Source organism: Lactuca virosa, chromosome 1 (assembly GCF_052849685.1).
Source record: "Lactuca virosa cultivar CGN04683 chromosome 1, Lactuca_virosa_CGN04683_v6, whole genome shotgun sequence".
Taxonomy (NCBI): Eukaryota; Viridiplantae; Streptophyta; class Magnoliopsida; order Asterales; family Asteraceae; genus Lactuca; species Lactuca virosa.
The window spans coordinates 137487050-137549944 of record NC_136426.1 but is presented as its reverse complement, the minus strand read 5'-3'; the positions used below and the strand labels follow the sequence as shown (position 1 = coordinate 137549944).

Genomic DNA, 62895 nt, shown 5'->3' with positions numbered 1-62895 from the left:
ACCAACGCTCCAGCCGCGTTCATGGATCTCATGAACCGCGTATACAGACCGATGCTGGATCGGTCTGTGATAGTGTTCATTGATGACATCTTGGTTTATTCCAAGACTCAGGAGCAGCATGAGGAGCACCTGAGAGAGGTGCTGGAGACGCTGAGGAGGGAGAGACTGTTCGCAAAGTTCTCCAAGTGCGAGTTCTGGTTGCGCGAGGTGCAGTTCCTTGGTCACCTCGTCAACCAGAAGGGTATACTAGTAGATCCGGCCAAGATAAAGGACGTGATGCAGTGGGAGGTCCCGAGGTCTCCAACTGAGATTCGGAGTTTTCTAGGACTGGCAGGGTACTACAGGAGATTAATCCAGGATTTCTCCAAGATAGCAGTTCCGCTCACCCAACTGAACAAGAAGTCGGTGGTGTTTCGCTGGGGGTCTGAGCAGCAGGCAACATTTGAGACCCTCAGACAGAGATTGTGCGAGGTGCTGATTCTCACCCTGCCAGAGGGAGTAGAGGATTTTGTAGTTTACTGTGATGCTTCGATCACAGGTATGGGAGCAGTGTTGATGCAGCAAGGGCATGTGATAGCTTATGCCTCTAGAAAGTTGAAGCCTCACGAGGCTAACTATCCGACGCACGATTTAGAGCTGGGGGCAGTGGTGTTCGCCCTCAAGATTTGGAGACATTACCTCTATGGGGTCCGCTGTATCATTTACACGGATCACAAGAGTTTGAGGTACCTCATGGATCAGCAGAATATGAACATGAGGCAGCACCGATGGTTAGACGTGGTAAAGGATTATGACTATGAGATCGTTTATCATCTGGGCAAGGCCAACGTAGTGGCCGACGCCCTGAGCCGCAAGGCGGTAGCTGCCCCGATCAGGGATATTTGTCTGAGGATGACAGTGATTACTCCATTATTGGAGTAGATTAGAGAGGCACAAGTTGAGGGCCGGAAGGAGGAGCGGCAGAAGTGTGAGAGGATTGTTGGCCGAGTAGCTTCCTTTGACTATGACAGTCGAGGATTGTTGACCCTTCATGGGAGAGTTTGGGTACCGTATTGGGGAGGAGTACGACAGGTACTGATGGATGAGGCCCACAAGTCTCCGTTCTCCATCCACCCGGGGGCGACGAAGATGTACAAAGATCTTCGACCCGATTATTGGTGGCCCTGCATGAAGCGAGACGTAGCTTGGTATGTGGAGAGATGCCTGACCTGTAGGAAGGTCAAGGCGGAACATCAGAGGCCCCACGGCAAGATGCAGCCGTTAGACATTCCTGTGTAGAAATGGGAGGATATCACTATGGATTTCATCACTAAGCTTCCCATGACCGCACGCAGAGTTGATTCGATTTGGGTCATAGTGGATCGGCTGACCAAGAGCGGGCATTTCATACCGATTCAGGAGAGCATATCGGCCGAAAAGTTAGCCGATATTTATGTGCGCGAGGTAGTGGCACGGCACGGAGTGCCTGTATCAGTAGTATCAGATCGAGACGTCCGGTTCACTTCCAGGTTTTGGAAGCGGTTTCATGACGAGATGGGGACTCGTCTTCACTTCAGCACCGCTTTCCACCCTCAGACGGACGGACAGAGCAAGAGGACGATTTAGACTCTCGAGGACATGCTGCGGGCATGTGTTCTAGATTTTGGTGGCAGTTGGGATACGTATCTTCCATTAGCGGAATTTTTGTATAACAACAGTTACCACGCTAGTATTGACCGCCCTCCTTTCGAGATGCTTTACGGGAGGAAGTGTAGGACCCCGATTTGTTGGGGCGAGGTCGGTCAGAGGGTCATTGGGAGCACTGAGGTGGTGCTAAAGACCACAGAGTTGATCCAGCAGGTCCGTAGCAGACTGCAGACTGCGCAGAGTCGACAGAAGAGTTACGCCGACGGGAGGCGTTCGGACTTGGAGTTTCAGGTGGGTGATATGGTCCTCCTGAAAGTGTCACCCTGGAAGGGTGTTATCAGATTTCGAAAGAGGGGCAAACTGGGCCCTAGATTCATTGGTCCGTTTAGGGTTTTGGCCCGGGTGGGTCGTGAACCCTTCAAACTTGGCCGTGAACACTCATGTGTTCTTAGGCCGTGAACCCTCCTTAGGGCTGTGAACACCCTTTCAGCATCCTAACTTGCTTCTAGCACTCTCTTGGTGAGTTATTCTTGCATCCTTGGTTGTTTCCTAAACACCTTTGTAGTTATATTCACTAACTATATACATATATGTGTAATAATATGCTAATTAGGACTCATTTGTGTCTCGGGACATCGTTCGTGGAACCTATCTGTAACGCCCCGTTCCTGGTACGTATTAATTTATTAAAAGTCTTTTATAAAGAGCTACTCGACGAGTAGTAGTCCTAACTCGTCGAGTAGATTCCAGGTTTGGACGCGAGTTTTAAGTGATCTACTCGGCGAGTCCGCGCCTGGACTCGACGAGTAGGCCAGTCTGGATGAAACCCTAATCCTTAGGGTTTGTACCCTATTTAAACGTCCTTATAGCCCCCATCCCAGCCTCCAGCACCCCTAGAGCGTTCCCCCTCAAAACCCTAGCCTCCATAGGTGAGTTTGAGTGATTCCTTCTTGATTTTTGAGTGTTTTGGTGTATTCTTGGAAGTGTAGACGAGAAGGAAAGGGAGAAGGTGCAAAAGAGAAGAAGGAGATCCATAAGCTAGCTTCCATTTGCTACTTCATCTGGTAATAAAGTCTCTACCTTGTCCATTTTCCTAATAGATCTTCATATATGCTTGTTTTGCCACTTTTGGGACATTTCAAGGTCCAAACTCGAGATTGGAGGCCCCTTAGGGTAGTGAACTATAGATCTGGACATCATTGAGCTCCAGGAGCTCAACGTAGCTACCTTTATGCAAATATAGCCTTGTTCCAAACCCTAAGTGCTTAGTGTTGGATGATTTTGGTGTTTTAGCCCCATTCTCGTATGCATGCACGTAAAGTTGGAAACTTTACGTGCAAAACCAGCCCTAGAAGCCCAGATCTATGAATTGGATGCACTGAAATCGACTAGAATCGACTGTATAGTAATGACATTCAAGAGACTTGGCGAGTCCAAGCCGTGACTCGGCGAGTCCAAGGCAATCTTCTTTCCTCAAGAACAGACTCGACGAGTTGTTCATACAACTCGACGAGTCACAGTCATGATGTGTTCTTACGATGAAGGAGAACTCGACGAGTTGTTCATACAACTCGGCGAGTCGGATGAAGTTGGACTCGATGTTAGTATCGAAGAAGAACTCGTCGAGTCTTTGCCAAACTCGACGAGTAGAAGCGGGTAGAGGATTAGAAAGAATGATAAGGACTCGGCGAGTTGGCGGCCCAACTCGGCGAGTCCGGTCAACTGAAAGTTGACTTTGACCAGGAAGTTGACTTTGACCAGGGGTAAAATAGTCATTTTACCCTGAGATTAGTTATCAGTATTTGATTTAGTGTTTATGGGATTTGTAGCCGGGGAGTTCCGGAGCAGCAGTCAGACAGTCTCAAATTTAGCACCTCAGCAGCCAGCGTTACGAGGTGAGTTTTCCTTCCAGTAGGAACGGGTCTACGACCACAATGCCGACCCGTTTAGTTAACAGTAGTTCCGGACTTCGGTCCGATGCAGTAATTCAGTGTGCTTGATGTCTTTGTGATTCCAGCATGTCTTTGTGTTATGTGTCCGGACTTCGGTCTGATGCAGTATGCAGTATATGTGTTTATGCTAGTAGTATGATTATGCCATGCTATGTTCAGTTAGTTCCGGATTTCGGTCCGATGCAGTTTCCGGACTTCGGTCCGATGCAGAGGGCAAGGCCCTGGTTAGTTCCGGACTTCGGTCCGATGCACTTTCCGGACTTCGGTCCGATGCAGAGGGCAAGGCCCTGGTTAGTTCCGGACTTCGGTCCGATGCAGTGGGCAAGGCCCAGTAGTTGCTTTACATGTTATTGTATGGTATGTGTAGTTTGGGGGAGCTCACTAAGTTTCGTGCTTACAGTTTCAGTTTTGGTTTCAGGTACTTCAGTTAGCAAAGGGAAGGGCTCGGGATGATGGCATGGCACACACCACAGTTTTAGCCTGGGAGTTAGACTCTGATATTTTGATATGATCTTGACACTAGTTTCGATTTGATAAATTTATTATGACATTTTGAGATACATGATTCATGGATTTATCTTTTAATATTTGATATTATGGTTTGGTGAAGTTTTCAAACAAAAATTTTTGGGTTGTATTTTCGGTGTGTTACAAGTTGGTATCAGAGCCTTGGTTTGGGGGATTCAGGCACACTTTCGGTGTGTTACACTATCACCCTATATCGAATCTTCAATTGAATCACCACATAAGGTGAGTTCATACCCCCATGTCTTTTTCCAACTTTTTAAATGTTTGGGGGGGGGGGGGGGAATACAAGTATAACACAAGAAATGTTGTGTTTTAAAATATAAATTGCTTATTATGTCTTTGTGCCAATGAACTGTATTTAGAACATGAAACTTTGAATAGAACATAGAAATAAGCTTATAAACTTTAATAAGCTTAACTTAAGGAACAAAATGATCTTTTTATGAACTTATCTTTTAATTATAAAAAGGGTTTCCCACATTAATACTTGTAAAGTCGTGAATCTAGCTTGTGAGACACGTCTTCTAGTACTCATATAGGTACCAGTGAAAGTCTACTCTTACGACCAGAGTCTCCTGGAGGGAGAGCGTGAATTTGTGTATAGATCTATACGAGATTGACAATCCCGCACCTCGCTGTTAGCTACAGCCGGACCGAAAGGTCTGCGGGTGACAAATGTCATATTACTTTCGACGTCTACAATACGTCGTGTTTTACACTATTCAAATTAGTATGGTCGTAAAACTCATAATAGATAACAACGATATATTTACGTAGTAATATACTTTGCTTAAACAGTCTCAAGGGATATTAACTATGTGATTACCCAGTATATACCATAGGGTTAGATAAAACTGAAATCTGATAGACAGTGGAATGTGTGACTTCCGCCTCACTTCCTGTTCCTTGTTTGGTTGTGGGCTTGGGGCAGATTCACCCATTCAACTGTCTGTTCGGTCTTGGTTATATACAACTCGTATGTATTAAGTGATCATAGGAGGGTAGTATCGCCGTATCAGGCTTTCAGGGTAAACAAGTCTTTATTCAGTTTAACATATCAACAAAACTAGATATCATTAAAGTTAGTATATTTGGCTATACTTGTACTTTTCAATCTTGGAACAACATAGACAACCAGTCGTTTTATAGAAAATATACGATTTTCTATGGTAAACATCATTCTTTTAAGATAAACAGTTTTCGATAGATCTTTCTGGAAACAATAACTCTTTTTACCAAAAACAATATTCACAATTGAGTTAGTGAAACTAGAAACTTATCTATAAAAAGGTTTAATGCGTATTATTAAACTAATATAACATAAAGGACCTTAAATGGTTAATTCTATAATTCTTTAGTTTATACATCAGGGTTATATATAATTAATATCCAATAGGCAGTGGAATGTGTGTTTTCCGCCTTACTTCCTGTCCTTGTTTGGTTGTGGGCTTAGGGCAGATTCATACATTTAACTGTCCGTTCGATATTAGATTATATATAACTAGTATAAACTAAGTGATTATAGAAGGAACTATTGTGGTTACCATTTTACTAAAGAAAATATATGATTTTCTTAAAGAATGTTTTCATCAAATATAATAGAACTATTACAGTTAACCCCGTAAGCACCTGGTGAATACATCAGGGTTATATACAATGAGGATCTAACAAACAATGGAATGTGTGACTTCCGTCTCATTCCCTGTTCCTTGTTTGGTTGTGGGCTTAGGGCAGATCCACACAATTCATTGTCTGTTTGATCTGGATTGTATATAACTTGTATTCATTAAGTACTCATAGAATAAATTGTAAGATTCATTTTTACTTATCATGTTATCATATCAGAAAATATAGGATTTTCTGGAGGAACAGACGAACTTTTCTAAAGAACTTAGAGTATACTTTTTATAACAAAAATTCTTATGAACTCACCAGCTTAAATTCTGATTCTCTCTTTCAAAATAACTTGTATTCTCAGGAAACTAGTAGACAGGTACGCGCACCGGGATTCAGAAGATGGAGCATAGTAGCTTCATGTCTTTGTTTTGTTATTTACTTTTGGAGTCAATCTTTTGTGAATCTAATACATTGTAACCACTTTAATATTAATGCAATGGTTGTTTGTTAATTTGATTACTGTGATGCATGTGTTGTGATACTGAGCATGACGTCCTCCGCCCCCGAACGTTTCTGCCGTTCCAGTTTGGGGGTGTGACAGAGATCTACTCAAGAAAGCTTACTAGGGCCAAGATCTCTCCATTTTCTTCACCACAACCGAAATCATCAAACCAATGTGAGTTCATACCCCCTATTTTCGGTTTTTTTTACTATGTTTTGGGGGAGAATACAAGTTGTTTTGTGTAGATCTATGTGTATATGCATGATTTTGTGTGATTTTCATGATATAAGTGTGATTATGTGTTATAAACTTCATAAACTTGAAAATATGCTAAAATATGATGATAATTGTAGAACATAACACTTATTACAACTTATTATGCAAATAAAAGGTTTAAAACACTTCAAAGTTGTTTAAAACTAAGAAAGTTGCATGAGAGGGCCAAAAATGACAAAATAATCAAAAGTGAGGTTATTATATATAACTCACGGTTTTAAGGGACCAAAAAGGATTTATTTTTGATAAATATGAATCTTTATGGTATTTGTGAGTTTAAAAGGGCTAAAAGTGTAAATTATCACAAATGGGCCTCATTTTGGGCTTTCACGGCTTTTGGGCCAAAAATGTAAGTTTTCGATAAAAAAGGTTGAAAATGTAAATTTATTAAATATTGGGCCAAAAAGATAAATTTGTTCATAATTGAGTCGAGAATGTGATTTTTTCATAAAATTGAGGCCAAAAATGATGTTTATGACAAAAGTGGGTTAAAAATGTTATTTTTACTTAAAATAGCCGTAAATGTAAACTTTTGGTTTTAGAGGACCTAAAGTGTCATTTTTACCACAAATGTGCCTAAATTGTAAATTTTCGGTTTGAAGAACCAAAAATGTTTTTTTTACAAAAAGTGGGCCTTTTATGTCATTTTGGTAAACAACAACTTAACAACCAACATAACAATAAACGGATCAATTACGTCATTTACATGCTTATTGGGCCTGAAATATAATTTACATGTTTAGTGGGCCTTAGTTGTCATTTTACATGTTTATTGGGCCTGAAATATAATTTACATATTTAGTGGGCCTTAGTTGTCATTTTACATGTTTATTGGGCCTGAAATATAATTAACATGTTTAGTAGGCCTTAGTTGTCATTTTACATGTTTATTGGGCCTGTAATATACCTTACATGTTTATTGGGCTTTCGTGGTCCATCGACATGCTTGTTGACTTCACACATTCACATACGCACTCGTTGGGCTTTGAAAACTAAATACTTACACGTAAACAATATAAACTGTGCAATTTCATATTCACGTAAATTTAGTTAAGGATCTTGTGAGACACTTCGTTTGGCACCTATCGAGTGTACAACCATAGCCTGTAGTTATAACCAGAGTCTCCTGGAGGGAGAGCGGGAGTTTGTGTATAGATCTATACGGGGGTGACACCCCACACCTGAGCTGTTCGCTACAGTTAGGCTAGGCCAGTCTAGGGTGACAAACCTTACCATAAACACATCGGCATCCGAAAAACGTCATGACAGGCGAAATTTTCATTATCAAGTATGGTTATAACGACTCACTTAGAGGAATTAACACCATTATAAAATTTACGGAATACAACATCTTTTGATAACACGGGAATATACACGCATTAGTACTTAGTTTTAGGGTGTTAATCACAACGTTTTTTTTATTTAAACAGACAACATCGGGTTGTCTGGAATCATTCACTTCATACACTCACAAACATTAACACACATGCATTAACACAAGACCTGACACAAACATTTCAAATCGTTTTTTTTTCCAGAAAATATCGGATTTTCTGGTGTTTACAAAGTAATACAAAACATTTTACTCAAACATGCTTATGAACTCACCAACATTATATATGTTGACCTTTTTTTTTAAATTAACTTGTATTCTTAGGAAATCGTTGAGCAGGTTGGTCAGCAAGAATACCTGGATATTTTGTTGTGTTTTGTTATCACCATATTTTGGATATTATGGCATGTAATATTGAAATACAATACTTGATGTAAACAATTACAGTTGTAATATTACATATGTGATGATGATGATGTTTTGTTTCAATTATATACACTGTGATGATACTACAAAAATGAAGTCACCCAATCCCCCGGACGTTTCCGCCGTCTGGTTCGGGGGTGTGACATTATTGTTAGTATACAATTATATGATAGACTAGTATAGTCTTGTGTTAATATGTTTGGCAGGTTTGTTGGTTGGGGTATTATTAATATTGGTAGATCGTTGAATAAATAGGAAACTATAACTTTCCTTATATACATTCCTTATTGCTCAAGGATTCTAGAACTTGGGCAACAGACCAAGTAACTTGGACAACACTCCAAGGAAACGTGATCTAGACCAAACACGCATGGAATGCCACTTTGGACTCAGATATTCGCCAACAAAAAAAAGATTAACTTAACTAGCTAGCTTTTAGCTTATAAACTAGTTTATCAATAAGTTGTCTCAAATAACTTATAAAGAAGTTAGTTTATAAGCCAGGATAAGTTAATTTAATTTGTGGTCTTACTAGTAGACCTGGCAAAATCTGGCACGACACGACAACCCGACACGAAGTTAGCGGGTTAGGGTCAGAGATTTCGACCCGTTTATGTACACGGGTTGACACGACACGACACGATAATTAAACGGGTAGGGTTAGGGTCAAGACTTTCAACTCGAAGATGACTCGAAGATGACCCGTTTATATATATATATATATATATATATATATATATATATATATATATATATATATATATATATATATATATATAAATTTCATATTTTTATAAATATTTTCAATATTATATATTTGTAGTAGCCCAAATTCAAAAATTAAAAGTAAAATTCAAACTTTCAAAGTGACTTAATTTTACTCCTCCTCACTACCTATCTCATTTGCTTCTTAACTCTTAACTCTTTCCATTTTGCTTTCTAAACTTACTACTACCCCCGTCCCATATTTATTGTCCAATTTTAACTGTTGAAGTCTTTATTCTTCAAATTTGACCTTAAATATTTTTGTTTTTGATATATAACACTTAATGCAAAATATATAAATGATTGTGTTTTAAATGTCTTTTCATTGTTATAAGTTTTATCAAGTAATTTATAACACAAATAAAACTATTTAAGGTCAAAGTAGAAAAATAAAAACTTCAAAAGTAAAAAATGGACAATAAATATGGGATGGAGGGAGTATAATTTTTTTTTCCGTTCCACCTCCCAACTCTAGCATTTCACTTTTTCATTTTTTTTCTTCCATGAATCTTACTTTTCAATCTTTAAAATGTTTCAACCCGGCATGACACAACATATTTATAAGGTTTAAACCTTAACCCGAAACTCGACACGAAATCGACACGAAAATAAACGGGTTGACACGACACGACACGATAATTAAACGGGTCGGGTTAGGGTCAAGCACTCTCAACCCGTTTAATGTCTTGACACGGCACGAACCCGACACGACACGACACGTTTGCCAGGTCTACTTACTAGGCACTAAATTGCAATATACCTAAAAACTTAACTAGCTTATGCTTGCAAAAGGCAAAGAGATCGTAGATGCGGGTGATGTTTTGGTCATGATTTTGGTTTGAGTGGATTATGGGTATATCCTAAAATCTAGTATTACTATTACTTCCGTATGTATGTTAGTATGATAGTAGATGTGTGATGCTCTTCATAGATATGAATCATGATAGATGTTTTATGCAGTTAAATACTCATTGATAATGATCCCGAAACTTAAGTTAGCAAATGGAAATAATAAATAATGGTCGTTTGGTCTTTGTTCAAGCTTGAATCATGGTATTCATCTGCAAAAAATCATAATGACCGTTACAAGTTAGATTCCATGTTGTTTCGTCTGTTAAGTAAAAAACACAGACTATATATGGATTTTTTTTCTATAAAATGTATGACACAGTACAAATGGTTCCCAAGGTTTTCAGAGTAACATATATCTCTTTTATTGCCATAAGCTTCAACTGTTCCCAAAACAACACATAGTCTACGTTTTCAAAAGTGTAAGTTTTTTTTTTTTATTTATTTTTATTTTTTTATTGAACTACATTCTTAGTTCCAGTATATATATATATATATATATATATATATATATATATATATATATATATATATATATATATATATATATATATATATATATATATATATATATATATATATATATATATATATATATATATATATATATATATATATATATATATATATAGGCTTAGGTTATTATATTCAAAGCAATTATTGTGTTATTGTATGTATAAATATGAGCCAATCATTTTACTTATTTTAAAAAAGTGATTAATACATATTATTGAATTAAATATAATTGAAAAATACCATCTAATTTAACTAGAATGATATTTTAGTCAATTAACATAGATTTAATAAAGGAAATTTGCATATTTTAAGGGATCATATATTCTATAATTTTAAAAATTCGATTTTACGAATTATAAGGTTTTTAATTCAGACATTCTGACAGAATATGTTTGAGTATGTTCAAAAATAAAAAAAATTCTTGAACCATAAAATAATAAAAATATTCTTGAACATATTTCTTGATCATGACTTTAAAAATTTCTTGTAGAATAACAAAATTCTCGAACCATCAATTGAAGAATTAAAACAAAAATTACATTAATTCTTATAGAATACATGTAACAATTGCTAAGAATTACATTTATTGTTAAAGAATAAAACTAAAAAAACTTTCAAATCTGGAAAAAAAAACATCAAAATCTAACAAAGACACTAATATATTCTAAAAGAATAATGTTGCTAAGAGGCTTCGTTCAAATTTCGTGGTCCGTTCTTCAAGCATCAGCTTCTGTAGAAACAAATCCAATAATAAATTAGTGAGAAAATATCCATATTCCATTCCAACATAATTGGAATTCGTGATTCCATTCTGATAGAATTGGAATTCATTTACCAATAATTATATTAATTCGGGGAATTCTAACAGAATATGTTCATGATTATCATAAAAAACATTCATTTCTGATAGAATACTATAAACGAAGAAATACTATTTAGTTGAAGCATTTTAGCGAGCGCTTGGTGTGCATCAAAACAACTTTCAATTGAGAATGAGAGGGTGCTACAGCCGCCGCAATAAGAACCCTAACCCTAGGAAGGTGCTACAGCCGCCGCTTATACCCCATCCTTCACCCGCCACCTCCTATCCGCCATTGGAGCCGGAAATCGCCGGAGCCACCCCCCTCCTACGTCTGAAAGAGAGTGAGCCAGTCGGATGCAAGAAGTCTAGGGTTGTCACGCCACCATCCCTTTCGTGGTGGCTAACTGCCGTGAACTGCTCAGTCACCGCCATGTTTATATGGCTGCTGTGAACTACCGGTGCCCAACCACCGTCGCCGCTTCAACGAGCATCGAAGACGAAGGCCGCCGATTGTAATTGTGGCAGCGAGCGATCGGAAGAAGAAAGATATTGGCTGTCGCGTTGTGTTTCACGTGAGTACGAGTGTTTCTGCTTGTGTTTGGATGCGTATTCCAGAATATGTCGTCGTGTGTGTGCTTGGTCGGTCAGAAGTGGAGTGTGTACGCGAGGGAGATGAGTGGGAAAAGGTTGGGGGCGACGATGAATAGAAGAGAAGAGGGAGGAGGCGGACGTGAGGATATATACTAGAAATTGGGTTTTAAAATTGATATTCCTAAATTAAAGGGATATTAATTGATTTATATATTTACCATAATTAATTAAATGTATGATTACATATTTACCCTTTTGAAATGATTGGCCTATATTTATTCATACAATAACACAATAATTACTTTAAATACCTGAACCTAGCTCTCTCTCTCTCTCTCTCTCTATATATATATATATATATATATATATATATATATATATATATGGAAAATGGAATATACATAACAGCCCTATATAACCTTAGCTACTAAACCCTATATATATATATATATATATATATATATATATATATATATATATATATATATATAAAAGGAAAAGGGAATATACATAACAGCCCTATATAACCTTAGCTACTAAACCCTATATATATATATATATATATATATATATATATATATATATATATATATATATATATATATATATAATATATATATATGGAAAAGGGAATATACATAACAGCTCTATATAACCTTAGCTACTAAACCCTATATATATATATATATATATATATATATATATATATATATATATATATATATATATATATGGAGAAGGGAATATACATAACAGCCCTATATAACCTTAGCTACTAAACCCTCAAAACTACGTCGTTTTGCTAGAGTATATTTCAAAAAATAATGGCTGCGTGAGTTCCTGAACAAAAAACTCATCCTTCAATAACAATACGTGATTTTTTTTTCAATAGATTTTCCCGATTGTTCCTTCTTCTTTTTTTGGTTCGTGAATTGCATCTGGTTCGTCCCAGGCTTGGTGAATCTCTGTCTGCTGCGTGATTTTCTTCTAATCAGGTTTGTGATTTTTTTTTTCAATTTTTTTTCATGAATTTCTTTTAAGAAATCACGTATTGTTTAATTTTGTTGTATTTCGTCAATTAAGTTGTGTTCGTGAATTGCATCTGGTTCGTCCCATTCTTGTTGAATCTCATTCTGCTGCGTGATTTTCTTCTGATCAGGATTGTGATTTTTTTTTTCATCTTTTTTTACGTGACTTTCTTCTAAGAAATTGATTTTGATTGATTTTGTTCTATTTCGTCAATTAAGTCGAGTTCGTGAACTGCATATGGGTCTTGCTTGCTACGGTTGAATCTCATTGTATTAAGTTTGTGATTGAGTTCGTGAGATCTTTGTACTCAGATTTGTAATTTTTTTTTCAGAAAGTTTACTTACGTAGGGGTGTACTTTGTGTTATGCACTTATTAGTTCTCTTGCACTTATAAACGAGTTTTCCTGCCCAGACAGCTTTATACATTAACATCCAAACTCTCTATACCTCATCTTATTTACTTTTTAATTTCATACAACTTCATATATCATTTTTTAACTAATTAACTTAGGTACTATAATTATATATTGAAGCTGGGTAAATCTGATTCCTTTTTTATAATCCCTGAATTTGGGCATCATCCTTAACCTAATAAGCTAATAAGCACTTCTGATTTTTTTTCAAAAGATACATAACAGCCCCACCTCTTGAATTTGTTCTACATAGTCAATTTGATTGATTTCTCAATGTCAATTTTTTTTGGTGAATTTGGTTTATTTCCTAGTGTCGAGTTTGATATGATTCGTGATTATTCATATTTATGTCAATTTTTATATGTAATGTTCCATTCTTACTTGATCATGATAATTTTAATGTTAAATAATACATTGTTTCCTTTTGTACAGTACATGATGTTTGAAACTGAAGTCAATGTTCACCCTATCGAAACACATATAGTTGAAGATGTTGCTGCAGATGATTTGTCAAATGCCACATATGAATCTGAAAAAATAGACGGGGTTGATGTGAACTTCGAATGTGAAAAAGATGAAAGCATAGTGGGAAAGGTTTTCGATACGATTGATGATGCGTATAACTTTTATAATGATTATGCATTTGTACATGGATTTGGAATACGTATTCATACTACATTCAAAAATAAGGGGACAAATGAACCTTATCGAAAGATACTTGTATGCGACAAAGAAGGTTTTAAACGGGAGGATGGTGATACTTCAAGTGGACATGAAAAAAAACGTCGTAGAGAAGTTAGAATTGGATGCAAAGCAATGCTTTGAATTTCAAAAAAGAAGGATGGGAAATGGTTTGTTGACTTGTTTGATGACACACACAATCACGACTTGAGCAGCACACCAACGAAGGTGATGAAGCATCGGTCGCATGCGAAGTTCCACCGTACAACAGAATGTAAATCTCTCATGGTGAAACTTAATCAATCAGGGTTGAAACCTTCTCAAATTAAAAAAGCTATTAATGCAATGCAAACCTCAAATGAAGTTGATGTAACTTCAAAACAATGTGTTGATGTATTATCTGAGCAACGAAAACACAACAGAGGAAGGGAGTTCTATGGACTAATAAAACATCTGCAAGATAAAACATTATTGGATAATGATCAGTATTATGTTGTGGATTTGTGCAGTGATGGGTATCCTAGAAATATTTTTTGGGCCGATGGAAGATCAAGAGACGGTTTTACTAAATTTGGAGATGTTGTTGTGTTTGATGTCACTTATATGACAAATAAATTCAAGATACCTTTTGCTCTGTTTATTGGGGTGAACCATCATGGACAGTCTATACTTTTTGGTGGAGCGTTGCTAGAAAATGAAAAAGAAGAAACATTTGTATGGTTGTTTGAGCATTTCCTAAAATGTATGTTTAGCAAGTATCCGAAGGCTATTATTACTGATCAAGACAAAGCTATGGGAAATGCAATAAAAAAAGTGTTCCCAAACGCTCGACATCGCTTTTGTGCATGGCATATAAAAAAACATGAATTGGAGCACCTTCGACCGTACGTTGCCCGTTATAGTGTTTTTCAAGAATCCTATAAAGAATGGGTAATGAGTGACACAATTGAAGAATTTGAAACTAGGTGGGAAGTTATACGTGATAAGTATAAACTTGAAAACAATTGTTGAATAACTGATACGTATAACCAACGAATACATTGGGGTAAAGCCTTCTTAAAGAATATTTTTTTGGCTGGTATGTCAACAAGTGGACGAAGTGAGAGTATTAATTCTTTTTTTGATGATTTTGTTAACGCGAGTACCATGTTGAATGAATTTTTAGTACAATATGACAAAGCAGTTGTGTCACGAAGGGCCGCCGAAGAAGATGAAGATTTCAAGACAATGAACTCAAGGCCGGTTCTTTCCTCAATACATCCAATAGAAGCAAAAGCAGGTGAGTGTTATACTAGAAAGGTTTTTTAGATTTTCAAAAAAGAATGGATAGAAGCTACTAGCAATTTAACGCATGAGACTCTAAGCAAAAGTACAGAAGTAACCAAGTATCGAGTTGGGCAACTAGACGTTGACAAAAAATATTGGCGGATTGTTACCTTTTGTTTGTCAAATAATATGCATGTCACATGTTCTTGTGCTAAGTATGAGACATGTGGGATTTTATGCAAACATAGCTTATACGTGATGAAGAAAAGGCATGTTGACACACTTCCGAGTCACTACATTTTACCTAGGTGGACCCTTAATGCTAGGTACAAGGTGGGTAAGTGTAGCATTAGACTCGAAGAAACGAATAACGGAAATGAGGTTAGTGATTTGACGTTATGGTGTGTTCGTTCAAATTTTAATAAAGTAATTGAACAAGCAAAAGACTCCCCTTCAGAAATAGAAAAGGTCAATAACATATTGATAAAGCTCTTACAAGATCAAGCAATATAGAAAAAGCCTTTACCAGTTGAGAACGTATCTCAAGGTTCTAGTGTGAGAATTTCACAAGTCGATATGATGCCTCAGTTATCTGTCCGGGATCCTCTTGGTCCAACTAACACGAAAGGGCGTCCTAAAATTGCTAGTAGAATCAAGTATTCTTTAGAAGTGCCAAAAAAGAGAACATGCTCTTACTGTCAAGGATTGGGTCATTATGCTACTAGTTGTTCTAAAAGAAAGGTACTTATAGTATTAACTTAGTTTTTCATGATTTTAGAGTTCTTATATGTATACAATAATCAATTTATATTTTCATGTAATAGGTAGATGAATCATTGCAAGAGAAACAATGAGATATCACAACATTTTGTTTTGGTTAATTGTCCTCTTTTTCCAATTTTTGGTTAATTCTCCTTTTTTCTAGTTTTGGTTAACTGTCTTTTTTGCAGTTTTGGACATAAATCGTGTACATTGCTGTTTTGGAATGAAAATTTTGAATGGTTACTGTTATTATGTGTAAAAAATGAAATTACGGGGGTACTATGTGTGTACAATGAAAGTTTGATGTTATTATATGTTAAAAATGAAAGTACGGGGGTATTATGTGTAAAAAATTAAAGTACAATGCCATTATATGTAAAAGATGAAAGTACGGGGGTATTATGTGTAAAAAATGAAAGTATGATGCTATTATGTGTTAATAATGAAAGTACTGGGATATTATGTGTAAAAAATGAAAATACTATGCTATTATGTGTATACAATAAAAGGTTAATGTTCTTATATGTTAAAAATGAAATTACGGGGGTATTATGTGTAAAAAGTTAAAGTACGATGCCATTAGATATAAAAGATGAAAGTACGGGGGTATTATGTGTAAAAAATGAAAGTACGATGCTATTATGTGTTAAAAATGAAAGTACGGGGGTATTATGTGTAAAAAATGAAAGTACAATGCTATTATGTGTATACAATAAAAGGTTGATGTTATTATATGTTAAAAATGAAAGTACGGGGGTATTATGTGTAAAAAATTAAAGTACGATGCCATTATATGTAAAAGATGAAAGTACGGGGGTATTATGTGTAAAAAATGAACGTATGATGCTATTATGTGTTAATAATGAAAGTACGGGGGTATTATGTGTAAAAAATGAAAATACTATGCTATTATGTGTATACAATAAAAGGTTAATGTTCTTATATGTTAAAAATGAAAATACGGGGGTATTATGTGTAAAAAGTTAAAGTACGATGCCATTAGATATAAAAGATGAAAGTACGGGGGTATTATGTGTAAAAAATGAAAGTATGATGCTATTATGTGTTAAAAATGAAAGTACGGGGGTATTATGTGTAAAAAATGAAAGTACGATGCTATTATGTGTATACAATAAAAGGTTGATTTTATTATATGTTAAAAATGAAAGTACGGGGGTATTATGTGTAAAAAGTTAAAGTACGATGCCATTATATAATCTTTAATGCCAGTTTTACAAAGATGTGTAGTCATGTCTTAGCTAATTTGACTGGAAATTGGTATCCAAGTGTATGCGATGGAATGGAATTCGCTATTCCAATTCCTTTGAATTCTGTCAGAATAATAAAATTAAATGGACTGTAATTTACCATGTATTTTTTTGTGCAGGTGATTGGAATTTACGTAGGGTTAGCGACTGTGGGCGTTTCCATCATTTGGTTCACTCACACTCATTTACATGCAATTAGACCATTTATGAATGTTATGAAAATACAATGATGTATTATGCAGAAATCAAACTGGACTATTCATACCATTTATAAAAGTATAATGATGTTAAATAGAAGTGAATACAATCAAATTCTCTCAACTGTTCTAACTTTCTCTCAACTGATCTAACTTTCTTGTTGTCTCCCTCAACCCAAATCTGAGTTCAATTCAACAGACTTCTTTCAACATCCGGTTGATACTTCTCCTCACTTGCATCATCATCTTCTATTGATTGTTTTTCCTTTTTTACCCTTCCTTTTGTACGTGTAATGTAGCGGTGGCATAGCACAAACTTTCCCAGGCAACCTGTAGATCTGATCATTTGAAGATACAAAAACAATTAGTGATAAACTCTAGAGTTTCTGCCACATTCACGGTAGACACTCCCAAGAAAATTGAGTGACAGAGACAGCTGTAATAGTAGCATTTACCATAACCTATGTATATCATATCATAAAGAGCTTATATGGTCATATCAATATATCATTAAATCATGTCTTTTTGTGAATAAAGACTATAAAAATGGTTTACCAAATCACCACCTATGTCTATACCATTCATAATACCATTTGAACTCAGTACCATTGTTGCTGTCAAGCTACTTACGCCTCAAATTTCTCATTGTTGAAATACTTGATAGTCTAACAAAAAAAGGTGTAACACTCAATAAGGGCAAAACCAACCTTCAAAAGATGATTTTAAATGAATTCATAATACCATTTGATCCCCTGTTATCTCGTTTTATATGAATTCTCCAAAATAAGGGCAAAACCAACCTTCAAAACATGATTTTCATGAAAAGATGATCAACTAGAAAAAAAAGGTGTTCAGGTAAAAACTAAAATGCAAATTATAAAGGAAATTTGAAATAAGAAGTCACCTGTGGCCATAGTTGGTTGATTTTGATAAAAAAAAGTCATCATAAGAAGTTTGCTCATATCTTAATTCTTTAATTTTATCTTCTAGATCATGTAATTCCTGCTTCTGGACGTTTAACTGCTTAACTGCTGGACAAGTTTCTGATTTTGATACTGCAGCACTGTCGCATTAACCTACAATAGGTCAGTAGGAGGACTACAATCGAGCTTAATGTCGAATTCACAAAGACAATACATAATATCTTAAACCCTACCTGATTGGGAAACCTTTCTCCGGCAACCTCCAGTTTGATGTCGCCGCTACCCTCTCTGGTGGTCAGCGCCACCTCCATCAGCGACTGCCTTCCTCCTTTTTTGTGTTCCCGTGACCACACAGCAACATAGGGTAATCGAGAATCTATGTGCGATCGATTTATGCCCTAGTGTCTCGATTCTTTCAGCCAAATGCTCTTAATCGTCCTTTTCATGCTCCGAATGCACTCCCATCTCCTCGTCTGTTTTGATTTTTACGACCACAGACACCCCAAATACCAATCGATGTGTGAGTTTAGTTGTTTTCCCAAATCAGGGATTTAAAATTTTAAGCCAAAGCGACATCGTTTGAGGGAAGGTTATATGGGGCTATATTCCCTAACCCCATATATATATATATATATATATATATATATATATATATATATATATATATATATATATATATATATATATATATATATATATATATATAGAAAACTATGTTATTTATTCTGTTGTTTTATATTGTTCAACTTGTCATTTTCTTTTTGCAGCATCTGTGATACAGTGATAGTGTAATTAAGTTGCAGCAGGTGACCAAGTCTGCTCTGTCCCCACTTTTCCATAAATATCATTGTCCATTGTAATGCCGGCCACACAATATCATTGCTCAAACTAAGGTTTAGAATACAAAATTAATCATAATACTCTTTGATAAAGTCATCGATCGAAATATGGGTTTTAATATATAACATCAGCAATAGGCTTTCTCCATCTTAACAGAAATCAAATCTGTCTCACCAACTAATGGGGAGAAACAGAAGCCCGATGCAGCATCTTCCCATGACTTTACTACTTGTTTCCATATGCTGCATGAAACTTACTTCTGGAACCGGAAGAGAGTCTACTGAAAAAAGGTGCATTGAGAGGGAGAAAATAGCACTCCTCCAATTCAAAAATGGGTTCACAGATGATTATGGTGTATTCTCTTCATGGGGGAGAAGCTCACAACATGATTGCTGCTTATGGAGAGGTGTAGGCTGCAACAACATAACTAATCATGTCATAATGCTCGATCTTCATGGATATTGGTCAGATAACCTTACTGCTTCGGTTGGGTTTACGGGTGAAATCACCTCTTCCCTTCTTGAACTCCACCATTTGAAACATTTGGACCTCAGTTTTAATACTTTCACCAGGATTCCAGAATTCATAGGTTCCATAAAAAAACTTCGATACCTCAACCTTTCCTTCATCGACATTTTAGAGGTATCCAAAGTTCCCCCTCAACTCGGGAATCTTTCATACCTACAAAGTCTTGATCTCACAGATTCTTCTATCGTTCTTGAAGACACCGAATGGCTCTCGAAGCTTTCCTCACTTGAATACCTAAGCCTCAGTTTCGTAGACCTCAGTGAATCTAAAAACCTGTTAGAAAATACGCTCATCAGGCTTCCTTCCCTTTTCGAACTACAACTAGTTAGTTGTCATCTTCCTGAAATGTCTACAAATCCATTACTACTTTCAATGACAAATTCCTCAACATCTATTTCGATTCTTGATATCACCAATAACCTTCTTCCTGCCTCTTCCATATACCCTTGGTTATTCAACTTCAGTGGAAGCCTTACCAATATCCATCTCACCAACAACGACTTGCTTGGTATCATTCCTGAAGCTTTTGGGGAGTTCAGATCCTTACAACACTTAGATATGGCCTTAAATGGTCTTGAAGGTGGCATCCCGAGTTCTTTTGGGAACTTGAGCAACTTACAATCACTATATCTTGATCAAAACTATCTCAATGAAGACCTTCCCAGCTTCTTCCCCAACCTGTCGGGTCCCACAAAGAAGTCGATCCAAGTTTTGGAGTTGAGCAAAAATAAGCTAAGTGGTTCCTTGCCTGATTTTACGACATTCACAGCTTTAAGAGAATTACATCTTCAATACAATGATCTGAATGGAACTTTCCCAGATAAGTTTGAGCACAACTCTAATATCTTCATCCTAGATTTGGCTGTCAACCGGATCACTGGATTGCTCCCAGATCTTTCGGGTCTTTCTTCATTGAGGGAGTTTTATGTTGAGATAAACAGTATCCAAGGAACTATAGCAGAAAAGATTATGCCACTTTCTAAGCTACAATTCTTGGGGGCCTCTTCAAATATGTTGCATGACACAATCTCCGAAACTCACCTAACAAATCTTTCTCATCTAACTTACCTTGATCTCTCATATAATTCCCTTGTTCTTGAATTCCCTTCTCATTGGTCTCCAACTTTTTTACTTGATGTCATGTTATTGTCAAATTGCACGTTGGGTCCTTCTTTCCCAGCATGGCTGCAAACTCAGAAGAATTTATCCATTATTGACATCTCTAATGCTCAAATCAAAGATTCTGTCCCCATATGGTTTTGGGAGGATTTAACACCAAGTCTTCGTTACCTTAATCTCTCATCCAATCAAATTCATGGCATTATACCAGATTTGATGCATGGGGACCATCTTTACATAGATTTTAGCTCTAATAACTTTTTAGGCCCAATATCGTTGTTTCCTTCCGACACTGAAACATTACTTCTTTACAATAACATGTTCTCGGGATCAGTTTCCTTCTTGTGTGATTTCACCAACATGGGCCACATTGATCTTTCAAATAACAAACTTTCAGGAGAGCTTCCTGATTGCTGGATGAACTTAAGTGCTCAGCTATTTATTCTTAATCTTGAAAACAATAACTTCTCTGGGAGAATCCCGATGTCATTGGGATCCCTAAGCCTTATGATTGTGTTGAGTATCCGTAGCAATGGTTTTACAGGAGAGCTTCCTTCCTCTCTACAGAATTGCACATGGCTGAAACTTCTTGATGTTGGAGAAAATAACCTTTCAGGTCGCATACCTGCTTGGATTGGGAGAAGCCTGTCGGAGTTGCTAGTTCTAAGCTTACCCTCCAATGGGTTCCATGGAAACATCCCTACAAGCATCTGTAGTCTTACCCAGATACAGATCTTGGACATCTCTCTCAACAATATCTCTGGAACCATACCCAGGTGTTTTGGCAACTTGAAAGGAATGACTGAGAGAAAAACCGAATTCTTTGGTGGGTTCCAGAGTAATGTTTTGGTAAAATTTAGGTCAACCCTAGGTCCTTCTAGGTATGTGTTTAAAGCTTTGTTGCAATGGAAAGGAAGGAAATATGAGTACAAGAGTACCTTGGGTCTGGTAACTAGCCTTGATCTTTCTAGCAATAGGTTCAATGGAGAAATACCAGGCGAAATCACCAATCTTTCAGGACTTGTTGCCTTAAACCTTTCAAGGAACAACTTAACATCGGAAATACCTAAAGATATTGGAAGATTAACATGGTTAGATTTCCTCGATCTATCAAGAAACCATCTGGTTGGTGACATCCCCACCAGCCTTTCGCAGTTGACCAAGATTGGGGTCCTGGACGTTTCATATAACAACTTGTTAGGTAGAATACCAACCAGCACTCAGTTACAAAGCTTTGATGCTTCATCCTACTCTGGGAATCGTGCACTTTGTGGGCTTCCACTTCGGAATCCATGCTCAGGAGATTTTGTACCTCAAAAACCACCACCAGAAACAGTAGAAAGCGACAACTTTGCAGATCAAGATAGGCTGTTGAATCATGAATTTTTCATTAGCCTTTTGGTTGGACTAGCATTCGGATTCTGGGGAGTTTGTGGCACTTTGGTTGTCCAAGATTCATGGAGATATGCGCATTTCGAGTTCTTGACCCATGTCAAAGATTGGATCTACGTTGTAGTAGCAGTGAATTATGCCAGGTTGAAGAGGGGGTCTTGAACCCATATCATATCTAATTCCATGCTTGGCTGACTCTTAAAATCACCTCAAATGTATGGATATACACTAGGCAAACATTACCAAACCTGTATCATTCCGACAAGTTTAATAAAATTTCCCAGGATACCCTTGGGGGCTGGGTTTGCCCGCTCAAACTGGGGGTCTACTCTGAAATATTGGGTAGAGGCTTCCGTTGAATGGTTTCCAAAAAACATGCATATCATTCTTTTTTTTCATATAATTTTATATTTTTTCTACTTACAAAAAGTTAGATGAAATATGTATTAAACACTAAAAAAGTTTTGTTATTGTACTTGAACAACAATGTAACTGTTATCGAACTTCATATTTAACATGAAAATGTAATCCTATTATGGTTGAATTTTATCAACTAAATGGCAAGTATGCATTTCACCTAATACCATTCCATTAAACTATACATATTCTTGATGCTCAAATAGTAAAAAAGTTTCATGTATTCTTTTCTCCATGGTAATCAGTTCAAGATCCTATTGGATTAATTATAGCAATATTATCATGTATAAAACCTAAGAAAGTTTAATAAGCGTTTTAATATGAATATTAAACATAATAACAAATGATAGACTATACCATCTCAACGATCCACGTCATGAACCTGAGGCCCATCATTTCAAACGAAAACTTGATGAAGATCCTTGTTCTTTTAACCTTGGAATTCTTCATACGGTTAATTTGTGTAAATAAGTTGTTCTTCTAATAACATTAGAAATATAATATGATGATAGTTGCAAATAAGAGTATATTGATTGAGTGCTCGACAATTTTCAATACAACATAGTTAAAAATGAAAGAAAATATTAAAATCTCGAACAAATAAATTTGTTGAATAATGAATGAATATGATCTCAGAAAGGTTTTTGATGCAATTGATGTTAATGATTTAGGGATTGTTTGACATGTAGTTGACTGGGTTCGCTCAGCACTTTTGGCTAACTCTTGTCAACACTTTTGGCCCGATCAGCTTTTTTGATGTTTGATAGAGGACTAATCACGTATGACCTGGCCAATGTTCTTATTCGGTCCAGGGTATTTGTCTTATTTGGTCCATGGTAAAAAGGAGGCTGACCGGAACATTTCCCCATCTTATCGTGATGCTTTCAACACTCAATCGTGAACAACAACCTCCATCGTTTCTCTTCTCTCACTTCTGTCTTTGTCGAGTTTGCTCCTCGCTTCTACCATCGCCAATGTCTTCTTCACCATGCTTCTTTCTGGGACTTCTTCCATCTCCGGTAAGGTCTTTGAAATCAATTCTTCACTATGCTTCTTCCCGGTTGATGCCTCTTCCCGATTCATGAAATCGATTTTGAAATTGATTCATGAAATCAATTTCTATCCATTCATCTCCTTCAATCGTCTTCAAAATCAATTCATGCCTCTTCTCGATTAATGAAGTCGTTTTATTTAGATTCATGAAATCGTTTTAGAAATTTATTCATGAAATTAATTAACTATTCATACGGATGGGTTTGACTTTCCACCATGGGTTTTAGAAATTGCAAGACTTGGATTCTAGTTTTGTAAAAATAAAGATTAAAACTTCTTTTTGTGGGTTCGTGGGAACTAGTTGCAAGTACATGTTTAGCAGAAATGGATATACATTTTACATATGGATATTTTGATGTGATAATGGAACAAATTGAATCTAAACTATTACTGCCAATACGGTTGATGAGATAATGGATATTAGTGTTGGTGTGTTGAATAGTAGCTCTCTCAAGGAAGCTTTTCAAAAAAAAAAAAAAAAAAAAAAAAATTCAACATACCGGTTTTTGCGTGTGTGGTTCTTTCATGTTCATTTATACAGCTGGTCTTAGATAGAAACAAGTGCTTCTGTAGCTATAAAAAGTTGGTACCAACCAGAAAAAAACACGTAACATCCCGACTCCCAGGTATTTCTTTTATTATTTATTATTGGGATTTCATGAGTGACTCGACGAGTTGTGAGTCTAACTCGTCGAGTAGAGTTCGATTTGGTCACGTGAGTTTAATGATCGACTCAACGAGTCGGAGAGCTGACTCGCCGAGTTGGCGCTGTGAGGCGAAACCCTAAATCTCCGGGGTTGGGGCCTATTTAAGAGAACTTATGTCCTCATTTCCGCCTCACCAGCTACCCAACTCCCCTGTGTGAAACCCTAAACGTTTGTAGTGAGCTAAGAGAGTTATAAAGCTAATCTTTGAGTATTCTAGTGCATCTTTTGAGGAGAATAGGAGATTATCCAGCAAGGAACGATGAGAAACTGTTGGATCTAGTGCTATATCGACCAGAGCTTCTGTGGGAGGTAAACAGCCTACACCTTTCTCATCTTATTGGTTAGATCTCATGATTATGGAAGTTAGGGATTTTACCACCCTTTTTATTGGGACATTGAGTGCATTGAGTCTATCAGGAGGACTAGACTTCATATCTGGACCTTGTGAGGTCCATAGAGTCCAAAGGTCTCGACTTTATTCAACCGTATAAGAGTTATTATACTTAAGCACCCTTGTTAGAGTTGTATTGGCATTTTGGAGCAACATATGCCATGCATGAACGTAAAGATCGAAGCTTTACGTGCCATTCGAGACTTGGGAGCCTAGATCTAGTGTGTGGAGTAGTAGATCCGCCTTAAAACATCTGAATGAGAGTTCAGACTGAAGGGACTCGCCGAGTCAACGAGCTGACTCGACGAGTCGGCTAGGGTTTCCCCGATAAGTCTGGACATGGGTAACTCAGCGAGTTGATGAGACAACTCGATGAGTTAAGTTAGATTTTCACGATAATTCAAAGGAAACAAGGGGACTCGACGAGTCACATAGATGCACTCGGCGAGTCGGGTCAAACACGGACTGTTGACTCGAATACTGACTTCTGTTGAGTTTATGGTTTGGTCAAGATAGGGTTTTAGGGAGCCATGGAGGGGTAAAATGGTCTTTTACCCATTCAAGAGTTAGAGAGAAAAAGAGAATAACCTTTGATTATTTAAGGTCGTGAATAGGGTATTAATTAAAGATAATTATCCTATGTGTTAGGCGGAGGCTAGTTCGAGATCCGTGTACGAGGGTACTTGCTTGATTGCTTACGAGGTGAGTCTTCTCACTATACTTACCTTGAGTGGTATCTTTGTGTGACCGAGATGTCTTATGTGTTTATATTGAGTATTGTGATATCCTGCATATTGTCTTTGTGATTTATGCCGCGTATTATTCGGATGCACCTTCGGGTATGTGTGGACTCAAACTGAGGATTTGAGAAAGTTTTCAAGATAAATGTTTTTTCTAAAACTGAGTAAGAGTTTCTAAGAGAAAAACGAGAAGGAGTAGTGTGTACAATCAGCCAGAGCCCGAACGATGGTTTCCCAAAATACCCTTAGTTGTTTACTTAATGAAATATTTATGAGATATTACAAATGCATGCTAGAGAATAGGCTAGGTATTTCATATTCTAGGGCTAGAGTTGCCTGATTTGTGATGCCTTAGCCTAGGAGATGCTATTGATCAGTAAAATCTGTTATTTTCCCTGAGTACGTGCTGAGTTCAGTATCGAGAGGTAATCTAGGAGAGATACCTAGATGAGCATACGAGTAGCCTACTGAGAGAGTAGTTTGATATTTGTGAGAGATAGAGTACTTGTGAATTAGAATCCTAGGAGGAGGACTTGGGATGACTACAGGTTAGGTGTGGAAGGTAGTATTGGGCCCGTACTACTGAAAGCACCGAATCTGTATGCAATCCAAGTAAGAATCCTTAGGATGCTGAAGAGCATGTAGGGACGGGAATTCAAGTGTGATTATACTTGAGCGAGTCTCTAATGATTTTGTGTTGTGTTTCAGAGACATCATGGTGGGTACACGCCACAACCCCGAGAGCAATGGGACTAGTGATGATGAGATTCGCAGGATGATTCTCGAGGAGGTGGCCGCAGCCATTCGAGAGGCGATTCCTGAGATGTTTGGGTCTACTAAGACCACACTGATTGAGACATTTGATGAGCGATACACTGCTGTTTCTGAGGCGGCTGCTGCTGCAGCCACCACAGCTGTCGCTGCTGCCAGTCCACAGGGTGGTGACTCGTTGCTTCGGGAGTTCAGCAACACGAAGCCACCAGAGTTTGATGGGACACATGATCCGATTGCGGATATGAGATGGATCTATGATATTGAGGGATGTTTTTACACATGCTCGTGCCCAGAGCATTTGAGAGTTCGGTTCGCGCTGAACCAGCTTCACTTGGGAGCGAAGGACTGGTGGAAGTTTGTGACAACCAGTTTTACTCCTGCAGAGCATACTGCAGTGACATGGGAGAGGTTTACACTGATGTTCCGAAATGAGTATGTTCCCTTGGTGGAGAAGGAACGGTTGGCCCAGGAGTTTGTCTCTCAAGCAGAAGACAAAGTTAGTGACGAAGATTACGAGGATGTTCCACGAGAGGGCGTTGTTCTGCCCTGAGCATGTGATGACTGAGTAGGCACGCATGATCCAGTATTTGAGCATTCTGAGGAGGGATATTCAAGAGTTCGTGGCGAAACTCGTCTTATCAGACATTTGCCGAGCTTCAGGAAAATGCCAGGAGGAGGGAGATCGAGCTGGAGACTCAGGACGGGGAGGAGGCGGAGTCTCAGGGGAGAGACCGGAGGCCGGCGCAGTTGCAGTCGGCAATAAAAGCGGGCTAAGCCCGCTGATTCGAGATCTGGAGGCCAGAAGGGCCGCACTTGTGGCAAGTGCGGCAAGACTCATGAGGGATCTTGCCGGGTGGGGATTTGCTACAAATGTGGCAAAGAGGGGCATATGTCGAAGGATTTCCCCAAGGGATTTGCAGTTTGCTTTCACTGCAACCAGACCGGCCATCAGAAGGCCGAGTGCCCTCAGCTTGTTCAGGGATCAGCCGAGGGTTCCACTCCTGCTGCTTTGCGCACTATCGATAGTCGGCCAATGAAGGCCGAGGTTCCGAGGGCTCGTGAGAGAGCTTTTCAGCTGACAGCGGAGGAGGTCCGCGCAACATCTGATGTCGTGGTTGGTACGTACTTCCTTATTTATTTATTTTGAGATTTATTGTGCTTATTCTGTGCTGTATTTAGGTACATTTCTTGTGAGTTCTATGCCTGCTTTGGTGTTATTTGACTCGGGTGTGAGTCGATCCTTCGTGTCTTTAGCTTTTAGTCATCACATCAGTATCCGACGTGAGGTGTTGAGTCGACCTCTGAGGGTTTCCATAGCTGACGATGTGAGATCCCTATTTTCACGGCTAGAAAAGACCAATTTTGTTTATGCTTTATAAAAATGAGAGTACTTCTTTTAATAAAAATGTTGCAGAATTTGTTTCCAGAAAAACATGATAAATGTGTTATCAAAGCATTTCCGAAGAAATGTATTTTTATTCCTTTTAAAAATTTGGGATGTCAGCGTCAATACAGAAACATAAGCATAAACAGAACTTACATTCATTTACACTAGTGATCTACATCTCTTTTAAATCTCTCAATGTAAAGTAGCTTCGTATCGACACCTGTGATACAAATAAGCTTGAGTGGGTCAGGTTGGGAAACCTGGTGAGTACATAGGGTTTTCAACCCACAATAATATAATTATTATGTTTAATCATCAAACAATTAACCAAATTACCCATCCCCAATATCTTCTTTATTCTTAAGGGTCAACCCTAAGAATTATTTATCCTACATTCCTTCAATCCGAAATCCATTGCTTCCAGGGTTTATACGACAGACACTAAGTCCATAGCTGCCAATGCTCGTTCGTAAAGCACTAATTCCATAGCTGCTAAAGTTCATTCATCGGGTACTAAATCCATAGCTACCAGTGTTTATCTAATAGGTACTAAGTCCATAGCTACCAACGTTTATCTAACAGGTACTAAGTCCATAGCTACCAACGTTTATTCAATAGACACTAAGTCCATAGCTGCCGATGTTATTTGTTAGGCACTAAGTCTATAGCTGCCAATGTTCACTCATATCATCTTTCATCTCTCATCATTCATCTACCCATGTTTTACCCAACATATTCGTAGATATAAAATACATATACAGTTTAAATTATTTAAAACATGTATAAAATCGTTCATCCAGCATAGATAGCAAGTATACAGGTTATATGCACACATAACACGTAATTTATATAAAATACTTCATACCTATGTGTAAGATGAAAGTAACTATGCACTCACCTGATAAGGTGGTGATTCCGAATTCAGACAGCGTTTCGCTTCTACTAATTTATTTTCCTTCGACGAAACCTAGTATCATTACCACTAGATTTTAGTTTAACGTTTGACGAGACTAATTAATAGTCTAGCTATTATTACTATTATATAGGCGTTAAACAATACTCTTCACCCACTATGTACAGACAGGGGCCAGACATAAAACACCGGAGGGCAGGACCATTTTGGCATATAGAACTTCTGAAATCCAACAACCCTATGCGACCCTTTAAACCAGATTCCCCGTACCGCGAGTGGTTAAAAAGATATTATAACGACACTATATAACTCATAATAATAGCCCAAATAATTATTATAACGTCCTAATAACGTTACTATAATTAAATAAAAGCTATATTTTAAAATAGCGTAGGCATAACTCACTTACAACGGGTTTTCTCGAAAACCGGGCTTCGCTTGGAGCAGCGTTCCCGAGCCGAAAGGCCCTTTTTCTCGATACTCCGGGAGCCTCAGGGCTTCCTTCGGGCGCTAGGGGTTTTCCTAGTCTTTAGGGGGGTTAGGGAGCTAGAGAGAGAACCTAGAGAGAGAAAGAGAAGGTTGAAATGGTGTGGAAATGAAGGCTGCCTCGGCCTCCTTTTATAGTCGCGAGGCCTCGGAGCACGCTGGGCGTACTTCGGACCTACGTTGGGCGTAAGGACTCGGCCGTACACACGTGTCACGAAGCTGCTACCAAGTATTTCCGAGAACGCTTGGCATCCGAACTGTGTACGCGGCACGTAATGCGAACACGGGGCGTCCGAAGGTACGCTGGGCGTACCCCTTCGCACAACCTCAACATTTTTCACCTTTAACTTCTCAAAATTCGTAACTTTTGCATAGGAGCTTTGTTTTCGACGTTATTTATATCCACGCGTAGGCGGGACCGTACTCTACAAATTTCGTTTAGACTCTGTCGGCTAATTTTGACTTTATTTTTAAAGTTATATTTTTTAACAGGTCGGGACAGGGTTGGTCCGTTAAAATCCATAACTTCTTCATCCGACGTTCGTTTTTGTCTTTCTTTTTATAGTTATGCTACTATTAACGAGATCATCGATTCTCGTTTAGGTTGTGTCGGCTAAAAACTGATTGATCTAATATTCGAACTCCAGGCTACATATTGCTAAGCCGAAACTTAGAAAAATCATAACTTCCTCATACAAAATCAGATTTGGGCGTTCTTTTTATGCACGCTCTCGGTTTAACGTATTCTACGACTTTCGTTTAGATCGCTAAGACCAAATATCGCTCTATCGTAAATTTACTATTTACACTTCCCGGTGCCGTGCCGGTTTCGTCACGAAACTTCGACAGGTCATAACTTCTTCGTTATAACTCGGATTTCGGTGTTCTTTATATGTACGAAATCCTTGTAACATATGCTACAACTTTTATTAATACTATTCATTCTAAATAGCTTTTTATCAAAAAGTCATTTTCGACACTTATCGTCTCTAAATTGACTAGCCCGGATCTACGGGCGTTACAATTATCTCCCCCTTAGGATGATTACGTCTCAGAATCATCAACGAAACCGGGTTGTATAATGACTCCATACTTTATCTCTTCATCCTAAGTAATAATCGTAACTTCTATGTTGCTTCAAACGAGTATCTAACTCTTGGACTCCATAACTGCAGGCGGTGCTCGATCTTGCACCAACTCCCTATCTCACGTTGGAATCCAAATTATGACCTTCAAGTCACAATCTCGATCCTTACTGGAGACTGCTTCTTCTTCTTAACAATCTTAAGATTACTACCATGGACCGATGTGTCATATTGTAATGACCTATCATCGTATGTTGCAACGCTTAGACTCAGGTTTTTTTTAGAGTCAAATTTCCAGAACAGACTATACCTCCCTTCATGTTCTAATGTGATATAATCACATATTAAAAGGTAGCATTCCTAGCTACAAGCAACTATTACGATACCTCTACTGATCGCTTTGATTGTCTTTCACTTCAATCTTCTAGCTTAAGTCAGATGCTACATCGGACTTGGTTCTCTGAACCATGTAACATACTCGTCTTAGTCGGACTCAATTTGATATGACCGCTAGGGTCGGGATAACAACAATATTCTTAGTCATTACCGAAACAATGGTAACGACATACTTGAATAAAATGGTATCAATTACTAGCTTCTTGGTAACCTTGTGACTTTCCCTGATCCAAGCGTGAGTCCTGTGCTTCCGGTAGTATAGGCCTCTACTACCATTCACACCTACTCATACTCTTTCCGTCCCAAGTATTGTCTCGTAGTTTTCCAAGTCACCATACAAGAAAATCACATAACAGCTTAACACATCAGATAACAAAACGAAGGATTTATATTATTCCTTGAAACAATTACATAGGTGTTCAGGTTCACCCTAGACTATGCCTCTAATAGGCCACACCATACGATACTATGGCTACTGCATAACTCGATCTTCGGATATGAAGTCCTCATCCTTGATTCCTCACGTTGTTATCTGCTTCGTCGAGGATCATGTGGAATGCCCTTGGCCTTGGTGGTGTATCTGGCCTTACCGCTTTATTTTTCCTCGGGCAGTCTCTGGACATGTGCCCCTTGCCTCCACATCTGTAGCATACCTTATCATTATGTGTGCAGTCCTTGGAATAGTGACCGGTCCTCCCACATTTGTAAAAAGTCACTTCTTCGTTGCATCTCCCACTATGCTTCTTCTTGCACTTATCACACCATCTCGCATCACCTCTTTCTCCTCCTACAAGCTTCGAGAATTTTCTCTCCTTGTTGGACCTTGAAGATCCTTCAAACTCCCTCTTCTCTCCTGCCTTATCTTTTTCTAGACCCTTTTCTCTTATCTGGGTCTCTACGTTCTTAGCTGCTCTAACGGCTGTTTTCAAAGTAGTTGCCATTTTGACCGTTGGGCCAAAGTCTGTGGGCAACCCGTTAGCGAACCTATCTATCTTGGAGAGTTCCGTAGGCACCAAGTAGGGGAATAGCTTCATCCTTTCAGTGAATGCGGTGGCATACTCATCAACACTCATCTTCCCTTTCTTCAAGTTCTGAAATTCGTTGTTTAGGTCTATCAGATCTATCTCTGAGCAGTATTGCATTTTCAACTGCTCAATTAATGCTTCCCAAGACATTCGCATGGCTTCTCCTCGTGACATTGTATCTGCCAACAACTTCCACCAACTTAGCACTCCGGTCTTTAGTCGTTTGACTGCAAAGACGGTCTTTTGCTTATCGCTGCAGTTGCAGCTCTCAAATACCATCTCCATCTCGGAGATCCAGTCCATAATATCCACTAGTTTTGGGCTTCCTGAAAGACTCGGTGGTTTTGCACTCAAGAAATTCTTATACATCCGCCCATCCTTGTCATTTCCCCTCTCTGGGCCATTCCTCCTTGCCCCTAGGGTTCTTGCTTGACTCACAGTGCGGCTATTGTTTCCTTCCTCCAATTTCTCGACGATAAGCTCAGGTTGCATAATGGGTATTGTAGGTTCGTCCCTATTTTCTTGCAACATTTGCCTCATCTCTTCTCTTTGCTCAGCCAACACAGCCCGAACCATGGCTTGTACTCCAGCCATTATGATTGGCTCGGGTCCAGCTACCACCACAGGTACTGGCTCAATCACTTGGGGTTGAGGTTGCTGATTCCTATTTCTGTTCGTGTTTCCGACTCCGCTTCAGGTTCTTTCCATTTCGATCTTACACACCAAATCATACGTTTGGTGTGAAATGACGAGAATTAAGATAGGAAAGATTTTATTTACGATTGACGTGTAAACCTCCCTATCACTCTAAAAAGTTACATGCCAGTTATAATACCGTACTTAAACGTTTAGAAATCTAAACACATCAAATTTCCAGATCCGGACGGCAACAGACCATAGATCCGTTCGGACATTTAGCATCATAAAGCATCATAAATCATTTAGCACATAAAAGCATGTCAGGCATTTTCCCTAAATTAGCTAGTACTTGTGTCTATTTAGGTGTATTACCTAAAATTTATTAAGCACACTCATCACCATCATTGCTTAGCATCCTAAGTGTAAGTCTACAAATAAATCCTTATTCCTCGTTCGCTTAAACCAATGCTTTGATACGAACTGTGACATCCCCATTTTCACGGCCAGAAAAGACCGATTTTGTTTATGCTTTATAAAAATCAGAGTACTTCTTTTAATAAAAATGTTGCGGAATTTGTTACCAGAAAAACATGATAAATGTGTTATCAAAGCATTTCCGAAGAAATGTATTTTTATTCCTTTTAAAACCTTGGGATGTCATCGTCAATACAAAAACATAAGCATAAACAAAACTTACATTCATTTACACTAGTGATCTACATCTCTTTTAAACCTCTCAATGTAAAGTAGCTTCGTATCGACACCTGTGATACAAATAAGCTTGAGTGGGTCAGGTTGGGAAACCTGGTGAGTACATAGGGTTTTCAACCCACAATAATATAATTATTATGTTTAATCATCAAACAATTAACCCAATTACCCATCCCCAATATCTTCTTTATTCTTAAGGGTCTACCCTAAGAATTATTTATCCTACATTCCTTCAATCCGAATTCCATTGCTTCCAGGGTTTATACGACAGATACTAAGTCCATAGTTGCCAATGCTCATTCGTAAAGCACTAATTCCATAGCTGCTAAAGTTCATTCATCGGGTACTAAATCCATAGCTACCAGTGTTTATCTAATAGGTACTAAGTCCATAGCTACCAACGTTTATCTAACAGGTACTAAGTCCATAGCTACCAACGTTTATTCAATAGACACTAAGTCCATAGCTGCCGATGTTATTTGTTAGGCACTAAGTCTATAGCTGCCAATGTTCACTCATATCATCTTTCATCTCTCATCATTCATCTACCCATGTTTTACCCAACATATTCGTAGATATAAAATACATATACAGTTTAAATTATTTAAAACATGTATAAAATCGTTCATCCAGCATAGATAGCAAGTATACAGGTTATATGCACACATAACACGTAATTTATATAAAATACTTCATACCTATGTGTAAGATGAAAGTAACTATGCACTCACCTGATAAGGTGGTGATTCCGAATTCAGACAGCGTTTCGCTTCTACTAATTTATTTTCCTTCGACGAAACCTAGTATCATTACCACTAGGGGGGTTAGGGAGCTAGAGAGAGAACCTAGAGAGAGAAAGAGAAGGTTGAAATGGTGTGGAAATGAAGGCTGCCTCGGCCTCCTTTTATAGCCGCGAGGCCTCAGATCATGCTGGGCGTACTTTGGACCTACGCTGGGCGTAAGGACTCGGGCGTACATACGTGTCGCGAAGCTGCTGGGGCGATGTGGCCTCTTCCGATACCAAGTATTTCCGAGAATGTTGGGCGTCCGAACTGCGTAAGCGGCGCGTAATGCGAACACGGGGCGTCCGAAGGTACGCTGGGTGTACCCCTTCGCACAACCTTCACATTTTTCACCTTCAACTTCTATAATTCGTAACTTTTGCATACGAGCTCCGTTTTTGACGTTCTTTATATCCACGTGTAGGCGGGACCGTAATCTAAAACTTTTGTTTAGACTCCGTCGGCTAATTTTGACTTTATTTTTAAAGTTATATTTTTTAACAGGCCGAGACAGGGTTGGTCCGTTAAAAATCCATAACTTCTTCATCCGACGTTCGTTTTCGTCTGTCTTTTTATAGTTATGCTACTATTAATGAGATCTTCGATTCTCGTTTAGGTTGTGTCGGCTAAATACTGCTCGATCTAATATTCGAACTCCAGGCTACATACTGCTAAGCCAAAACTTAGAAAAATCATAACTTCCTCATACGAAGTCAGATTTGGGCGTTCTTTTTATGCACGCTCTCGGTTTAACGTATTCTACGACTTTTGTTTAGATTGTTAAGGCCAAATATCGCTCTATCGTAAATTTACTATTTACGCTTCCTGGTGTGGTGCCGGTTCCGTCGCGAAACTTCGACATGTCATAACTTCTTCGTTATAATCGGATTTCGGCGTTCTTTATATGTACGGAATCCTTGTAACATATGCTACAACTTTTATTATGACTATTCATTCTAAATAGCCTTTTATCAAAAAGTATTTTTCGACACTTATCGTCTCTAAATTGACTAGCCCGGATCTACGGGCGTTACAGACGAGCATGCAGTTTTTGCTACTTATGTATTCTGAGGATATGTGCTGGAGATTTTTGGTGTCGAGTTCCAGATATATCTGGTGCCGATAGCGATGGGCGATGTCTATGTCATCGTGGGCATGGATTGGTTGAGCCGTTTTGGAGCGGTGATCGACTGCGAGTGTCAGTTGGTGACTATACGAGACTCTAGTGGGGGAGTGCTTATAGTGTATGGTGAGGGTACCAGATCTGGGTCAGCTTTCTGCTCTGCTGCCAGAGCGAGGCAGAGTTTACAGCAGGGTTGTATGGGTTTCTTGGCGTACGTGATGGATACGCGGGTTGTTTTGGAGAGGCCGAGTTCTATCTCCGAGGTTCCAATAGTGTGCGAGTTCCTGAATGTTTTTCCCGAGGAGTTGCTAGGTGTGCCTCCCGAGAGACAGGTGGAGTTCCGGATTGATTTGGTTCCGGGAGCGGCACCATAGATGTAGGAGTTATCCTCACAGCTCAAGGAGCTGCTGGGGAAGGGTTTTATCTGACTGAGTAGCTCACCGTGGGTAGCGCTGATATTTTTATCAAGAGAAAGGATGGTTCACACTGGATGTGTATTGATTACCGAGAGTTGAACAAGCTGACGGTCAAGAACCGTTATCCGCTACCGAGGATCGACGATCACTTTGATCAGTTGCAGGGGCGTCTTGGTTTTCCAAGATTGATTTGAGGTCTAGATATCATCAGATGAGAGTTTGTGAGGAGGATATCCAAAAGACGACTTTTAGGACTCGTTATGGGCATTACGAGTTTGTGGTGATGCCTTTTGGGCTCACCAACGCACCATTAACATTCATGGACCTCATGAACCGGGTGTGCAGGCCTATGTTGGATCGATCGGTGATCGTGTTCATTAACGATATCCTGGTGTATTCGAGATCCAGGGAGAAGCACGAGGAGCATCTTAGAGTGATTCTTGGGGTTTTAAGGTCGGAGAGGCTTTATGCCAAATTCTCCAAGTGTGATTTCTGGTTACGAGAGGTCCAGTTCTTGGGACACCTCGTTAATCAAAATGGGATATTAGTCGATCCGGCCAAGATTGAGGCAGTTTTGAGATGGGAGGTGCCGAGATCCCCATCCGAGATCAGGAGTTTTTTGGGATTGGTCGGCTACTATTGGAGATTTATCAAGGAATTCTCCAAGATTGCGGTTCCTCTCACCAGATTGACCCGGAAGGGTGTTACTTTTGTTTGGGGGCCTGAGCAGCAGGCATCATTCGAGACTCTTCGCCAGAGGTTGTGCGAAGCTCCGGTGTTAGCCCTTCCGGAGGGAGTGGAGGACTTCTGGTGGTTGTCGAGGCCAATGCTTCTTTAATCCTCCTCAACTCGAGTCCTCGTCCAAAATAAAATCCAACGCGCATCCCGCTTGTACTGGCACCGAGCCCAATCGCCACACTTCAAGTCCACGAACAATTTGCAAGCCCCCCAATAGTCTCGCACTCCTTCCACACCTCCAATAACAAATAGTCTTCGATAAATCCTGCAAATAAGCTCAAAAGACTGGAAAGCACCCGGTAAAGGAGAAAAATAGCAAAAAGAGAAAATATGCATGAAGATTAACTAAAATGAGATGGAATGTGCTAAAATAAACTATAAAAAGAAGTAAATAAAATGAAACTATCAAATCACCCCAAGCTTAAACCATACTTGTCCTCAAGTAAGACAAGACTAAAATGAACTCGGGATGAACTATCCTAAGAAAATAAAAAGAATGGATAGAACTGCGGAACCTGATCACCGTTAGTCAACATGGTTAGAATTGATCTTGCTATTATCTCATTACTTTTTCATCCGATGACAATGGGACCATAAACCACAGCTAGGGCAACTCCTCTAGGTGAGTAAGGAGGGATGGTCAGTCGCAGCCCCAATGGAACATGAAAATAATGAAGAACATATGTAGTAGGGAGAAAGCAAATGGACAGGCTCGTATGGAGCTCTTCTTTTTTTAAGTGCACACTCTTATCACGAAAGTTGCGTGATCTCACGTTTGTCGGCCACTCTCAAATGTGATTGGGTTTTATCGCTCGGGCACCGTTGTAGGAATCAGTTCACTTAGTGTTAACCCAAACCTCCCTTAGTATCCGACTCAACAGTCTCTCTAACATCACCAATTTGCGAAAAGAAACAACTCGATCTATATACAATAAGACAAACCTATATAAATGAATATCAAACACCGGGTGACCAAAATGAAGGAAAATTTGTTCAATAATTGAACCGGTCCCCTATCTAAGACTATTACAATTTTTTTTTGTTAAAACATATGCAATGCACTAACATATTGAATTTTTTCTTTTCACCAAGAAAACTTTTTGACTCAAAATTTGGTTCCCAAAAGTATGGACGTTGAACCGAAAGACAATAATAATAATCCGAATGGTCTAAGTTATGAAAATGACCATGTGTGGAGCATAAAGATGTAAGCTCCTTTTCAAACTTGTGATTTTTCCAATCATAATGAAAATGTCCAAATGTGGACTAAAAGACTCTCTAAAATCCTAAGAAGATCGCAAAAAAATATGGTGATGTAAGGAGACCGGATATGGATTCTACTCGGGGACAAGCACCAGTGCTTCATCCTCATGGTTCAAACATGATCAAGTGTGATCCTCTCGGCGGCATGGACCGCAAGGCTAAGAACATCCATTGCTATACTATATCCTACAGTTGTTAGTATTGCATGCATAATTCTTCGTGAAACTACCTGGCCATGATCACTTACCCCTTTAAGCATCTGATCCCAAGTATGAAGTCCCAAGCTGCAGCTAGTGGTCCCGGTTCGATGGGTGAGATAGCAACACAATCCTGGACCAATAATGATACAATAACTGTAAACCTGTTCCATGGCATCTAAGGGGGGTGAGAATAAACAGATAACAAAAATGCATGAATGCTAATGCCCTAATCTAAATGTCATGTAAAAATAAAAAGTGAAAAAGAATAAAATAAAATCTTTTTTTTCTTCGAATTTTATAAAATAAAAAAAATGAATGCAATTTAAGGCTAAAATGCTATGCAACCTAACTAAAATGCATGAGAAATCAAAAAGAAAAGGAAATACCCCACCCCAAGCTTAGAAACAAGCATTGTCCTCAATGCTCGGGGCAAGGCGAAAGTACCTAAACCGGGGGATCGGGAGGTGGATATGGGTATTGGGGGTAACGGTAGGGGTAAGGTGGAGGTGGATAAGGGTGAGTGGGTGGAGGGTATGGATAGGGAGGGGGAAGTGGTATGTCCTCAAAGTGGTTTTACGATTGATGCCACCCCCACATATGGTGCATCTGCTGAGACATGATTTGGTTAGAGACACAAAGAGCCTCGAACCGTTCAGCAAAATTGGGGGGAAGCGGGTAATATACGGGAGGTGCTTGGGGCTGGGCTTGCTGTGGACCATGGGTGGGGTCATCGTCGGGCTCGTCATTCACATGCATCCCGTCATCATCTTGAGCCTGAAGCGCATCCTCATTGACTGACTGAATGATGGTCCTCGCGAGTCTCCACTGAGTGCGATTGTTGAAGGTGAAGTTGGAGACTCGGGGGTCGGGAAGAATAAGATATCCGACCCCTTGAGGACAATACCATGTAAAACTGCTCCTATTCCTACGACGGATGTGATGCATGTTAGTGAGAACCCACTAATCCAAGAGAATTTTGTTGTCGACGGGCGTATAGTCATCTGAAAGCTCAATGTCTAGACCGCGGGCTAAAAGGGTGACAAATCCTCCAATGCAAATATCATCGGTTGTTTTGGTTCTCATGAATGCGCATTTGTGAAAAAAGAACGGGGCAAAATCCGGGATCGGTGGGTTTTCACGTCGCATCATGCACCAAAGGAAGAATAGCTCATTTTTTGTGACTTGGCCGGCTTCTTTGCGGGAAAAAACAGTGCACACCAAGATACGATGGACAATGCGGAGGCACGGGTGAATGATGGAGGTTGCTTTATCGCGACCGGCACATGAGAATATTTCCCCGGTGATTTCCGTCCAAAAAGTCTCATGGTTGAACTCGGCAGGCAAGGTGTCGAAAACCGTGAATGTGTTTGTGGAAGGTAAGCCCAAGATGTCATTTATCCTTCCAAAATCAATGTACGCCCAGTCCCCCATAAGTTGGAATGCAACCTTTTTTCTCTCGCTGTCTAACCCACAGTCGGCAAGGAACTCTCTAGTAGGGAGCTCGTAAGTGTGTGCCATGAGTTCAAGAAGATTTTCCCACCCGATGTTACGGAACAATTGAGTGACTCCCTCAAGAACCCCTAATGAAATGAGTGTAGGTTTGCACACAAATTTGGTGGAGGCAACCTTCCTAGGCAAACTCTTCTTGTAATTTCTAGTCGCCTTTGCGTCCCGAAACCATGGAATGTAGGGTTCATCATTTTGAGTTGTAGCGGGGGCCTTGCCTCGGGCAGCAGCCGAGCGTTTTCTAGATGTGGACATGATCAACCTGTAAGGAAATTAACAACCATACGGACCAACAATACCAACAAATAATATTTCAATGCAAATCACCAATCGACTCCCTACGGACTTCTAAAACGGTTCAACAATCAAAGCAAGAAATAATTCCTAGACTCATTTGATGCAAGACCATATAAATTATTGTTCTAAAACATGCATATTGGTCAATTAAAGTCAAGGAAAGAATGTACCCGTTGGTGACCACGACTTTTGAAAGGCGAAAATTTGCGCGCAAAAAATCAAGATTTGAAAATCTTGCAACACTCCACCCCAAGCTTGAAGCTTTGCTCAATACCCCGTGAGAAGCACTTTATCGTGAAAACCCGAGAAATCCGGCAACGGCTTGAGATTCCGGCGAGCTTTGAGGGATATTTTTAGTGGGGTTTGTATCCTTTCCCAAGAGGAGTACAATGGTGGTGTCCGAATTGCGAGAGGTGGCCGGAGTTGGCCGGAAAATGCCCAAAAAGTAGCGAGATGGTGGTGGTGGCGCCCCGGATTCCGGCAACAGTTCGGAGCGGTTTTTGAGTGGGGTTTGTAGAGCTCGGAAAATAGGAGAGAATGGCGGTGGTTTCATGTAATTCCGACCGGCGGTTTGACGGGAAATTGAGTTTTAGTGTTGAAGGTGGGGGAGTTTTAATGGAGTTTAGGGTAAAGAGGAAGAAGAAATGGGGAAGAAGAGGCCGTCTGTAGCTTTTCTTGGGTTTAATTCGTGGTCAAACATGGTCAAAACACGGGTCAATTGAAGTCAACATGTCACACGGACAGGTCCTGGAGTACACGCGGTCCGCGTGAGGTGCCCTAAAATGGTCCATTTGCTCAATCCCTCACGCAGACGTCTTTCCGAGTACACGCGGTCCGTTTTTATAAACACGCGGACGACACTTCTAGCACATGTGGACCGCGTAAAATGTTCTGTGACCATCCAAAATCGAAGAATCACGCGGTCTAATTTTTGCCCACACACGGTCCGTTTTTATAAACACGCGGACGGCTCTTCGAGTACACGCGGACCGCGTGAGTCTTGCAGAAACCTTGTCAACTCTTTTGACGTATGGGGCTTAAAATTCAACACTCTTTTACTGCAAGAAGGAAGAAGAAGAAATGTGAAATGCAAAAATGACTTTAGCTAAAACATTTATTCGGAATTAGAAAGGATGAAAACAGAATGCTTTCCAAAAATGTCATTCTTTAACGTCTTTGGCGAGACGTCCTTCCCTCTCGATTTCAGTATACCGTGGCATCCAAATGGATGACATCTTGGACATTTGAATCAAAACCTTCATAGAACGGCTTCAATTGATATCCATTAACCTTGAAAACTTGCCCCGTGTCGACATTTTTTAATTTCCACACCTCCATTAGGACTCTTTTCTTGTATTTGACTTTCTTTTTACGGGAGAACCATATCGGACTTAGACCTTTGATGATAGCAATCATCCAACTACATTCTATCTTGTACTTGTTCAGTATGTTGACCAACTCTTCCTTCTTTGACATGGTGGTTGAGCAGGTGACCGGTTGGGCGTCTTCTTTCTCGGGATACGTATCATTTGAAGGGTCCAACAAATTTATCATTTCCGGATCTTGTGGTTGTTCTACCACTGGAGTTAGTCTCTCAATGGTAGTGGGTGGCTCAATCTCTCTTTCGTTAACCCCCAACACTTCCTCTATAGTTTCATTGACAACTTTCTCAATTTCTTCTTCCTCCTTGACAAATTCTTCCACTTGTGCTTCTTCCTCCTCTTCTTCATATAACAATCTTGGGCCATCAAAACTTTTCTCATCTTTTAAAGGAATAACACATGTGTTATGCCATGGGCTCTCTTCATATGGTAGTTTGTCTTGAGCTTCCATTATACTTATTGTTTGAGCAAGTTGTGTTATTTGTTGCTCCAAGCTTTTGAGGCTAGCCTGCGTTGTTTCCTGGAAATGTTGGGTAGAAGTGGCAATGCTCTTCACAATCTCCTCTAAGGAAATGTTTGATGTTTCAGGTTGTTGAGGAGGTAGATGATATGGATGTTGGAATTGTGGAGTTGGTTGGTATTGGTCACTTCTCCAAGCTTTGTATGGGCTTTAGCATTGGTTGTATCCCCAAGCTTGGTTGTTGTCCCACCATTGATCATGTTGAGGTTGATCATAACTCCACTGGTTTGACCAATAGTAGCTTCCCTTTTCTTGTACTTCTTCCCATCTTCCTTGTAAATATGGACACATGTCGGAATGATGTCCATTTTGGGCGCAACAATCACAAATAAGAGGCATGAGTTGCACACTTTGGTCACTTTCAATCATCATAACTAACTGAGCTAGCTCAGAAAGTTTATCTTCAATGCAAGGAGTGTTCATTTCCGAACCATACTTTTTTTTTTCAATTTTTTTGAGTTTTTAACTAGAGTACCTACACAATGAGATCTAGGCATAGAGAAACAAACTGATTAAATATAAACCAATCCCTGACAACGACGCCAAAATTTGGTGGTTGTCAAGGCCAACAAAATAAATACCCTAAATATTACACACTAAAAAAGTCTATAGTGGTAAAGGGATCGTATCCACGGAGATTGGTTCAATTTAAATCTCTATGTAAATCACTTGTTCAAGTACTTGTAAAGCAAGAGTAAATGTAAAGGGGGGGGGGGTTAATTCTTTTTGATTGTTTAAGAAAATTAAAGCTACACTAGAATGTAAATATGTCAAGCAAGCAAATGAAAGATTTGATTAAATTCAATGAAGTGAAGTTGGTTGATTTTGGGATACACCGCATGGATGACATGGTTGACTTATCATTAGACTAAATGGAGTAAATCTTGTGAATTAGTTTAACTTAGCTATAGCAATTCATAAGCACAAATTACCTCAACTCTTCATTGTTATTAAAATGGTTAGAGGAGCTCTAACACAATTCCTTAATTAAAGTCACAAAATCAATGAAGCATGTAATCTTGTGAAAATCAATTAGCTTTAAGTTCTAAGAGTTACCAAGTCCAAAAGATAATCTAATGCTTACATTATCATTATGGAGGAAACATTCCCATGGTCTAAATGAAATGAAAAGAAACATATAAACCATTTGTTGCTTACTAATTTGAGGGCCCATTACTGAACCAAGAAATTAGTCAACAAAAATAAGCATTCATTCATCTAAGCTCATGATCAAAGATAAATAAACACAACAAGGTGTTTAACTAGAAAACATTTCCATAAACTTCAAACACAAGATAATAATAAGTCTTCAAAGCAACTAATCATTCATCCATGGGTTAAACCCTAATCAACCAAATGAAAATCTAGCCAAGCATGGCCAAAGTAAAAGAAATACAATATAGTTTAGAGATACCAAACATGATTCAAAGTGTAAGATGAAATGAAATGACACTAATCTTCAAAATCTTCCCAAGCCTTCTAGAGAGCAAAGTAGAGTTGTTCTTCAAGGTGTTGATTATGAATCTCCCCCCAAATCTCTAGTAAAAAGTGCTTTCATTCGGATCCAAAAACTCCCTAAAAGCCATCCACCAACCTTCCCAAAATAGAGTCAAAAAGTCAAAACTCAGATTCACCACAGCACGATCCACGCGGACCGTTTGTGGATCCACGCGGACCGCGTGGGTCTCGCTGATTGCATGCCTTGGCCCATTTAAAATACAATCCAACCCAAATTTCCTCATTCATTTTCAGCTTACATGCACAACTCTTGGTAGCCCAATTATGTTATTCCAAAGCCTCCAATGATGCTCCAATGCTTCTTTAATCCTCCTCAACTCGAGTCCTCGTCCAAAATAAAATCCAACGCGCATCCCGCTTGTACTGGCACCGAGCCCAATCGCCACACTTCAAGTCCACGAACAATTTGCAAGCCCCACAATAGTCCCGCACTCCTTCCAAATGTGACAACCGTAAATTTCTGGTAAAGTCAAAGTCAAAGAAAGTTAACAAGTCAAACTGGTCAACTCATCTAGTACTAATGTGATTAGGGATTACTTTATGTCTACTAATGTATGACTCTAAATCTTAAATGCAAAGTAACACTTGAAAGTTTCAAATGTTCAAAATTCTAAACCCTAATCAGAAGGAGGGAAGTAACAACTCTATAAAACACTATCACGTGCCCTTCGGGGGTGTATAACACTCAAAATGGGATGTAACTAAGCCTATGGTCTTTAAACTACGAAGAAAAACATTAATAAAGGCTCCCGACAAAGTCTCTCTCAATCTCTCCCATTGTATCTATCTCTCTCCCCAAATCTCTCTATGTACCTTCCTCAGTCGAAAACAACCCAAAACCAAAGGAGAAAACCCAAAGGAACCCTCTTGGTCCGGAACCCTCTTAGTCCGGAACCCTCTTGGTCCGTTACCCTCTTAGTCCGGAACCGAACAATTTCACATCCCCCTCAGCTTCAGAACTCCTTCCCTCCGGAAAGTGGCTCCGGAATGCCTTAGCTTCAGACTCCCCACTCCGGAACCATGAAAGAGCTTCAGAATATCCCCCTTTGGCCCCGAAATTGTGATTTTGACTCCGGAACCCTCGCAGGTTTGCATCCTTCTCCCGATTTTCGACCACTTTTGCGTTTTAAGCTCGTTTTTCATGATTTTCGCGTGGGATTTTCACCCAAACTTATATTTTGACATATAAGACCATATATATATATATATATATATATATATATATATATTCATATTTTAATCACATTTTGGGGGAAATCTCAACTTAAGGACAATATCTAGTGGGTGAGATATTGAGATAGAGTGTTGATCTTTCCATGAAGTATGACTCAAGTTAACCCCCATACCCACATAGGACAACCCTCAGTCACTATTCATCCATACCTAGTTAACTATTTGTCCTCTCACACCTCTCCTCCAGCTGGTATCTTGATCAAAAGTTGGAAACCCATCTCTCCTTCCACTTTACTCACTCTCTCACCAAGAAACAAACACTTCTCTCTCTCATTTCCCTCTCAAAGAACTCGAGACTCCAAGGCTGCCTTTGAGCTTCTCACCCTCATTCGGTAAGTATTCTCATCCTACATTGAACATGTTGGATAAGGTGTCTAAGTCCATAACTATTTCTGGTATATACTTGACCCGACCCGGCATGGTCCATTTGGGTTGCATGACATCATGCATTTGGATAGACTAAATGAGAGAAATAACACTTGTGGTTTATTAATATATTATAAGTTCTAATATATTAATAATATTATTTAGTTAGTACTGATCAAGAATTAATCTAGAATTAATTAAGTGATCAAAAGGAGACTAATTAAATATATGGGTTGATTGTGTAAATCATCCATACTTGTATAGTGGGCTAGATGCTCCATGGATTATCTAGTTGGGCTAAGGTCCATAGGATGCTCTATGGATGATCCATGGGAGTTACAAACCCATGGGTCATGGAAATGAAGAGCCATGTTACATTTGGGTTTACATGGTGTAACCCTAATGCAACATACTATATAAGCATACTTAGAGCAACCAAAATCGACTACACTAGTGAGACAAGAGGGCAAGCCGAATTTAGAAGTGTTCTACATTTCTCTCAAGTCATTCCAATAGCATTTGGTGTTGTGTGAAACATTTGAGGCATCACACTTGGGGTGCTTGGCTCTCAAGGTTTTCAAGGAATCAAATCAACTACAAGGTATGTAATTCTAGCTATCTCTTATGTTTATAAGTTCCCCATGTATGCTAGATAGGATTAAGAACCTTGGAAATCAAATTTTGCATGTATTTTAGACAAACATAGATCCAAGGTTTCTAGGGTTGCATGTACACCTTAGGAGTGTTAGAATGCTCAAAACCCTTCAGTGGTATCAGAGCCTAGGCTTGTTTGTTGATACTTGATGCAAAATAGCTGGAAAAGTCGAAGTTTTTTGCTGTCTGCACAGGGGACTCGTCGAGTCCATGGGGGGACTCGACGAGTCTAAGCGAAACTTCATCCAACTCGGCGAGTCAGTTCATGCACTCGACGAGTTGGCTAGGCAGAGTGCATATTTTCGACTTTTGCTGCTGGAAATGGACTAGAAACATTACCCTAAACTGTTTTGATGTTTTAAAATCTGTTTTAGTTGGTGTAATGATTGTTCTAATCCATTTACAATGGCTAATATTAAGATTACATGATTATATGTGTTCATATGTTCTTGAAATTTTGATATGATTATTCATGTTCTTATGAGTTCTTGATAGATCATAAGAATTACTTGTTTAATGCTGAATTCATGATCTTTATGTGTTTTAATGGAGTCCATAACTTGTCCTCAAGTTATGGATAACCAAAAGTCTCTTTGTATTAAATCCATTAAAAGAACACATAAGTTATAAAAATGAAGAGTCTTCATTTTAATAACTCATAAGTTATGAATTGAAAGGTTTTGTAAAGTTACAAAACTTGCCCTCAAGTTTTGGAACATGTAAAGTCATCTTAATAAACTTTAGTTCCAACCCCTAGAATTTTAAAAGTTAAAATTCAACCCTTATACTTTATAATATTATAAGTTAATAATAATATATATATATATATATAAGATCAAAGTCGTTTTACCATTAGTAGGCCTCATTCACGAAGTCGGTCTATAAGGGGGGTATAAGGTTGTTGCCTATAAAATGGTAGCTTAATGGGTGTCCACTCTCACCCACCGCTTCCTTGACTGGTGGAGGGTCGTTAGCCGAACGGGTAGGACAATGACTTTAAATTCTCATTAAAAGTATAATGATTATTATAAAGTAACTAAATGTTTTTATAAATTCCCAATCTTAGTTACTTTAGGAAAATGTGAATAACGTGCTAACCCATGAAATTACACTTTGCACTTTGTCTAAGTCGTTGGTGGAGCGTGTGTGGTTAACCGACACACTAACTTGGACTTAACAAGGTAGGCAAAGGGTGACTTAAGGTTTTTCATAGGTCGGTGGAGCGCGTGTGGTTAACCGACACATCGATTAAGTGAAAAACATTAAGGGTACCAAGTAATTTGCATGGTTACTTCACACCTTGTTTTGTGATCCTCGGTATCCCAGTCACAAAACATGAAGGACACACTCGAGATTGAAACATGCCATTTAAAAGTTCAATGAATCTCAAAAGAATCTAGGAGTTTCTAAAACCAAATAAAACCTAATAATTTAGATATTTCGTTTTTCATGGTGGAAATTGGTGAATCGTCATTCACCTACCTTTCAAATATGTTTTAGCTTAGATTACGTCATCCCTCTTCTAAGTTATAATATATTGTGATTGGATCCTAGCCTTAATATTACATTTGGGTGTTTTATTAAGGACTATCTTTATATCTAATCTAAACTTGTTTTCTTCTTTTCAGATGTCTTCCAACAATGCTGCTTCTGGCTCAAACCCTACCGGCTCCTTCTCTCTCATGAACCTTTGTGGGAGAGTCATCTTTGATGGATCCAACTTTACAGATTGGATCAGGAACATCAGGATGGTCACTCGGTATGAGAACAAAGAATATGTTCTCGACAAGGAGCTTAAGGTACCTGAGCCGACTGCTACTCCTGAGGAGCTTGGTGAATATGAGGCACATGAAAGAGATGCTACCAAAGTGGCATGCATCATGATGGCCACTATGACAGCCGAGCTCCAAAAGTCCTATGAGGACTACTATCCTTTTGAAATGCACCAGGATTTGATGGACCGCTACCATCAGAGTGCTCGTCAAGAGCGATATGAAATCATCTCCTCCATGATAACAACCAGGGTGAAGGATGGTGAACCCATCACGGGCCATATGCAGAAAATGCAAAGGTATGTGGACTGTTTGCTGAAACTTAATGTGAACTTCCCCGAGGAGTTGGCAATAGATATCATTTTTCACTCCCTACCTTCGTGTTATGATCAATTCTGCATGACATACCAGATGAACAAGGAGGAAGTTACACTCAGCAAACTTCAAGGACTCCTAAAGACCGCAAAATCAGGTCTTAAAGGTAAGTCGGTTGTTACCACTCCTACACCTACTCCAAACTCCGCACCTGTCCTGGCAATCGGGAAAGGTAGAGGGAAAAAGAGGAAGAACCCTTCGAAGGGTACCAAGGGTAAGACCCTTGATGGCTCCTCTTCACGTGGAACCAAGAAAGGTTTCGTTACTCCTTCTTCTGACCCAAAAGAGGCTGAATGCTTCTATTTCCATGAAAAGGCGCACTGGAAGCGGAACTGCCCAAAGTACCAGCAAGATCTGAAGGATGGGAAAGTAAAACCCAACCATGCAGGTATTTACACTATATTATCTAATAACTCACCCTATTCTAACTCTTGGGTCCTTGATACCGGCTGTGGTATTCATATTTGTTCTGATTTGCAGGGACTAAGAAGAAGTGAGAATGTGGAGCATGGGAAGATAAACTTGATCATGGGAAACAGGAAAGTTACACCTGTCACCAAGATTGGAGTTTATACTTTGTTGCTAAGTAGTGGGTTTACTTTAGATTTGAATAAATGTTGTTACTCGCCTGAAATGGCAAGAAATATTATTTCCTTTCATGCTTTGTACAAACAAGGGTTTACCTTTTCTTTTGATAATGAAGTTGGTGGAATAAATGCTTTCTTTAATAATGTGTTTTATTTTTAAAGTATTACTTTGTGATGGTGTGTATGAAGCTGTGTCTGTTATAGATAACTTAGGAAATAATGTGTTGTGTATTGATTCTACTAATGATAATAACTTGGGTAAAACATCATTATGACATTGTCGTCTTGGACATGTAAGCAAGAAACGCATAGGCCAACTCCAAAAGGATGGAGTTTTGGAGTCATTTGACCTAAAGTCAGATGATAGTTGTGAATCATGCTTACTTGGAAAAATGACAAAGTCACCCTTCACAGGTTCATGTGCTAGGAGTGAAGGTTTGTTGGATCTAGTACACACAGATGTGTGTGGACCCTTTAAAACTGCCACAAGGGATGCTAATCGTTATTATGTGACTTTTACAAATGATTATAGTAGATATGGATATGTCTACTTAATCAAGCATAAGTCAGAAACTTTGGATAGGTTTAAAGAGTTTAAACAGGAAGTAGAGAATCAATTGGGCAAGAAAATTAAGATGCTTCGATCCGATTGTGGTGGTGAGTATCTTAGTACAGAGTTCCTCGACTATCTTAAGGAATGTGGGGTTGTCTCACAATTGACACCTCCCAGGACACCACAGTTAAATGGTGTGGCTGAGAGGCGTAATCGAACCTTGTTGGACATGGTTCATTCCATGATGAGTTGAGCTTCGCTACCAATCTCATTTTGGGGGTATGCCTTAGAGACTACCACCCATATCCTTAATCTGGTCCCTACAAAGAAGGTTGCCAAAACACCTCATGAGATGTGGACTGGAAAAGTTCCTAATCTAGCCCACATCAAGATTTGGGGTTGCGAAGCTTTCGTGAGACGCGAGACTCACGATAAGCGCGAACCTCGAAGTGAGAGGTGTATTTTCATCGGCTACCCACATAAATCCTTTGGTTACCTCTTCTACAGACCTAGTGAGAATGTGGTCTTTGTAGCAAGGAGGGGTGTCTTTCAAGAGAGAGAGAGTTCATAAGCCAAGGAAACAGTGGGATGCAAATTGAACTTGAAGAAATTCAAGAGTCAAGTGGTGAAGGAACCTCAAACCCTAGCAATCAACTTGAGGAGGAAACTCGTGTTGATCCGACAGAAGAGTCTGTACCTATGAGGCGTTCCACGAGAGTTAGGAATGCACCTGAGCACTACTATGATTTCCATATTACTGCGGAAGGTGAGACACTTATCAGTGATAAGACACTGGTAAGTCTGGATGAACCTAACAGCTATGCGGAAGCCATGGCAGGCCTAGAGTCTGCTAAATGGAAAGAGGCAATGGACAGCGAGATACAGTCCATGTATGATAATCAAGTTTGGAACTTGGTTGACAATGTACCAGGTCGTAAGACAGTTGGGTGCAAATGGATCTTCAAGAAGAAGACCGGCATGGATGGTAATGTACACACTTATAAGGCGCGACTGGTTGCAAAGGGCTTTTCTCAAACTCCAGGAGTTGATTATGATGAGACCTTTTCACCGGTAGCCAAGATTAAGTCTATTAGGGTATTGTTAGCCATTGCTGCATTTCATGACTATGAAATATGGTAAATGGATGTCAAAACCGCCTTCCTTAATGGAAAGTTGGCTGAGGATGTTTACATGTGTCAGCCAGAGGGTTTTGTCAGTACAGAGTACCCTAATAGAGTGTGTAAGCTTGAGAAATCCATCTATGGATTGAAACAAGCACCTCGATGGATTTCTCAAGCACCTCGCAGATGGAATTTTTGTTTCGATGAGAAAGTCAAAGAGTTTGGTTTTTCGAGGAGTGAAGATGAATCTTGTGTATATGTCAAGGCTAGTGGGAGTATAGTTAGCTTTTTGGTACTGTATGTGGATGACATACTACTCATAGGAAATGACATTCCAACCCTGCAGGAAGTGAAATCCTGGCTTGGGAAGTGTTTCGCTATGAAAGACCTAGGAGAAGCTGCCTATATTCTAGGGATAAGGATTCTGAGAGACCGGAGTAAAAGGCTAATTGGACTTAGTCAAAGTACCTACTTAGATAAGGTGCTGAAGAGGTTCAGCATGCAGGATTCCAAAAGGGGAGAGTTACCTATCCAGTGTAACACCAGATTGAGTAAGACTCAGAGCCCGAGTACCGAGGCTGAGATAGCAGAAATGAGTCGAGTACCTTATGCTTCTGCTGTAGGATCGATCATGTATGCTATGACTTGTACTCGTCCTGATGTGGCCTTTGCCTTGAGCATGGTCAGCAGATATCAGGGGAACCCTGGCAAGGCTCACTGGACTGCGGTAAAGAACATTCTCAAGTACCTGCGGAGGACTAAGGACTGGGTCCTTACCCTTGGTGGGAGTGATGACTTGAGAGTCGTAGGGTATAGTGATGCTAGCTTCCAGACTGATAGGGATAATTTTTGCTCTCAGTTGGGTTGGGTCTTTACCTTAAACAGAGGAGCAATTATTTGGAAAAGTTCTAAGCAGGAGACAGTGGCTGATTCAACTTGCGAATCAGAGTATATAGCGGCCAGCGAGGCAGCAAAGGAGGCTATATGGCTAAAGAACTTCATTGGAGACCTTGGAGTTGTACCATCTATAAAGGAGCCTATAGAGATTTTCTGTGATAGTGAAAGCGCAATTGCCTTAGCCAAGGAACCAAGGGATCACGGGAGATCTAGACACATTGACAGAAAATATCATTTCATTAGACATCGAATAGAAGAAGGACTCCTCGTGGCTAAGAGGGTATCATCGGATGAGAACCCAACAGATCCCCTCACGAAGGGACTGAGTAGGGCTAAGCATCTCCAGCACGCAAGGAGCATAGGGCTAAAGGATGATATTAGTAGTTAGATATCTTGAAATTTGTAAAGTGTAATTGACATTTGATGATGAATAAAAGTTGTGTTTATTTATGAGTAAAGTGTTCCTATCTTTTGTCAATCGTTTACTATTATTTCTTTTGCATGTTTTGACTTCCAGAATATTTATGTTGTGTTTTACATATTATTCAAATTATCCACAGTCGGTCATATGTTGGAAGTAGGTATGAATTAAGACTGTCATGAGTTGGTTGTAGAGGTCTAAGATGTTAGACATGGCCTCAACACTCATGAGTGCTCATAAGTTCTGAGTATTGGATTCAACCCACGCTCGCTGGTATCACTTCATGGAATTTATCTCGAGTGATCGCGAGACGGTAATATCATATAAGTCTTCAAACCTAGAGGTATGAATTGTTGCCTATGAGTTAGTTATGCATTGATCGTACGAAAACGCATTTGTAACTCGATGTTATAAAACGTACGTTTATGTATGATTCAACAAGTAGTTGAACAAGCATATGATTCGACGTTTATCTGTTCCTTCTTGGATTAGTAGCGGTATCTGGGCCCCTCGATGATTTTGTTTTGATCTATGTACCGGGCCCGGTCAGAACTAAGTTGATGTGTTCAATTAAGTTCTATGTCAAACAAATTAGAAATCGGGAAACAAATTGATGGACAATAAGTAAGACAGTGTTCCATGTATTTGTCCGGATGATATCTAGAACAGAGGATTATATGATCACTTATCTTAAATGGCATATCATCATCTTCTCAGTTCCGAGAGACCTTGAAACGAGCTACGATTGCTGATCGGTTCCTGAAGTCATACTTGCAGTTATAGTTATTAGACTTATCCAAGTGGGAGACTGTTGGATAAGGTGTCTAAGTCCATAACTATTTCTGGTTTGTACTTGACCCGACCCGGCATGGTCCATTTGGGTTGCATGGCATCATGCATTTGGATAGACTAAATGAGAGAAATAACACTTGTGGTTTATTAATATATTATAAGTTCTAATATATTAATAATATTATTTAGTTAGTATTGATCAAGAATTAATCTAGAATTAATCAAGTGATCAAAAGGAGACTAATTAAATATATGGGTTGATTGTGTAAATCATCCATACTTGTATAGTGGGCTAGATGCTCCATAGATTATCTAGTTGGGCTAATGTCCATAGGATGCTCCATGGATGCTTCATGGGAGTTACAAACCCATGGGTCATGGAAATGAAGAGCCATGTTACATTTGGGTTTACATGGTGTAACCCTAATGCAAAATACTATATAAGCCTACTTAGAGCAACCAAAATCGACTACACTAGTGAGACAAGAGGGCAAGCCGAATTTATAAGTGTTCTACATTTCTCTCAAGTCATTCCAATAGCATTTGGTGTTGTGTGAAACATCTGAGGCATCACACTTGGGGTGCTTGGCTCTCAAGGTTTTCAAGGAATCAAATTAACTACAAGGTATGTAATTCTAGCTATCTCTTATGTTTATAAGTTCCCCATGTATGCTAGATAGGATTAAGAACCTTGGAAATCAAATTTTGCATGTATTTTAGACAAACGTAGATCCAAGGTTTCTAGGGTTGCATGTACACCTTAGGAGTGTTAGAATGCTCAAAACCCTTCAGAACATTCTTCACCCCTTCACTCAGATTATGAATCTCTCATAACAAATGTCACCATAATTGTTCTTAGATCTTCAACTCTCCAAGCTCCTATCAAGTGTTCTTGACTCTGAAACCCTTTCTCTCAGCATACATCTAAGGAAATCACTCAAGGTGAGTTCATACCCCCACATTTTCATGTTTTTATTCAAGTTTTAGGGGGATAATACAATTTAAAACACCAAAAACTTAACTAAACTCAAACATTAGCTTTCAACAGGAAAGTTTAGTTCCATTCACGGACTGTTTTGAACATCTTAGACTTAATATATTTCAAAACTGTTTAATATGCAAATAGTTCAAGTTTATACCTTTCTAATGACTACTTGCACATCTCCACACGATTTTTCTACAATTTATGTTGATTTTTACAAAATTGCCTATCATTTCAGAAATGAATTCGGACCAGTTTGTGAATATGAACATTTTCACACCAGTTAAAGACTTCTAAAAATAATAATAAACATTGTGAATAAACTAGACACGTTTTCTAAACTCTCAGAGTTTACGGATTCAGTTTTCGACTTCGTATGATTTTTCTATGATTTTTCTAAAACAGTGCAGAAAAGTTAAAAGCTAGTTACATAGCTTACAACATTAACAACACTTTGTAGCATGTGGAGCAAAGTGTATAACAATAAGTTTCTAAATTTTGAATGTATTTCTTGTTAGTCTAACATCATAAACAGAAATTAGTCATTCATGATAAGGATTTCAAACACTTGTACTAAGTACAATAAACTATAATGAGTATAGTTTAAGGATTTTTACAATACAAGCATACTACATGAAAAAGGTTTTACTCGCACACTACACGTAAACTAGTTATCGTAAATTATGAGACTCGTCTTCATTGTACTCTTAGAGTACGGGTTAAAATTCGTGAATAGTTATAACCAGAGTCTCTTGTAGGGAGAGCGTGATAATTGTGTATAGATCTATATTGGGATTGACAACCCACACCCATGCTGCTTGCATAAGTCCGATCGGCTGATCGGGGGTGACAAATGTCATTTCGATTCTGACGCCTGAAGAACATCGCAGCAGGCATCTCTGTTATAGTATGGTTATAGCAACTCACATAGGGAGATAACGAAACATATAGTTTACGGGAATTTCTACTTTAAAAAGGGGTTTTATCTATTTTGAAACTGCATACAAACACGTTACAAGTACAAAACACACTCTTACACTCAGTCTTGGGAATTAAGACTACATAAAATTTTATAAGGAAAATATTGGATTTTCTTGAAGTGTACATTACATTTACATACAAAGGTTTTCAAACTCGGGATACAATACTCGGTTTTATTTCAAACAGAAACTACTATACATACTGGTAGTAACCAGGGTTTTCAAACTCTGCATCCAAAAGCTTAAGAACTCACCAACTTAATTGTTGACACTTTTTCGAAACTACTTTTATTCTAAGGAAATCAGTGAAACAGGAAATCAACCCAACCTGAATATGAGGCAGAATAGAGAGTGTGGTGTTCGCCCTCAAGATTTGGCGCCACTATCTTTATGGTGTCCGGTGTACCATATACACGGACCATAAGAGTCTGAAGTACCTGATGGATCAGCCCAACCTGAATATGAGGCAGAATAGATGGTTGAATGTAGTGAAGGACTACGACTGTGAGATATTATATCACCCGAGCAAGGCTAATGTGGTAGCCGATGCCTTGAGTCGCAGAGCCGAGAGCGCTTCGATCTGAGGTGTGTGTATGAGGATGACAGTGATGACTCCAATCTTAGATACTATCCGAGAGGCTTAGGTAAAGGCTATGAGACCGAACAACTGCAAGAGAGAAAGTGTGGTCGGACAGGTTTCCGAGTTTCAGACAGATAGTCAGGGGCTTATGACCTTCCGAGGTCGGATTTGGGTTCCATATACAGATGGAGATCGGCGTATATTGATGGAGGAGGCGCATAGATCGAGATTTTCGATCCAACCTGGGGCCACTAAGATGTATTTGGATCTGAAGAGGGATTATTGGTAGCCCTGTATGAAGAGGGATATAGCTTGGGTAGTCGAGAGGTGCTTGACCTGTCGTTGGGTCAAGGCAGAGCACCATCGACCCCATGGTCAGCTGCAGCCTTTAGAGGTTCCTCAGTGGAAGTGGGAACAGATCACCATGGATTTCATCACCAAGCTAACGAGGACCGTGCGTACGGTTGACGCGATATGGGTGATTGTAGACCGGTTGATGAGGAGTGCTCATTTTCTCGCTATCAGTGAGAGCTCTTCTGCAGAGAAACTGGCCGAGATTTATGTGAGAGAGGTGGTAGCACAACATGGAGTGCCAACATCGATAGTGTCAGATCGGGATGTGCGTTTTACTTCCAGGTTCTGGAAGAAGTTTCATGAGGAGTTGGGGACTCGGCTGCACTTCAGTACAACTTACCACCCACAGAAAGATGGGCAGAGTGAGCGGACGATTCAGACGCTCGAGGACATGTCGCGTGCATGTGTTAGGGACTTCGGTGGAAGCTGAGACACTTATTTTCCCTAGGCTAAGTTTTCATACAACAACAGCCACCATTCCAGCATTGGTATGCCTCCCTTTGAGCTACTGTATAGGAGGAGGTGTCGGACTCCCATCTGTTGGGGAGAGGTAGGGCAGCGAGTGATGGGTGACACTGAGATAGTGCTAAAGACGACCGAGCAGATTCAGCAGGTCAGAAAAAGATTAATGACAACCCAGAGTCGCCAGAAGAGTTACGCAGATCGGCGACGATCCGAGCTAGAGTTCCAGGTTGGAGATTTTGTCCTCCTGAAGGTATCCCCATGGAAAGGGGTGATCCGATTCAGGAAACGGGGAAAGCTGGGGCCCCGATACATTGGTCCTTTCAGAGTGATCGCTAGGGTAGGTAGGGTAGCCTACTGGTTAGAGCTACCAGCAGAGTTGAGCCAGTTTCATAACACCTTCCACGTGTCTCAGTTGAGGAAGTGTGTAGCCGATGAGACGGCAGTGGTACCCTTAGAGGACATTCAGGTGGATGCGAGCCTGAATTATATTCAGACGCCGATTGCGATTTTGGATCGAAAAGCGAAGGTTTTGAGAAACAAATAGGTGCCCCTGGTTCAGGACCAGTGGCAACATCGAAAGGGGTCCGAGTGTACTTGGGAACAGTATCCAGAGTTGTTTCCGGAGTCCGAGATGCGCGAGCAGTATCCAGAGTTGTTTCCGGAGCCTGACTTCGAGGGCGAAGTCTGATTCTAGTGGGGGAGAATTGTAACATCCCGACTCCTAGGTATTTCGTTTATATTTATTATTGGGATTTCATGAGTGAATAGACGAGTTGTGAGTCTAACTCATCGAGTAGAGTTCGATTTGGTCACATGGGTTTAATGATCGACTCGACGAGTCGGAGAGCTGACTCGCCGAGTTGGCGCTGTGAGGTGAAACCCTAAATCTTCGGGGTTAGGGCTTATTTAAGAGAACTTATGTCCTCATTTCCGCCTCAACAGCTACCCAACTCCCCTGTATGAAACCCTAAACGTTTGTAGTGAGCTAAGAGAATTATAGAGCTAATCTTTGAGTATTCTAGTGCATCTTTTGAGGAGAATAGAATATTATCCATCAAGGAACGAGGAGAAACTGTTGGATCTAGTGCTATATCGACCAAAGATTCTGTGGGAGGTAAAAAGCCTACACCTTTCTCATCTTATTGGTTAGATCTCATGATTATGGAAGTTAGGGCTTTTACCACCCTTTTTATTGGGATATTGAGTACGTTGAGTCTATCAGGAGGACTAGACTTCATATCTGGACCTTGTGAGGTCCATAGAGTCCAAAGGTCTCGGCTTTATTCAACCATATAAGAGTTATTATGCTTAAGCACCCTTGTTTGAGTTCTATTGGCATTTTGGAGCAAAATATGCCATGCATGAACGTAAAGATCGAAGCTTTACGTTACATTCAAGCCTTGGGAGCCTAGATCTAGAGTGTGGAGTAGTAGATCTGCCTTAAAATGTCTGAATGAGAATTCAGACTGAAGGGACTCGCCGAGTCAACGAGCTGACTCGACGAGTCGGCTAGGGTTTCCCCGATGAGTCTGGACATGGGTAACTCGGTGAGTTGATGAGACAACTCGACGAGTTAAGTTAGATTTTCACGATAATTCAGAGGAAACAAAGGGACTCGACGAGTCACATAGATGCACTCGACGAGTCGGGTCAAACACGGAATGTTGACTCGAATACTAACTTCTGTTGACTTTAGGGTTTGATCAAGATAGGGTTTTAGGGAGCCATGGAGGGGTAAAATGGTCTTTATCCATTTCAAGAGTTAGAGAGAAAAAGAGAATAACCTTTGATTATTTAAGGTCGTGAATAGGGTATTAATTAGAGATAATTATCCTATGTGTTAGGCGGAGGCTAGTTCGAGATCCGTGTACGAGGGTACTTGCTTGATTGCTTACGAGGTGAGTCTTCTCACTATACTTACCTTGAGTGGTATCTTTGTGTGATCGAGATGTCTTATGTGTTTTTATTGAGTATTGTGATATCCTGCATATTGTCTTTGTGATTTATGTTGTGTATTATTCTGAGCTTACTGAGTTAGGACCGGAGGGTCCACCTGAGTTGTGGGACCGGAGGGTCTCCACTGAGACACATTGACCGGAGGGTGGTATCGAGTTGGCCTCGAGTGGCTATTGTGATGTGTATGGTATTTTGGGGAACTCACTAAGCTTCGTTGGTGGTTATCGAGACCAACAAAATTAATAACCCTAAATCTTTTACACTAAAATAGTGTATAGTGGTAAAGGGGTCGAATCCACGGAGATTGGTTCAATTTGTTACTCAATGAAAATCTCTTTGTAAAAATAGTTGTAAAATGAAAATAAAAGTAAAAATAGGGGTTGGTCTTTTGAAATACTTGAAATAAACTAAAACTAAACTAAGATTTAAATAAACAATTTCAACAAAAACAAGATTTTGATGTAAAATCAATAAGGGAAAGATGGTTGACTTAAGGTTTCCTCACTTTGACTTTTTGATGAACATATCAATAGAATCCAATGGTTCAATACTTGTTTTAAATCCTTAATTTGGCTATAGTAATCCAAGAAGCTTGAGATTACCTAGACTTTTCTTAGTTGTTAAAATGGTTAGAGAAGCTCATAACAATTTTCTTAGTCAAAGTCACAATTTCCATTAAGCATGTAATTAATGAAAGTCAACTAGCATTAAGAACTAAAAAGTCACAAAATCCAAGAGGAGTCAAAAGCTTCCACTACCATGTTAGAGAAAATGTTTTTATGATTGTGTGAAGTAAAACTAACACAAAAATCACTTGTTGCTTGCTAATTTGAAGATCCTTTACTTAATCAAGAAATTAGCCAACTAATCACCACAAACACATTTAAACTCATGAATAAAAACATACAAGTAGTGATAAGATTTTAAACCACAAAACATTTTCATAAAGATTCAAACACAAGTTCATGGAATCTTCAACATTCAACAATTAGTCAAAAGATTCCACCAAAGTCAACCACAATTAGTCTAGCCAAGCATGGCTAAACTTAAGAAAACAAAGTTAGTGAAGATTATACCAAACATTTAGCAAGAATTAAGAGGTGAAATGATGAAGTTCTTGAGGGTTCTTGGCCTTCAAAGTTCTCCAAAACTCCAGAGATAATGCCTCCAAATCGGATGTAAAAGGTTAGGCTGAAGAGGCACACCAACCTTCCCAATATAGAGCCCGAAATGAAATCCTGAAATTGCCCCTACAGGAACTCACGCGGGCTGCGTGGATTCGTACACGGGCCGCGTGACTATGACAGAGTTTTTGGGCTTCTTCAAGTTTTCGGCCCCCACAGTTATTCCTTTGGCCCATTTCGAGTCTAATCAACTTCTAGCCCATTTTTCTTCAATATTTCATCAATTTGAGCCCAAATTGCCTCTTCAATTCATTCGAAGCTTCCACAAACTCCCGATCATCGATCTCCGCACACTTGAAAATTCTCCCGAGCCTTGCAAATTTAAAAGTTCAAATCTTCCAAGACTTCAAGCAATTGACAAGCCCACTCCGTGAATAACCTCCATAGCCATCAAGCTCGAATCCCTATTGCCCTTCAAGTCCAATCGCCTTCCAAAGATCCCGCTCCGCTAGTCTCCTTAAAATCTGCAATTATACTCACGAAACTAGAAAGTACCCGAAAGCGGTCATAAAATAACAAAAAGGAAAATATGCATGGAAATTAACTAAAATGTGAATGAAATATGCTAAAATAAACTATAAAAAGAAGTAAATAAAATGAACTATCAAATCACCCCAAGCTTAAACCTTATTTGTCCTCAAGTAAGACAATACTAAAATGAACTCGGGATGAACTATCGTAAGAAAAATAAAAAGAATGGATAGAACCACAGAACTTGATCACTGTTAGTCAACATGGTCAGAATTGATCTTGCTATTCTCTCATTAATTTTTCATCCGATGACAATGGGACCATAAGCCACAGCTAGAACAACTCCTCTAGGTGAGTAAGGAGGGATGGTCTATCGCAGCCCCAATGGAACATGCATACAATGAAGAACATCTGTAGTAGGGAGAAAGCAGCTGGATGGGCTCGAGTGAAGCTCTTCTTTAAGTGAACACTCTTATCACAAAAGTTGCGTGATCTCACGTCTGTTGGCCACTCTCAAATGTGATTGGGTTTCATCGCTCGGGCACCATTGTAGGAATCAGTTCACTTAGTGTTGGCCCAAAACTCCCGTAGTATCCGACTCAACAGTCTCTCTAACATCACCAATTTACGAAAAGAAACAACTCGATCTATATACAATAAAACAAACCTAAATAAATGAATATCAAACATCGGGTGACCAAAATGTAGGAAAGTTTGTTCAATAATTGAACCGGTCACCAATCTAAGATAATCGCCGCTTGCAATTTGCTTGAGTTTTTTTTTTTTTTTTGGTTAAAAGAACATATACTACTAAACTTTAATGTAATGCACTAACATATTGATTTTTTTTGTTCTTTTTATCAAGAAGACTTTTTGACTCAAAATTTGGTTCCCAAGAGTATGTAAGTGGAACCGAGAGGGTAATAATAGTAATCTGAATGGTCTAAGTTGTGAAAACGACCATGTGTGGAGCATAAATATGTAAGCTCCTTTTAAAACTTGTGATTTTCCAAAAAAATATGAAAATGTCCAAATGTGGACTAAAAGACTCTCTAAAATCCTAAGTAAATCGCAAAAAGAATATGGTGATGTAAAGAGACTGGATATGGATTCTACTCGGGGACAAGCACCAGTGCTTCATCCTAACGGTTCAAACATGATCAAGTGTGATCCTCTCGGCGGTATGGACCGCAAGGCTAAAAACATCCATTGCTATAGTATATTATATAATTGTTAGTATTGCATGCATAATTCTTCATGAAAACTACCTGGCCATGATCACTTACCCCTTTAAGCTCCAGCAGTTGATCCCAAGTATGAAGTCCCAAACTACGGCTAGTGGTCCCGGTTCGATGTGTGAGATAGCAACAAGATCCTGGACCAATAATGATACAATAACTATGAACATGTTCCATGGCATCCAAAGGGGTGAGCATAAACAGACAACAAAAATGCATGCATGCTAATGTCTTAAGCTAAATGTTATGCAAAAATAAAAAGTGGAAAAGAAGAAAATAAAATATTTTTGGAATTTTATAAAAAAAATGAATGCAAATTAGCTTAAACTAAAATGATATGCAACCTAACTAAAAAAATGCATGAAAAAGTAAAAGGGAATACCCCACCCCAAGCTTAAGAACAAGCATTGTCCTCAATGCTTAAGGTAAGGGCAGAAATGACCTAAATCGGGGGATTGGGAGGGGGATAGAGATTTGTAGAGGAGGAAAAATGGTGAAGAATGGCGATAGTATCGCAGGATTCCGACCGGTAGATCTCCTGGAAATCGAGTTTTTGTGTGGGGCGTGGGCGGGGCGCGGGCCGCGTAGAGGCCGCGTGTAACATTCTTTCTTTTCACTCGAGTCCACAGAAGGGTCATAAGAATTTTGGGTCGAACCACGCGGGCCGCACAATGGCCGTGTGGAGGCCGCATGAACTGAAGCTCAAAAAATTACTAAGTGTTGAAACCAGCCACGCGGGCCGCATGGAACCCGCACGCTGGCCGCATGTGCTGAACAGGGCTGGAGGTAATTCTTCTAGGCGGGCAAGGAATGGGCCGCACATAAGCCGCACAGAACCTTATGCGGGCCGCGTGGAACCCGCACGCTATCCGCTTGACTTCATGCACTTCAAAATTTGAAATTTTCCAAAAACCTCATTTTTGGCCAAAATGATTCTCGTAAAGTCCCGGTTTGAATAACACAACAAAAGTTTGGACCAAAGGTGAGAATGAAGCTTGAATTTTTTTTTAAAATGAACACTTTCAAAACAAAAAAAAACATTTTCAAAATCATTTTATTCGGTTTATAAAAGACGAAAGTACAATGCTTCCCAAAAATTCCCTTCTTTAACGTCTTTGGTGAGACGTCTTACCAACTCTTCCTCAATATTTTGGGGTGTCCAAATGGACGATGAATTGGACATTTGCATTAAAACCTCCATATAAAGGCTTCAATCGATGTCCATTAACCTTGAAAACTTGACCCACGTCAACATTTTTTAATTTCCACACCTTCATTGGGACTCTTTTCTTGTATTTTACTTTCTTTTTACGGGAGAACCATACCGGACTTAGACCTTTGATAATAGCAATCATCCAACCATATTATTTCTTGTACTTATTTAGTAAGGTGACCAACTCTTCCATCTTTGACATGGTGGTCAAGTTGGTGATCGGTTGGGCGTCTTCATTCTCGGCATATGTATCCTTTAAAGGGTCCGACATATTTATCATTCCTGGCTCTTGTGGTTCATCTACTACTGGAGTTAGTTTCTCAATGGTAGTGGGTGGCTCAAACTCTCTTTCGTTAATCCCCAACACGTCCTCTATATTTTCATTGACATCGTTCTCAATTTCTTCTTCCTCCTTGATAACATCTTGCACTTCTACTCCTTCATCCTGTTCTTCATATAACAATCTTGGGCCATCAAAAATTTTCCCATCTTTCAAAGGAATGGTACATGTGCTATGCCATGGGCTCTCTTCATATGATAGTTTGTCTTGGGCTTCCATTATACTTATTGTTTGAGCAATTTGTGTTATTTGTTGCTCTAAGCTTTTGAGGCTAGCTTGGGTTGTTTCTTGGAAATTTTGGGTAGATGTGGCAATGCTTTTCACAATCTCCTCTAAGGACATGCTTGGCGTTTCAAGTTGTTGAGGAGGTGGAGGATATGGATGTTGGAATTGTGGAGTTGGTTGGTATTGGTCATTTCTCCAAGCTTGGTATGGGATTTGGTATTGGTTGTATCCCCAAGCTTGGTTGTTGTCCCACCATTGATCATTTGTAGGTTGATCATAACTCCATTGGTTTAACCAGTAGTAGCTTCCCCTTTCTTGCACTTCTTCCCATTCTCCTTGTAAATATGAACACATGTCGGAATGATGTCCATTTTGGGCACAAAAATCACAAAGAAGAGGTGTGGGCTGCACACTTTGGCCACTTTCAATCATCATAACTATCTGAGCTAGCTCAGAAAGTTGGTCTTCAGTGCAAGGAGTGTTCATTTTTGAACCATACTTTTATTTTTTATTTTTTGGGGCTTTAACTTAGAGTACATGCACACTGAGATCTACACATAGAGAAACAAACTGGTTAAATATAAACCAATCCCCGGAAACGGTGCCAAAATTTGGTGGTTGTCGAGGCCAACAAAAATAAATAACTCTAAATCTTTTACACTAAAATAGTGTATAGTGGTAAAGGGGTTGATCCACGGAGATTGGTTCAATTTATAATTCTATGGAAAATCTCTTTGCAAAAGTACTTGTAAAATGACAATAAAAGTAAAAATAGGGGTTTGGTCTTTTGAAATACTTGAAATAAACTAAAACTAAACTAAGATTTAAATAAACAATTTCAACAAAAACAATATTTTGATGTAAAATCAATAAGGGAAAGATGGTTGACTTAAGGTTTCCTCAACATGTAATATCATTAGAATCCAATGGTTCAATACTTGTTTTAAATCCTTAATTTGGCTATAGTAATCCAAGAAGCTTGAGATTACCTAGTCTTTTCTTAGTTGTTAAAATGGTTAGAGAAGCTCATAACAATTTTCTTAGTCAAAGTCACAATTTCCATTAAGCATGTAATTAATGAAAGTCAACTAGCATTAAGAACTAAAAAGTCACCAAATCCAAGAGGAGTCAAAAGCTTCCACTACCATGTTGGAGAAAATGTTTTTATGATTGTGTGAAGTAAAACTAACACAAAAATCACTTGTTGCTTGCTAATTTGAAGATCCTTTACTTAATCAAGAAATTAGCCAACTAATCACCACAAACACATTTAAACTCATGAATAAAAACATACAAGTAGTGATAAGATGTTAAACCACAAAACATTTTCATAAATATTCAAACACAAGTTCATGGAATCTTCAACATTCAACAATTAGTCAAAGGATTCCACCAAAGTCAACCACAATTAGTCTAGCCAAGCATGGCTAAACTTAAGAAAACAAAGTTAGTGAAGATTGTACCAA

General features: G+C 39.1%; 2 protein-coding genes and 1 long non-coding RNA gene across 4 annotated transcripts; 2 read left to right on the top strand and 1 right to left on the bottom strand.

Annotated features, from left to right (window-relative positions):
* Positions 1-17436: 17436 nt before the first annotated feature.
* LOC145106805 (uncharacterized) lies at positions 17437-18922 on the bottom strand. The gene is made up of 3 exons (XR_013707651.1): positions 18556-18922; positions 18304-18462; positions 17437-17737 (listed from the first exon to the last, which is right to left on the bottom strand). It is a non-coding gene; the product is annotated as an uncharacterized LOC145106805 (long non-coding RNA).
* Positions 18923-19342: 420 nt separating this feature from the next.
* LOC145121310 (receptor-like protein EIX2) lies at positions 19343-22363 on the top strand. The gene has a single exon (XM_079057080.1). The coding sequence runs from the start codon at positions 19343-19345 to the stop codon at positions 22361-22363; it is 3021 nt and encodes a 1006-aa protein (XP_078913206.1).
* A 1056-nt stretch (positions 22364-23419) lies between these two features.
* On the top strand, positions 23420-47658 carry LOC145158658 (uncharacterized). 2 transcript variants are annotated; one of them, XM_079077522.1, is made up of 6 exons: positions 23420-24687; positions 25418-25471; positions 26218-27401; positions 46552-46994; positions 47107-47458; positions 47551-47658. In XM_079077522.1, exons 3-5 carry the CDS (start codon positions 27390-27392, stop codon positions 47108-47110), a joined length of 459 nt encoding a protein of 152 aa, XP_078933648.1. In that variant the 5' UTR covers positions 23420-24687; positions 25418-25471; positions 26218-27389; the 3' UTR covers positions 47111-47458; positions 47551-47658. The 2 variants fall into 2 exon arrangements, 1 of the variants encoding a protein (XP_078933648.1); XR_013737288.1 differs by lacking the exons at positions 46552-46994; positions 47107-47458; positions 47551-47658 and adding an exon at positions 27463-27802.
* The last annotated feature ends 15237 nt before the right edge of the window (positions 47659-62895 follow it).

What these genes read in the sequence shown, in the direction of transcription:
- LOC145121310 (XM_079057080.1), top strand. Translation starts at nt 19,343, where the DNA reads ATGGGGAGAAACAGAAGCCCGATGCAGCATCTTCCCATGACTTTACTA.